A 70,796-nucleotide genomic window follows, 5' to 3' on the forward strand; every position below is an offset into this window, starting at 1 on the left:
TTCTGTAATTGTAGTAAAATACACTCAACATAAAATTTACCATCTTAACCATTTTTAAGTTCACAGTTCAGTATTGTTAAGGATATTTACATTGTTGTGCAACCAATCTCTGTTCCACATTTTTTATCATTGGAAAATTTAGAAAAAGAAAATTCTAGCCAGAAGTCTAGAGATAGGGCAGACATCAGAGTTGGCCTAATTCAGTGGTTCTAGCTTCTTTTACCCTGCAGTTCTCTGGCTTTGTCTGCTCCAAGTTTCGACTCTATCCTTCTTTTGAAGGCAAGATGGCAGACAACCACATTCAGAGGAAGGCAGAGAATCTCATAGAAGAGAAAGAATAGCTTTCCCAGAAATCCTGGCAAGCCTTTTCTCACATCTCACTAGCCTGAATTGGATCACATACCTGTTCCTTAATTGGCAAAGAGGTTTTAAGTCTCATCAGATTGTTGCCTTAGAAAGGTCACTTTGGTTTCAGTATGGAGAAAGTTGGATGGGCACCGACTGGAGAAAGAGAGGTCAGGTGGGAACCTGTTGAAATTATCTAAGCAAGAACAACCTAGTGGTCCTGCAGATGGAGAGCCAGGAGAAGATTCCATACGTGTTTATGTGGTAGGTTAACCTAACTGAGATCTTAACTCTATTTTCCTCTATTGAAAGGATAAAAATAGTTTTCCCTGAACCCTCCCTCAAGACAGCAATTAAAGCTTTGTGTCCTGGAGGGATGGATTTTCCTTGGGAAATTAATAAGCTTTTGTTTTAAACAAACAAGCACATAAACAATAAACAAACCAACCACCACCATCAATAACATAATTGACAAACAAACCTAGCTTACAAAGTTTAGAAAGCTCCATTGAGGTACTGGGGTGGGGATAGGGGAGGAAGGAAAGTAGAGGGGAGAGCTGTTGGATTTCTGATGCCTGAGAGGATAGAGGGATTGCTAGTTAGCTTGGCTACTTAGAGGCAAGCAGCAGGGAACTTCTGCTCTCATGCAGCATTCCTGTATGGGTCAGGACTCCTGATGGGGTGGCACATGAGTATCTGGAACTGATCCCTAAAGCGGTGGCCTCAGAGGACCAAGTTAGCTATGAGGAAGATGGAGATGATGAGGAAAAAGCAACTGACTCAGCCACAAGCTTGGGCCATGACATTCCCAGCATGACCACAATGGACTGGGGGCCCTTTTCCAGGGCACAGGGAAGGGACCCTACTCTGAGTCCAGTGAGTGGGAAGGGCTGCCAATAATGACTGACACTGGGCATCTCATCAGCTTTGTTGAGTGGAAGCTTTAGTTGGATTTAATTTAACAATATATATTATTATAATTATTGACATGTGTCAATAATCATACTACTACTAAAAAATACAATGTATAATTATTGACATGTGTAAATAATCATAATACTAAAAAAAAATACAATGCCCCACCATGCAGCTTTGCATTGGCTGTTTCCTCTGCCTGAAATGCTCATTCTCCAGATATCCACATGGCTTGCTCTGTCACCATATTCAGGTATTTACTTAAATATCACAGCCTCATTGAGTGTTTTCCTGATTTCCCTTTTAAATAATTTCAAATTCTTCTCCTCCGACAACTCTTATCATACTTCCTTTCTTTATTTTTCTTCATGGAACTGACCACCATGTATTGTACCCCATTTTACTTTTTTATTTGTTTACTCTCTATCTACCCCGACCATAATGTAAATTCCATGAGTTCAGAGACTGTGTACACCCAGGGCTTACCACAGTGGTTCCCCCCACATAGAAGACCAGCAATAAATGTTCAAATGAATGAAGTGAATTAATTAAGGAATTGTGGAGCAAACTCATAACTACCACCTCTTAGGGGCTCAGATGGTATTGCTGAGTATCCTTACTCAAAGTAATTTTCATTACCACCTAATTTCAACACCAAGAGCTGTAGCCAAGTGATTCTTTTGAGAGACAAGCCAAAAACTTGACTCAAAATTATTGTTGCAGATATGAATATAGACTTGCAAAAGGTCATTGCTGATTTGGGGAAATTCAGTGAACTTGAATGACCTTAAATTTGAAAGAATCCCACAGTTGGCAGAAAGTTCTGCCACTTGTTAGAATTTACTGAAGAGATTAATTTCTTTGTATTTTCAGGAGGATACCAAGGAAGGAAGAAACACGGAAGGTGAATTTTAATGTCCCTGTAATTTTAAAAATGGAAACGTCTTCTTGGAAGGGGAAGGGCCAGAGAAGCTAATGTCAGCAGAATCCTACTAGTTACAACACTCCTATTGCTCCAAGTCTTGACATGTCACTGAAGACCTGGGCTAACCTGTTGGTACACACTGTACGGAAACTAGGGCTTCCCAAAGTAAATGCAATTAATTATCAGAAGCTGAAATGTTTCTTGGGAAAAGGCAGTTGAGATCTGGCTTTGACATACAAACAAACTGCTTCAGAGTCTGAGCTTCTGGGCACCGCTGACCTATTTTATTCTCCTACTGACTATAATAATGTCATGCCCATGTGGTCCCACCAGTTTTACCTGTTGACACAGTGCGCGGAGGGGGCTGGGAAAAGGTAGGGATGCTCACTCTCTGGGTGCCCTGTGTAAGTTCGCCTGGGTTTAGCCCATATCAGTGTTTCCTGGGATCACCTTTCCAAAACGTACCTGTAGCAGATGCTGTTGGTGTCCTGCCCAGGTCCTCTTGACCAACCGCTATCGTGTTGACTGTTAACAGCTCATACCTACACCCATCTCAGGATTGCCCTTGGCTGATGGATGCTCCCTAGCCCAGAGATGCTTAACAGGATTCCATTCTGCTTCTTTCAGGGAATCAACCAATTCTCCAATGAGCCCTGATTGCTTTGTAATGGAAGATGGTATTTAGAAACCAAGGTCTGGGTACTGGGAGTGCTCATTTCGACAGGGGAGTCACTGCTGCTAGACTGTCTCAGTGGACAGAGCTATGAGCTATATGTGTGGATACCAACTCATGCATATATACGTACATAACTATATTTATGACCCTGTCTATATAGAGAGGGTGCCAATATATATATATTACAAGAGGTGCTCAAAATGGTTACCATCAGCGTAATTTTAATACATTTTTTTTCCTTTTTTAAAATGTGTATATATATATACACATTTTAAAAAAGGAAAAAAAATGTATTAAAATTACGCTGATGGTAACCATTTTGAGCACCTCTTGTAATTGCAGAAGTCAAACATGACTTGTATTCATCTTTTGGTATCGTTATATATTGAGTATTTCAATTTTAATACAGTTTTTTCCTTTCTTAAAATGTGTATACTTTTTTGGCACCATATATACATATATACACACACGTGCGTATATATATGTGAATCTATATATGTGTGTGTGTGTATGTGTATTCTAGTTGGTAAATTTGTTTCTCAGAAGGGTATGGGTTAGCAATTCTGAAACTACTTTATATGTATACTAAGATTGAAAAAATAAGTATACATATACGTATATATAATATATAAAAATATATTATATATACTTATAAAAGTATATAATATATAAAAATATATATATATACTTATTTTTTTCAACCTTAGTATACATATAAAGTAGTTTCAGAATTGCTAACCCAAACCCTTCTGAGAAACAAATTTACTAACTAGAATACACCATTTGCAGATTTCTTTTTATCTTTAGCCTTCAGTTTCCAGTCAAAACACCGTTTTCCAAAGTTACTTAGGGTGGCTCCTTTCTTTCTCACTCCCTTCAGTGTAGCATGTGAGTCATTCATAACACAGTTAGATTCATTTTTTATAGTTTACATTCCATTTTAGGTACCCCTCACAACCTGGTTAAATAGTTTACAATTTACGAACAGTAAAATTCACTCATCGTGACACACAGTTCTATAGGTTTTAATAAATGCAATGAGTTGTGTACCATCACAACAGTCCCATATAGAACAGTTTCATTATCCCCCAAATTACCTTAGACTGCCCCTTTATAGTCAACCCCTGTTCTCAAACCCAACCTCAGGCAACCAATTATCTGTGTTCCAGCTCTATAATTTTTCCTTTTTGTTCTATAATATCATATAAAAAAAAAGCCACACAGGATGTAGCCTTTTGTGTCCAGCTTCTTTCATTTAGCACAACGATTTCTGAGATTCATCCATGTTGCTTTACTTTGTTTTTATTGTGGAGTAGTATTCATTGTATGGATATTATATGACTTGCTTAAACATTTACGTGTTGGTAGACATCTGGGCTGTTTCCCATTTTTTACTATCGCGAATAAAGCTGCTATGCACATTCACATTAGGTCTTTGGGTGGGTATATGTTGTCTTTGCTTGTTGAGTAAATAATTAGGAGTGAGATTGCTGGATCATATTGATAGGGTGGGTAGAAAGGTAGAAATGAGCAGTAGAAGGATGGAAGCTGCTCTCACTTGGGGTATAAACACCTTGCTTGCTCAGCAAGATATTGAGAACAAGATATATCATTAGAAGAAGGAAAAATGCCTCAAAGGGAGGGAAACCATCCTGCTTACCAGAATATACATCCTGTTTCTCAGGGCCATTTTAATGAGCTTCTCAAATAAATCATGCGAAATTAACGGGTTCATAATTACACCCTGAGAAACAACCTTGGGAACCAGAAGGGAGGATAGGACACCTCAGCAGAGAGAGGCGGACATTATAGAGAGGAAGAGGAGGAAACAATTCTACTCATAGAAATAAAAACCTCTCACAGAACGTAAGGAGAGGCGGCTTCCTTCTCTTGGTTCAGCCCGCTGCATATCTTGGAGTATACTCACTTTTACTAATAAACTTCTTGCTGTCCTATGAAACACAAACTCTGTATCTTGATTGAATTCTTTTCTTCAAGAAGACAAAAATCGAGGAAAATGTCATTCCTGATAACAGTATGGTAGGTAAATATTTCCCTTCGTAAAAAATGTCCTGTAACGATGTTCTTCCTCTTCCTCTTCTTCTGCTTTCCTAAAGTCTTGTAGTAAGGAGAGCCCAAGTACATTATAAAGTCACAACTGGGGAGGGGGAAGGGCTATTTTAATGTGGTTCAGATGGGACTGGTTTAGGAAAGAAAAAAATTGGGGGAGGGGTTGGGGATGAGTAAATATAAGGACACAGCACAGTTCAAAGAAGAGCCCATAAGTTTGAGTCAGAACATCTGGAATGTAGGTCCAGGCTCTAGGCTTCCTAGTCATAAGACTGTGAAAAATTTGATTAATGTCTTGGTTTACAAATATGTGAAATGGAGGCAATAATATTTACTCTTCATGATGGTTTATGTAAGTGTTTTTTAAACCAAAAAAATTTCTCCAAATGATGGAATGTGTTATTTTAGGGAGAACTCAGTAAATGTCAGCTCTGAATCATCCTGGTTGGGAATGAGGGTGGAAGGATTGCTGGTGGTGGTAAAACGGATTTTGCTCTTTACGCTATGTAATCTAAACTTTAGACGTTTAACAAGAGATCAGTGTATAAGTGTAGTGGGGATCAGGCCATTCTTGATGTCAGAATACAAACTCCTTCCAGAATCTGATAAAAGCCATAAACTCCTTCCAGAAAATGCTCCCCACAAAATTCTAGGAAAGAATTCATAGACTCCTTGAACACCACTTACGGACTCTGGCTTTAAGAATACGGCTTTACAGATTACCAGAACACAAAAAAATAGAATGTAAAAATCTAGTTTACCTGTATAAAAATAATTCAATTATGGTTACTTATACAAATACCATATTTCCATACCATTATGGTACAGTAACTATTTTGTTTATAATTATATCAGATTGACTTTGCTATAAGTTTGATTTGGTTATAAAACTAAACTGTTGATGCAATCTCCACCTTTATCATTTGTTGTTCATGTGGCACAGTGTTGTATATTCACAACTTTAAAAGGAAAAATTAGAGCGACTATTTCTGAAGCGCTAGTATTCTGCTTCCATGGTTTTATCTATTGAAATAATTATTTCCCAGGTTGGAAATTGTGTGCTCTGAAGGGACAATCTGGTAGGTGAGAGGTTTTGAGGTAGAGTAGAAGGTGTTCAGGCTTCAAAAGACGCATCTGGCTGGAATCCAACTTCCTTCACCACTTACTAGAGTTCTACCTAAACAAGCCCTTTTAAGCCCTGACCTTCACTAACTTCATCAGTTAAATGGGAATAACAATACCTACCTACGTAAGGGGTGTCTATGAGGATTAGGGACACTATAAACAAGACACTCAGGCTGTATTAGATGATAAATAATAGTGCTATTATGGTGAGTTCTTTGTATTACACAACGGTAATGCCATATAATTAAACTGGCATAAGATTCCTGACTTCAGGGGACAATTATTTTGTCTGGAGGATCAGTAAACGACACGACCTCGACCTCGGGAAGGTTATGGTGTATCCTGCCTTTGACAGTTCTTCATTCAGCCTGACTTCTGAATAGTACTTTGTTGGCTTTTCAGAAGGTCCCTGCAGTATCTAAGGTCTTAAAATTCCGGAACTGACACGCCGGGGAAAAACCAGTTCAATAACATCTTTTCTTACCTTACTGTTTTTCCTTTCTCCGATTTAGTAAATACCAAGCCAAGCAATAATAAATCTTCTGACAATTATTATTTTTTTTTTGGTCCAAGAATATATTTTTCATGTCTGAGTAAGTGTCATCACCTTCCCTGACCCCTTTGGGAAGAATGGAAACAGACTGTGAGTCACGTCCACCCATTTTCAGGCCAAAGTTCCGGAGCATTCAGTGGAAGTCAGTGTAGTGTGATGGAAAAAGTAGTGGTCGGGATTCAGGGACCTAGGTTTGGTCCCCATAACCACTGAGGAATCTTCATGAAAGGGGCCCAAATGGCTCTGCTTAGATTCCTCATTTGTAAAGTGCATCGAGTGGGCCTTGGGTGTGAGTGAGCTTTGTTCGCACATGAGGTAAGCGGTACTTCCGCGGAGCTCCAGCCTGAGAGGGGCTTTTGGCCTGGACTAGGCCTGCACGGGGCTGACCGCTGCCGCGCAGCGCTGAGAACCGAGAATTGCTTCGCAGCATCTCCCCCGCCTCCCCAACCCAGCGTCTGCGTTGCTAGGGGAACCGGGGGCGGCGCGCTTTCCGGCGCAGTCGCGGCGGCGTGCAGCTGTCATGGCGGAGACCGTCTGGAACACTGACACGGGGGAAGCCGTGTATCGCTCCCGGGACCCCGTGCGCAACTTGCGCCTCCGGTAGTCGCCTCGCCTCAGAGCCCCGTGGTTTTACGCTATCAGATAATTCGAGCCTGAACGTCACTGCTCAGTGTCCGGCGGCCCCCACTTCCGCTTATAACCCTGCTCACTGCCTCCGCGGTCTCCCCTCACTACCCGGAAGCCTCTCCACTTGCATCTTCCAGACTTGCCCAAGCTCTTTCAAGTCCCTGCCCCTCCCAAATTCCTCGGAGCCCTGTGTCCCCAGTACACTCTTGTCACTTAGTCTTCCCCTTGGGACCCCCGCGCCCCACTCACCTTCCCTCAGTTGCCTGCACCCCGCACACTTTGGTAGCCACACCCTCTTCTGTGTCGTGTTTCCCCCATCTTTGCTTCATGTTTATCTCCTGGTTGTGTGTCTTGTAACGAGTATTTTGGGCTTCTTTTTTCTTGATAGGGTCCACCTGCAAAGAATCACATCAAGCAACTTCCTACATTACCAGCCTGCTGCCCAGCGCGGGAAGGACATAGACTTGGCCACTTTTAGGCCTCAAACGGCCAGTGGGTGTATGGTGGTGATGTGTCCCCTTGGGGATCTGGGAATCGCCGAGGGTAGTAGTCACCTCTTAAGACAAAATAGTCGGAGGGCTGTAGTCTGAGAAAAGACGTAGAGAGGTTGGGTTCCTTGCCCAAGGTCACACAGCTGGTAAATGTTGAAGTCAGGATTTGATGGTAGGCCATTTTAACTGCTATATTATGTTGTGTATGAAAATTGAATAAGACGTGATTCCTGTCATCAAGATACAGATCGTAATTATGGTCAAATGTAGTGAAATACCAAATACCATATACTTTAGATATGTTATAAATTTGCCCGGCAACCTAAATTCCATTTGTGGCATTTCTTTTTTTCTAAGAGAAAATATGCTCCAAATTCTAAGTATACATATAACACTTTTAAAAACTATTTTAAAATTGGAGTCTGCTTGAAAAATGTGCATATTAACATCAACTGTGCACTTGCAGTTTTCCTTATCCGGGAAGCCAGGAGAGTGAGGAAGAGAGGGCAGTGTGCTTGTGTTAGGCCACTAATCTCTTTGCTTTTGTTGATTCTGTTCAAAAAATATTCCTGGGAAGAAGTGTGGGCTAGTGGGTTGTGAAGCATGTATCTCTGAAGAAGGCATACTCATCTAGGAGTGTATTAGATTTGGTTTTTTATATATTTACTTGCCTTTCCTCTTCTCTCCTGATACTTGGTTTCCTAACGTTACAGTGTTTGTGATTCTAGATATATGGCTTCAGGCATAGGAATGATAAAAATGCCAGGGTTTCCTTTCTAGCAAAGGTGGACAGTTGGGATTGAGGAAGAGCTATTCAGCTTAGATCTAAATTTCAGCTCTTGACACTGAATTAGATTAAATAATTCCTGGAAGGCATGACTTCCTTTTATTCAAATTAGAGTAGTGATTAAGACTTATTGGTTCCTAATCCTGGTTTCTACATCCACATCCACAGTCTTTCCAGCCTTTGTCTAGAGTGAGTGCTTAATAAATCACTGAACTCCAACTGGTTTTGTGGCAAATATACGAGCAGTGACTTTGGTTATAATTAACCACAGAGCAAGAAGTGGTGCTGGTTTGACCCAAACATTTGACTCACTCTGTTGTCTTTGGAGGTGGACACCGCCCAGATGAAGATGAAGAGGAAGAGGTCTTGATTGGGTGGCAGGAGAAGCTCTTTAGTCAGGTGAGCCAGTGTCACTTGTCTGCTTGGTCTTCTACCTGGTCCACCTCCACCAAGATGGTATCAGGGAAAGATTCTTGATACGCATTGTCAATCTGATTTCCAGAAAGCTTGAAGCAGTTTATACTTTCCCCTGTTGTGTTTACAGGGGCAGTAACATACTGACTGTCACCACCCATTTTTATGATCCTGGGCGAGGAGTTTTCACCTCTGAGCCACATGCCATCTGTAAAAGTGGAGTTGGATTAGGTCATCACTCTGGTTCCTTTTAGCTCTAACATTCTTCGCATCCCATACCCTCCATTAGTTTTGATAAATGAGAGTTGACCATGAAAATGTATCAGATTGTTTCAGCTGTATGGAACTGCTTTATTTAAACAGATGTGGGAACAAAAGTTTGGTATATTCTCAGTAGATCTGTTTCTTTGTGATCTTAGTTTGAAGTAGATCTGTACCAAAATGAAGTGGCCTGTCAGAGCCCTTTGGATCATCAGTACCATCAAGAGATCCTGAAGCTGGAGGACTCAGGTGGCAGGAAGAACCGACGAATCTTTACCTACACTGACTCTGATAGATACACCAGTTTGGAGGAGGTATTGTTCTTTCCGAGGTCCCATAGCTTCCTTCGCCTTTGGCTCCCTGAGCTTTCTGGCCTCACTGGGTGCTTTGTATTAAATCAGCAGCCTGTGAAGGGGCGACAAGAGAGCCTGTCTAGGAACTGCCTTGTGCCGCTGGCAGCCAAGCTGGAGTAGAGTGGGCACAGTCTGCAGGTGGTGTGGCTGCTGCTCCCTTCTCCCTGCTGGAGGGCCTGGAGGACCTGGCAGGGTTTCTAGTGTAGGCTTGCAGACTGCAAACCGGGAGAAGCTGCCACTGGGCTGACTTCCTCCATGTATCATGAGATAAGACAGGTGGGTGGAGTTTAGAACCATCCAGATAAAATTCACCAGGGGATTCAGCCAAAATTCTTGAGTACATGGGTGTGAAGGAGTTCAGTACTGCTTTGGGGAATGGCTTATGTCCTCAGTTTGCCTTAGTTATGTCAACATAACCTGTTGGACTTGTTTAACACTTTCTTCTGTCATTGCCTGATATGTTCTATCTTCTCAGGGAGATGTTAAACTCCTCAAGGGAGGGTAGAACCTGTATTTTCTGATTTTTGTCTGCAACCTTGTAGATCTCTGCAAGGAGCAGGTGTTACGTGAATGTTTTTGAAAGACTGATGCTTTTATTAGGGAAGCTGTGGGTGGGTTGGTAGTGTATAAAACTTGGGTTGTCTGTTTTAGAAAAGTAAATAAAATTACAGTTAGTGCTCAGCTCCCATGTGAGGACTTGCCACAGAATGCTTGTATCCCATTTAGTATCTTCCAACTACCTAGTTGATGGCAATATCTACCAGGCAAACTCACACAACTTTTTGTTGGTATGTGCTCAGAGATTACAGACTCATTTTAATATCTGCATAAATAAACTCATTTCTGCAGGTTCATATGCTGCTAGAATCTTAGGGCAAACCAAAGCCTGGTAGGAATTTTCTTTGGGTTGTTTGTGCCACTGCCCCCCCTCCATTAGTACGTGTATGTGTAATTGTGAGGTGGCTATACCTCAGGTTCAGGTCCTGGATGAGGTTTCAAAACGAGTACTCCCCTTCAAGCCCTGACCAGCTGGGTTACACAGGACTGCTCTCTTTTCTCAGCACTGTCAAAAAATGACCACCGCAACCAGTGAAGTGCCATCATTCTTGGTTGAGCGAATGGCAAATGTCAGGCGGCGACGGCCGGACAGGAGAGGGATGTGAGTACAAGTGTATATGGGGGGGACCTTTGTGGTCCTTCCATGCCCGTGTTCTCGGTATGTCCACCTTGGACCACCTTGAACTTCGGTATGTCCGCCTGCCGGATGAGCTTCCCGTTCTGCAGTAGGCCTCCACCTATGTAGGCTCCCTGCGTTCCTCCTTCAGGCTCTTTAGGGGGTGCCAGGGAAGTAACCCTTCCTGTGGTGTCTCCCAGGGAGGGTGGCATCCTCAAGTCACGAATTGTCACCTGGGAACCCTCAGACGAGTTCGTCAGGAACAACCATGTCGTCAACACCCCTCTTCAGACAATGTACATCATGGCAGACCTGGGGCCCTATGGAAAGTGAGTGAAGCTTCTCAACGCCCTGTTCGGGTCCTCATCACTGTCTCCTCTCACTAACTACCTATGTGTTGTAGTCATCCTGGGGTATATCTTCTTCTTAGCGGTTCTCAGAAGAAAGTGTTTTTCCATAATTCTCTTCACAGCCTCTGTTCTCTCCCCTGGCATGGGTGGACTCCCTCTTCCTCCTTCCGTGGAGGTGGGACCAGTGACCCTGAACCTTGTTGACTTCCTGGTTTACAGGCTTGGCTATAAGAAGTATGAACATGTCCTCTGTACTCTGAAGGTGGATAGCAATGGTGTGATCACAGTAAAACCGGATTTCACTGGCCTCAAAGGACCCTACCGGTGAGGAGAGGAAGAAAGGGGTGGTGGAGACCGGCATTCCTTCCCTTGGCTTCACTTCTTGCACCTAGTGGAGGCGATGCTCAGAAATCCCTTCATCTGTTCTAACTTTTAAATGCCCAGGCAGTGGTTCATACTCTTTTCGGGGTCGTTGACCCCTAGGATACTGGGGATCATGTTCTGAGAAAATATGCAACTACACCAATTTGAAAGTGATACCTTCAGCAGTGTAGTTAAGTGAAAATAATTCTCTGCGCTGCTGAATGTGGGGACTAACCAGAACACGTCTTTCCCTCTGGGCTGATTGTTCCTCATCTCTAGGTCCTAGAATAACAGAACTAGACATTAGAAATTATCTACACCCACCTGTCTCTTTCTCGGGTGAGAGAACTGAGTGCCAGGGATGTTGTGCTTTAGGGTTTCACCGTGACTTTGAGGCAGAAATGGACCCAGAACCTATATTCTCTGTCTAGTCTGATACCCTTTCTGTTTTACCATTTTGTTCCCCTGTCCTGGTCATCATTCTGGCCATCGTCGTCATCATATACTCTAAATGAGGTGTATGGCCAGGGATGGCTCACCCCTGAGCGAGATCTGGAGGGCCCTATCTCTCGTTATCAGAGTTGGTCCTTTTGTGGCTTTGACCTTGCAGAATTGAGAGCGAGGGGGAGAAGCAGGAGCTGTGGAAGTATACGATTGACAACGTGTCCTCCCTTGCACGGCCAGAAGAGGAAGAGCGGGAACAGCGTGTGTTCAAGGATGTAAGAGCTAGTTCATTCTAAGTAGCAAAGAGGTGAGCCCCAGCACCTGGGAGCTGAAACCGTGTCCAAGGTTGAGGTCAGCAGTAGCAAGGTCTGCTTTTAATGGCTCTCTCCTGACTTAGGAAGCGTTACTGACTTATCAGACTCAAGGCTTTGATCATAGTAGAACATAATCATCATCACAATGACCATTGATTTGAGCACTTACCATGCTCTGTGCTAGGTACTTTACGTACTTCATTTCATGTAGACGGTACAGCAACCCTTTGAGGTGAATACTTGTATTATTACCACTATAAATGAGGAAACTGAGACTGAGAAGTTAAGCAGTCTGCCCAAGGTCATGTATAGCTTGTATGTGTGAGAGCCAGGATTTGGTCCCAGGCCAGTGGACTCCACAGCCTCTGTGCTTACGTTAAAATGCCAGTGGCTGGGATGCTTAGGCCTCCAGTTCTCTGAGCCATTTTCCATTATTGCTTCTTTGCTCCCTCTCATTCAGAACTGAACCCTGGTCTGGCTTGGGTCACATCTTCAGTTTGGGTTTGGTTTCCTTCCTCAGCTCTATGGCCGGCACAAGGAGTATCTCAGCAGCCTCGTGGGGACTGACTTTGAGATGGTGAGTACGTGGCTTCCTGCAGCACTGCCCGCGGGCTTCAGCCAGTGCATCCTGACTGGGGCTGAGTGCCTCTCTTAAAAAGCCCCAACACATACTCTTCGAAAGTGTCAAAGGAAGTAAAAAATAGTGTATAGAGGATAGTCCTTGGCAATGTTTTTAAAACATTTTATATTGATATAGAACTGTTAATGCCTAGAAAAAGACCTGAAAGGGTATGCACATGCCATGGGGGGCTTTTTCTGGGGAGAGGGTGAGATTGAGAGATGGTAGATGAATATTGGGTGGTGAGAGATATGTCGGGGATGTTTATTTTTTATTCTCCAAACTCAGGTAGTTTTGAATTCAGGTAGTTTCGGTGGTAATGCATGCATGTTTTACTCTATAATTAATTTTAAAAATAAAAATGCCTGCCTCACTCTTCATGTGGATATTCTTCTTAAAGGCTGCATGGAGAGGGACGGGGTATTGTTTCTGTTTGTCAAATAGTTTGGTTCTTTAACAACAAAACAGTTTAAGTCAGTTATTCTGTGGTCTGTTCTTTGTGTCCCCTCATCCCAGGAGTTCCATTCCTAGATCTGGAAACAAAGATAGAATTACCCACTGGTCTCCCTTTCTCGCTCTGAAAATTTGACTTTCATAATTTGTATATTAGCAATAGAGGTTCAGTATTAAAAAGTTAAATAAGATAGATACACAAATAACTAAAACAGGAAATTCCCTAGTTTCTTGACCTCAGCCATCTAAAGGGAACAGGGGTCTCCAGGCTCCTACTGGATGCCAAAGGGCAGCTGTTATGGCTTCCATTGGCTATTCTTCTAAATTTCCCATACTGCATTGTCTTCCCCACCATTACAAATTCTAGAAATGAAGGAAACAGATCTGTGAAGTGACAGGGTGGGAAGGAATGTGATAGTGACATACCCGGATCTGACATCCAGTGGCAGGTCTTCTGGGGCTTTGTGGACAGGCTAGAGAAGTGCTGATTCCCTCCAGACCTCCTGATCTCCCCCGCTTTCCTCTATTTCAGACTGCCCCAGGTGCCCTCCGGCTCTTTGTAAACGGAGAGGTGGGTAAGTGTCTTGCCAGACAGAGATCTCTTGATGCCTGGGCTGGTGCCCCAGTAGAGCTGTGAAATACCCACCCGGCCCACGTGGAGGCCTGCAGTACTTGGAAAACTCAGCCATGAGTCTTTCCTGGAAACACAGAGAGTTCCTGGCCCTCAAGGAACTTTCTCCAGAAGTGCATAGACCCTTCGGGACTGGGTGGGTGCCAAGGGTGATAGGAGAATAAGCTGAAATAGTTTCCTGTTTTCTTAGTTTCAGCCCAAGGCTATGAGTATGACAATCTCTACGTCCACTTCTTTGTGGAATTACCAGATACTAGTAAGTAAGATTCGTAAGTCTCTCTTTTTATACCCACTCTGACAGTTGTGTAGCGGCATTCGGTCAGGCTTCCTACCCTGCTCCTGCACTAAAACTCTGTTCTTTTCAAGGTCATAGATCGCTTCCAGGTTATTAAGTCCTGTGGTGACTTCTCTGCTTTCGCCTTATTTGACCTCTCAGAAGCATTTGACATGGCTCACTTTTCCTCACTGAAACTCTTCTCTTGGCTTCTGGCTCCATACTTCTGTTTTCTCTCTCATTGGTGAATCACCAGCCTCCTTGGCTGACTCCTCACCTTCTGTTGATCTTAAGCTATTAGAGTATCCAAGGCCTTTTCAGGACCATTTCCTTTGTCTGAAACCCTTTTTGTCATATCTTTACACGACTGGTTCTTCTTGAGTTTAGGTCTCAACCTAAGTGTCACCCTTGAGAGGTCTTCCCTCATCACCCAATATAAGTGAACCTCCAGGTCATTCAGTTCCTTCACCCTGTTTTATTTTTAGAATAGCATTATTCACTGTCTGATAGTCTTGTTGGTTTGTCAGTCTCCCTCCCACTAGAATGTGAGGTCCATGAGAGACAGGGATTTTTCCTATCTGGTCACCAAGATATCCCCAGACACTCAGTAAATGTTAAGTGAATGATTGATTGGGTGAGTGAGTGAATGAATGGATAAAGGAACTCTGTGTCGTTCTCAACTACTTGCCCTCCTCCCAGGTAAACTTACTATATATATCGTGTTTGGCTTTCAGACTGGTCAGCCCCAGCCTTCCAGCAGCTCTCAGGAGTAACACAGACCTGTGCCACCAGGTCCCTGGGAATGGTATGGAAAACGAGAGGGGGTACCTGGAAGGGAACAGGACTCTGCTCCTAGGGTGGCATCTGAAGGTTTATCAGGCTAACAGCTACGGCCTCTGGGGAGAGAGATTCCAAAGTCGGGTCTGGCCCTTCTGTGTGGGCTCTGCAGCGCTGCCTGCTCCTGGGATCCTCACACTGTTTTTGAGCATGGGAACAACTTGTGTTTGGGTGTCCCTTTGCCTCCCAGCCTTTTAATTCCCACCTGGGGTGATAGTTTTTCCTTTTCCCTTGTGAAGGTGACCTTGTTGTTGGCCATGGGAGAACAAATTCCAAGTGAGGCCTTGCCCAGCCCACACTACGTGTAAAACAGCACTCCTCTTTTTTAGGACAAGGTGGCTTACTTCTCCTATCCGTTCACATTTGAGGCCTCCTTCCTCCACGAGAACGAATCAGCTGGTGAGTAGCTCAGCAGCTGATGCTAGGCCTTGGGTGCCCTCAGGGGGTGCCCGCTCTTAGTGAAGGCCTTCTGTGACCTAGACTCTTCTCTCGCTTGCTCCCAGACGCTCTCCCGAAGTGGCCTGTGCTGTACTGTGAGGTCCTCTCACTGGACTTCTGGCAGAGGTACCGTGTGGAGGGCTACGGAGCTGTGGTGCTGCCCACCACCCCAGGTGACCTCTCGTCCCTGCCCTTCATGTTGTCCACGTGCCCTAGCTCCTAGGAGCAAGACCAACCCTTCCAAAGGATTCAACCATGTCCAGTGAGAAGTAGGGATAATTAGGAATTAGAAGTATTTGACTTGCAAGATTCCTTGCTCTTGCTGATGAAGTTTCCCTCCTCCATTAGAGACAACTGAGTGAAACTGCAACTAACTGGTGAAGTCAAGCAGCCTGAGTGCCTCTGGTACCTGCTCCAAGCGCCTCTGGTTGACTTGCAGCCTTGGGGGAGGGGTTGCATGGCAAAGTGGATCAGTGTTCATTTTGAAATGATGGCCAGTGTCCTTATTGTGTGCCCGGGGTGGTGCTAAGTGTGTCTCATGTAATTCTCCCAACTACACTGTGAGGTGTAGGTAGTATTTCCATTTCACTAGAGCAGAAGGAGCTTCAGTGAGGTTAAGAAACTCGTCCTGGGTGCACAGGTAAGAACAGGCAGAGCTGAGATTTGAATTTCTGTCTGATTGATTTCCCGGTGGGTCCCCTAAGCCACCATGATAGTCTTCACCAGAAGTTAGACTGTCACCAGACCAAGTGTGGTAGTGGTGGCCAGGCCTGTGTCATTGCTAGGGAGTCAGCAAGGGACCACATGCCCTTTCTGGCCCTGGCCTCATTTTCCTCTTCCCGCACAGGCTCACACACCCTGACAGTCTCCACGTGGAGACCCATGGAGCTTGGCACAGTGGCTGAGCTGAGGCGGTTTTTCATCGGCGGTTCTCTGGAACTGGAGGATCTCTCCTATGTGCACATCCCAGGAAGCTTCAAGGTGATTTTTGTCTCTGCGGACACTTCATGCTGGGGGCTTATGTTCCCATCTCATCTGTAGAAGGTGGGATCTGGGTTCCGACCCCTTCATTGCTTCATTATTACTTAGTCCCTTCCTCCCTGTGGCTTAAGGTAGAAGTCACAGCCATATTTTGAATGAGGTACAAATATCTACACCGCTATCCTAGGAGATCTCTGGAAAATAGTATACTTGGAGATTTCCCCCGGTCCCCATCAGAATAACCATCCCGTCCCTCCCGCCCCTCACTGGCGCCTCGGTAACCAGCCCTGGGGAGGCCCAGCAGGACCCTTGTAAGATGCTTATTCTCAGTGCAGGTGGAATGTTCCCTGCTTTACGGTTGGGAGCCCAGTGTTAGCGTGGAGGTGGTGGAGTCTGGATGCTGGAATGCGGTTTCCCCAACAGAACTGTTCTCCCTAAGAATGGGAATGAGAATGGGAGGGAGGCCAGCATGGTTCCTGGGCTCTAGAGACTGCAGAGACCTGATACTGGCTCGTTGTGCACCACAGGGGGAGCGTCTGAGCCGCTTTGGGCTCCGCACAGAGACCACAGGGAGTGTCACCTTCCGCTTGCACTGTCTGCAGCAGTCCAGGTGAGTGACCCTGGCCCTCTGCCTTGGGGCTCCTTACCCCAAGGGCTGGAAAGCAGCCTCGGTCATGTGATGCGCTCCCCTGCAGGGCCTTCATGGAGTCAAGTTCTCTCCGGAAAAGGATGCGGAGTGTGTTGGACCGTCTGGAAGGATTTAGCCAGCAGAGTTCCAGTCACAATGTGCTGGGTAGGTCCCCGTGACCCTCTGCCCCCCAGCTGGCCACCACCCAAAATCAGCATGGGCCATGTTCCTCCCCACTCTATGGCGGCTGAATACTGTATTTGCCTCCATCACAGAGGCCTTCCGTCGAGCCCGGCGCCGCATGCAGGAAGCCCAAGAAAGCCTTCCCCAGGACCTCGTGAGCCCCTTGGGAAGCATGGTCTCCTAGCTCACTGGAGCCCTGGCGCTCCATGTAAGAGGAGAAGACAAGTGATAGCTAACGCCAGTGCTTCCTCATGTCCTTCTGTTAGAGACCTGCTGAGAACAGGCAGAGCTGAGCAAATCCCCAGGCCTGCCCGTCTGCCTTGTCTTCAGCAGGGTCTTCTCTCTGCCATGTGGCGATAAAACCAGACCCCTGGGGCCCCCAGATTCGTATTTCAGCTGCTGCAAGTGGGCATCTCAACCAGACAGATTGTTTGGTTCGAGACCAGTTGGGGTTCACCGCATGGTTGGTTCTGTCCTTGGCAGCCTCTCTTCTGGTGTGTGGCACAGTCTCAGGAGCAGTGGATGCAGGTGCCTCCTGTTCCACAAACTCTTAACAAGTGGAGGCTCAAGAAAGAAGGAAAACGAGATAGAGCTTTAATTCTCGGCCCAGGAGTGTCAGCCTCTTCTCTCCAAGGTAGCCTAGTCCTACTGCTTAGGGCTTGTTGCATTTGAGATACGACTATTTCTGGAGTTAATGAAAGCTGAAGGCAGTGGCCAATTCATGCTGCTAGCTGGGTGGTATCTTTTATTGTGTTTTGTACATAAAAGCTTCTTATACTGACTCGTTCTGTCGGCTGTTTCTTTGCTCAGGTCGCTGGTTTGGTTGAGGTACTCTCCTTAATGCTGGGGTCCCTGGCACTGCTGGGGTTCCTTCCCCTTTACTCCAGAGTGTTTCTTTCGATTTTCTTAACTCAGCCCATAGGAGAGGCTTAGAGGTTAGTGCCAACCGTGTCTTAGCAGCACTCCTCTGAAACATCTGGAGCAAGGTATGGGACTGAAGCTGCGTCCCCCGCAGCCCAACACCCGGCTCCTGCCCTCAGCAGGGCTTTATTGGCAGATGCGGGGCATGCTGCTCAGCCTGCAGGCTCGCGAGGAGAATTATGGGGTGGCTAGAGGCGGGCACTGTGTGGTCTCCACCTCATGGGTAGGGATCAGGGATGGTCTGGGAAATAGAAGAAAGTGTCTGGGAACCCTGCAGGTGACTTCTTGTGTGGGCCTCACGACCTTGCTTGGCTTCCAACACCGGTGGGTTCACTGCTGCTTGGGCGCCCTAGCTATCACTCCCAGCCAAAGAGCCAACTCTGAGTTGTAGTGAGCAAAAGCATCAGCAGGACATGGTTGTTCCAGGGGAAGAGGGTATCCTGCGGCCTCCCCCAGGTTCCCTGGTCTCCAAGGTCAGAGGCCTGAGATGGGCTCCTGTGGAAAGAGCAGAAGTGGGCAAGTGAGGAACTTGCTGGGCATCCAGAAATGAAGCTGTTTCAGGGTGTTGATGACTCAGCCTAGGCTAACTGGAGCCCTCCTAATCGCCCCCCAAAGTCCTAGGCCCCGGGATTAACTATCAGCCCTGACGCTGGCATACTGGGAAGCCACTAGGAAAGAGTACCCTGTCCCTAATGACAAATTCTGTTGTCCCTGCTTACAGGCCTTGGGGAACTCAACTGTCCCATTAGGGGAAGGACGTGAAGGACTGACTTAGCCCAGTGCTCTCGGGGGAGGGCCTCCCCTTACCTGCGGAAGCCTTATTTTTTTCGCCAGGCTGACAAGTTCAACCTGGGGATGGAGGTGCAGCCCACGAAGTCCCGTGGGTACGTGTTGGCCCTGAAGATGTACCTCGGAACGGTGGTGATACCGGTATTGTCACACACAATTCGAGACAAGGAAACCTGTCTCAGGGCCTTGCGCTGTCTCCTGGTGAAAACACCCCTTTTCTGCCACCAGAACCTACCAAGACAGCCAAGAAATATAGGTGAATTAACATGAGTACCTGTTGTATGCCAGGTACTTTATATATTTTGTTTCATTCCATTCTCATAAAATTTCTGCAAAGTAGGTATTCCTATTTTATAAATGAAGAAACCAGCTTAGTGGTCAAGTAAATCGCCTGAAGGTATTAAATGTACAGTAATTTAGGTGGCCAGGGCTGGATTTGAACCAAGGTAAATACAAATCCACCAAATGAGGCATTAGCTTTCAAACCCTTTCTGCCCGTGTTTTCTGGGATCCGCTAAGCCTGGAACAGCGAGACTGACAAGTCTCCAGGGTTTCAGATGCCTCCAGCTCAGGCATTATCTGCCTTCCTGGGTCAGTGGTCTCTCTCTCCCTCTGACCAAGCTCTCCAGGAGCCTCCTGTCTCAGATCCTGTAAGCTTGGAAGAAATGAAGGTACAAAGAGCACATTTCCCCATTGTTGAGTCTTGAAGTACTAGTGCTTTACTGCCCTGCTCTGGGGCTGGTCCCTTTAGGCTCGGATCACTTACCTGTCTCCATTTCGGGCTCTTCTGAACTGGTTCTCAAAAAGACAAGCCAGAAGAGGCCCTACTCGGGCTCCTGGCAAAAGAGGCTCTGCAATGGCCCCAATCCAGATGTCAATGTTGTCAGGTGTCCCGTACAGATTCAGAAACTTCCTTGCTAAATCCTGGTTTTTTAGCACTTGGCTAAGCTGTGCCAGATTCCGGGGCTGGGAGAGTCCACAGAAGCGCCGCCAAGCATTGTACCCTGAGGGGAACGGGGCAGAAGCAGTTTCAGTCTTACCGTTTCTGTCTTCCCATTAGCTTCTGCTTCTCTCTACAGTTTCTCCTGGGAGAGCCCTGTGGTCAGGCAATACTGGGCACAAGAGCCCTGCTAGAAGAGGTCCTGAACCTTCCAAAGACCAAACCACTGTCCTCTAATTTTCAGTGTGAATGGACAACCATACTTTGTGTGCCTCAGACTGAGGCATGTGTCCTCATGTAAAAAGCTGTTGTAACCCAACACTCATAACCACAATAATATTATTATTAGGCGCATGTGCATTGATTAGGCACAAATAAGATAGTACCCAAAACATGAGATTCTCCATCAGGTTTGTAGAATGAATGAATGAAGAAACAAACGAGTGAACAAAACAAATGAAAATCATGGATAAAGCTTATCTATTCAGAAAAGGACCACATGCTGTATGATTCCATTATGTGAAATGTCCAGAATAGGCAAATACATAAAGACAGAAAGTAGATTAGTGGTTGCCCGGGGCTAGGGTGGGGATGGGGATTGACTGTTATTATGAGGTTTCTTTTGTGAACGATAGAAATATTCTGATATTAGATATGGTGATAGATGCATATCTAATGACTTTATATTAAAGTCATTGTGTTATGTACTTCATGTGGGTGAATTTTATATGTTAATTATATCAATAAAGTTGAGAATGTTCACCTACTCAGAAACTTCCAAAGACCAGCCATGCTGATTTCTCAGCTATCGGGATCCCACACCAGGCTCAGGCCACATGACGTGGTAGGTCCGTCAGTATAGGAGATGGCTTTACCCTAGCCTGAGGAAACACCAGCCCACCATCATCCAATGAACGGCAACTCACAAACACCTTCCCCCAGCTGAACAAAGGAAAACCACGTCATGTTTTACCATAACTAAGCACTATTGGGTGACTATCGGGATCCTCACAGACCTTTGTAATCCCCATTTTATCAATGGATATTTGTTGAGCTTAAGCAGCTGTGACATTCCCGAGGTCACTCTACTATTAAGTGGAGTTCAAATCAGGTCTTTCAGTTCCAAATTTGGTGTTGGACTTGAGAAGGGATTCGAGTAGACTGCAAGAGCTAGTATCAGGGAAATATTTCTGGGACAGCTTGCAGGGACCAGGTACTGGGGGGAACAGAGAAACTCACTGTGTGGCGACTTGGATGGCTAGCTATCTCAGTTCTCCAGTAGGGGGCGCCCACAGCTCCGTAGCTGTGAGGAGCATCCAAGTGTGAGGAAGGAAAGAAACAGGTTCTTGAGTGCCTGCTGTGTGCCTGCCAGATGCTGTGTTAGGTGCAGTAGAAATTCCCCCCACTGTGCTATGATACAGCCAAAGATTAGCCAAGGAAGATGGAGTTGTATTTAGGCAGGAAAGTAGAAAGTGAGGAGAGGGAACAGAGGAGCGAGGCCAAAGCATTCCCCTAACACTGGACTGAACAGGAGCGAGAAAGGAATTCTGAGCTTGATTCAGATTTTGCTACTTCCTAGTTATATGACCTTAGGCAAATTACTGGATGTCTCTGAGCTTATTTCTTCACCTATAAACATGTCTGTAGTAGCTGCTTCTCAAGGTCATTGGGAAGGCTAAACGAGTTACTATCCATGAAATTTCCTAGCAAAATGCCTAATTTTTTCTTCTTTCCTGGGATAAAGCTTTCTGTGTTCGCCCCAAACAACAAGGCAGCCTTACTTTTACCACCCCCCAACCCCCCATTCCCTGCATCTCAGGATCCTACTTAGAGCCAGGAGCCAATTTCTCTATCCCTTAAACTTGAGCCTTCCTCCTTGGAACTTGCCAGGGTGGAGGGGAATGGAGTTCTTCCGTGCCTTTTAAATCCGTTTCTGTCTATTTGGAAAGTCCTGATCGCCTTTGTTCAGCTCCCCATGCCCAAGTCCTGGTCCTGTTGTGAACTGAAAGCTAGAGCCCCTGGAGCAGATGTGGCAGGACAGCAGAAAAGTGGTCCCAGGAATGCTCTCCTGCATCCACCCTGGCCTTGCATGCCTCTGAACCACAGCACATCCTGTAGACAGTCCCACTCAGAGAGGAGGTACCAGGGGTCTTCTCTGAAACCCAGCCTCACCACCAGCAGCAGCCCTGGTCCAAGCGAAGCCTGGGAGGCGGGGTGGGCATCCCCCTCACCTGGGAGGCCATGGTCCCGGCTACGTTGCATGTTGAGAGCCGCCAGGTCCAGACCGATCCTTCTCACTTGCCGAAACAGCTCGTCCCGGAGCTCGTCCACCACCATGGCATCCTGACGGTTCAGCTTGGCAGGGGTGGCCATGAGACCTCGGAGGATGGGGTCGATGCCACCTGGAGGTGGGGAATGTGAGCAACACAGATCGGACCAGCCCCTGGGAGGTAACTTGGGTCATCACATGATGCCAAGGTAGCTCAGAGCTGGATAAGCCAGTCTGCTTCTATTCTATGTTTGTATCAGGAAACAGGCCCGGGTGGACACGAAGGGAACTGGAACTGGCAGGGAAAGGGGTCACCCCCACTTCTTAAAACAGAGTAAGGCAAGCTTCTTTCAGGCCCACAAGCCGCCTGTCTGATATCAGCGTCCTCCCGTTTATTACATAAATCCTCTAATCTCAGAGAGGAGGGGAGGCTTGTGACTGAGGGTCTTAGTGGCACCTGACTTGTTTCCACTGTCCTGGGGAGACGAATAGCAGTGGCCTGAGCAGCAGCCTGGCCTCCCGGCAGTAGGCTTGGTCCACCAGGTGGCAGGTTGTGTTCCCCACCCCATCCCCATCTGCCTCTGGAAAACTTGGTCACCTTCATGCACAATTCTCCAACTGGCAAAGAAGACGGAGCTAAGTGGAACGTGCGAGGTGGGTGCTGAGGCCTGGTACTGGCTGTCCAAGCGGAACATGAAGGGCTGGAGCATGGTGTGGCCAAAGCGGAAGGCCAGGGTAAAGACATTGGCCACGCGAGGATCCACTTTGGAACAGTACCCCCGGTAGCGCCCCAGGGTTCTCCTGGCCCGGGCCTTGCCCAGAACCAGGGGCAGGTAGTCCCGGTAGGTGATGATCTGGTAGGAAGAGGTAGGAGTAAATTACCTTAGCGGCTGCCCACCCCACTCCCTTGCTTTGGGACAGAAGTTGGGCTTTCTGAAGGGCTGCTCAGACAGATTAACTCTTGATTGTCACCATGTCAAATGTGGCAACATTAATATCCCATTGGCTGGTGGAGATACAAAGCCCAGAGAGGCTGAGTGGCATGGACAGGGTCCCATGGTGAGTTAGTGGCAGAACTGGCGGTATAGGTCAGATCTCAGGTACACCCCCAATCACTCAGACCTGAGTGACTTGAGGAACACCCTCAAGGGTGTAGTAAGGAGGGTAGGACCCACTTCCTCAGATTGTTTCTCATGCCAGATTGTCTTCTAGGGGATGCTGGGACCCAGGATTCCCTACCTGGACCATGGCCCCCACAATCTTCCGAGCCTCCTCGTATAGCTTGTCTCCGGTCCAGCTGGGATTCAGGCGTCTCAGCTCCGTAGCCAGTCGGTTGTGCTCTCGCATAAAAAGGGTATGCATGGCTGCCAGTTTGGGGGTTTCGCTTGATCGGGTGTCACCTTGAAAACCCCAAGTTCAGAGTTGCCTTAGCCCTTCCCAGAGAAATGTCTTTCTGCAAGGGCAGACAGAGCTCTGGGGACCAGAGAGGCGGTGGGAATTTTTGGCCTGGACCAAGCTCCCCACCCTCACTGGACCTCCATCTCCTCAGCTGTGCTGTGAGGCCCCTCACTGACTGCCACCCTAGGACTCCCGCACCAGGGGCCAGGAGAGGGAGGACCGTGGGGTACCTAAGTGACTGGAACAGGTTTGGGTGAGGTGGCAAAGCACAGGACAGCTGCCTAATGATTGTACTCTACAAGATGACCAGATCCACAGTTGGTGGAGGGACCTGAATAACTAACTCTAGGAGCCTTGACTCTGGGACCATGAGTCCACCTGTCCCATGAACTGCACCCATCTGAATGTTCTCTACCGAGGGCTGGACCTTGCTCCAGCTTTGGACTTGCTATCATGCTGCTCTCCCCAGGGAGCCCAAGGGACAGGTGGACAGAGCCTTTTCCTGTAGCCAGACTTTCTCCATTGGCTGGTAAGAAAGTAAGTTCCTGAAGGTGGGCCTTACACACAGTCATTCGCTGGCTTTGAACTAAGCCCTCTTGTGCAAGGTCTTATTTAATCCACTCTTCAGTAGACTGCTCGCAAAGGTGCACGCTGCTCTTGCCAGGAGCAAAGAAATATACAATCCTTAGAACAGGGGGCTAGCGCCGACTCCCTGGGAAGAAAGCAGTGGAGCAGAATGGAAAGAACACAGACCTGGACGCTACACTGACTTGAGTTCCCACTGTGGACTCTGCCGTCTGAACTCTGTGCACGTTAGTTATCTTCCCTGAGCTCAGTTTCTCCACTGTAAGACCAGGGCGATAGTGGCTTCCTGTCAGGGTTGCTGCCAGGATTAGAAGTGGCATACTGAAATATCTTAAATAACCAGCAGCCATGACCAGTATCATTATAACCGGCCCATGGGGGCAAAGGACCTGAGGAGAGTTCAAATTACGTATCTGGAAGAATATAGCAGGTACCAGTGTCAGCAACAGTGGGAAGGTTGAAGGGTGGGAGCATTGAAAGCCTAAGGGAATTTCACCCAGAGAAGAAAAAAGTTTAGGTGGAAGTAAAAGCTACTTTCGAGTAATTAAAGAGGCTATTACTGTGTGAAAAGGAGACAGCTTCTGCTCTGAAGTTCCAGAAGCCAGACGAAGAGCAATGGGTGAATGCTGGATCAACACGGGGGGCCTTTCTAACCGTCGGCCCTGCTGGATGAGAAGGAGCGCTGCAGGGGCGGTGAGCCTCTCATCCCTGAGAGGCAAGTGGTGATTGCTGGCCACACACCGGGCATTTGCAAAGGGACGCCTAACAACTTAAGGGTTCTGTGACAACTACCCACAGACCCGTGCTGTGGAGTGCCTAGTATTGAGGTCTGAAGCCATGTACCCCGCCGCATCCCAACCCGGAACCCGGGGACTGGCTCTGTCCTGGGCAGACATCACCTTCCCCCAGCCTGACCTGCCAGGAAGCAGGGGATGCGCGCGGAGCGGTTGGTGAGGAGGCAGGGGTCGTCGTGCAGGTTGTCGAAGGGCAGCAGAGCCCGGCCGTTGTCGCTGAAATGTTGGTTGACAGCCAGCAGCCCTAGGTAGTTGGTCTTGTTGCGGAGCCGCAGAGCGAGGGAGACCTCGCTGCCGTACACCATGCTGGCGTCCAAGAAAGAGGTGAGCGCGTTGATCTGGTTGCGGACGTTGTTCCTGTTCTGTGAGCACGAGGGTGCCGAGCGGAAGAAGGGGATGCAGTCGCGCTGGTTCTTGATTCGGGGGTCATTGGGCGGGATCTGTGGTTGAAGGGGAGCCAGTGACACGGGGCCCCTTAAGAGCAAGCTCGCTCCTTTTGGCCATCCCACACCTGCTTCAAAGCCTTGCTGGGTAGTGTCCTCCTCCAGGATGCCCTCTTGGACTCATCCAGACTCACAGCGCTCACCAGACCAGTCTGAGCGTCCTTAATACTTTGTAAGAGGTTAGAAGTAGAGGAGGCCTTAGATCCCCATTTTGCAGATGGGAAAGCTGAGGCTCAGAGAGGGGAAGAGACAACTAGTGATGGGGAAAGGCAGGATGAGAACCTAGTTCTCCTGACATTTATGCCCGCGCTCCTTTCACTCCATTCAAATCCGCAGAAATTTCTGAAGCACCTTTCTGTGCTGGGTGCTTTGGAGACTACAAAGATCAACCAAATCCAGGACAGGTTGCAGAAAGCTGGCAATTCAGTTGAAAACAATACACATAGAGAACATAACCCTAATTGATGTGCCACTTGCTATGTTCGATCCAAAAGCCAAAAGTGAAAGGTGTCATAGGAAGATATGGGAAGGCTCCCCAGAGGAGGTGCCCCGAACCAGAGCTTGAAGAATGAGGAAGGTGGCAACAGGGAGGAGCCAGCCAGGGACCCTCACATGTCATACCCCGTGGATGTGGCCTTACCTATGAAGGGTGAGGGAAGGTGTGCATGTATGTGTGTGCGCACGTGTGTGTCCCCCTCTCTTCCCCAGCAGAGGCTCTGCTCCCTGGAATCCATCTTTTCTTCCCTAGTTTCCACACCGTCCTTGCTTCTCAGCCTGAAGGATAGCACCCTGCTTGTAACCCAATCCCAGGAATTGGCGAGAGCTGCAGGCCGGGCCCTTGGACTACCCCAGGAAAGAGAGAAAGGTGAGAACTAAGAGACCCTAAAGGCTTTCAAAAACAGCAGCCCAGAGACTTTCCCTTTTGGAATCAGACCCATGGGTCAAGGCCAGTCTCAGTTGCTTCCCCTTTGGTGAAGCCTGCCCTGAATCTCTTGGCAGATTGCCCCACCCCTCAAACACGCATAGAGCCAGAGTCTGTGCTTGTCTCTGTCTGATACTCCAGCATCACAGCTCCTTCAGGAAGGTACTTAAGTCTTCCAGAACCCCACCCCCAGCTTTCATCCCTGGGGTGGAGGCCAGGAGCGTGGGATGTTGCCTGAGGGTACCTTGATGGGAAAACAGGGGGGCAGCTGTTCACAGGTCTTCTCACAGTCGACGCCTGCAGTGAAGGCCACTCTGGCTGGGGACTCAGGGGTGAAGTCCAAGTCATGGTCAATGAACTGGCCCCACTGCATGAACATGAGGGCGCGGCCTCGGTCGGAGGCCAGCCTTTGCTTGGGGAAGCGGACGATCTGGTTGGAAACAGCCCGGACCTGATAGGGAGATAGGTCAATGTGGGGTGTGGGCTTCCAGACCCAGAAAGGTATGGGAGCCAACCCAGGACTCAGTGGGCAGCAGGTCACCCCTGCTGGAGTTAACATACAATCTCTCCTCTTCTCCTGCCCTCCCCGCCCCTCCCCGACTTTGTCCCAACTCTTCCTAGAAGGATGGGCCAGGCTCCTGAGGATTCCAGGAGGTAAGAGAAGGGGAGAGGCCAGCTTGGCTGGCTCAGACCCCACCAGCACTTCCAGAGGGGTTATTATATTAAATCGATAGATCAATTTATAGACTAATGGATAACTGGATAATAGAACTGATAGATGCATCAACTAGTTGCTAGGTAATGGTTAATAAACACAGAGAGGATGGACAGATAGCTGAAAGGGTCAGTGGAAGAGATATTCCTAAGTGGATGTTGATAGATGGGTAGATGACAGATTGTTATATTGACATATGACTAGAAAATTGATAAATTGATGTATGTGAAATAGCTTAGATTAATAGATATAGTTAGATTAAGGTGTACAGCCCTTTATATTTAGTAAGATATTTTGACATTATTTTTTTTCAGGGAAAAAAACAATACCATAATGGCTAGCATTAATAGCTTGTACCCTATAAGGATGATATTTAATATTCACACCAGCAATATGAGGCAGATTTTACTGCCTTTTTACAGATGAGAAAACTGAGATTCAGCTGTATTACTTGCCCCAACTCACCCAGCCAGCCCATGGGAGAGCCTGGATCTGAGCCCCGTCTGGCTGACTCTGGCCTGTGCTTTTACTCCCTGAGTTTAGAAGAGATCAAGCACCCTCCAGATGCTCAGCAGCGACTCACAAGAGGGAGGAGGAAGCCATTGCGCCTCTTGCCAGGGGTCCAGCCGAAGGGTAGCGATAGCCGGTCCTCATACTCAGCTGGCAGCCAGCGAGCCAGGGCCTGGTTGGAGGACCCCAGCCAGGGTCTCCTCCTGCAGCAGTGGGTGGGCTTGGGTCAGCAGGGTTCCAGGCCTGGAGACCACTCAGCATGTAGGGAAGGGGTGATGAGGGAGGGGAGGCCCCACCCCAGGTCAGGTGCAGCCTCTGGCACCCACTTGTTGTTGCATCTCCCAGTGATGGTGCGGTACTTGTTATTGCACTTCTCCGCCTGGTCCTGGACAGCACAGCCACTGGCCTTGGACAGCAGCCACAGCTGGGGTTCTGTTAGCACATCTGCGGGCGGGACAGGTGCGCAGGCTCCTGGGTCCAGGATCCTAGCTCCTCCCTGAGCTGGTCTGTTCTGTACCTCCCATTCCTTTGCCCTCTCCCCTCCCAACATCCCAAGGCTGTGCACCCTGCTTCTCCCTCCTGGCTTCCTTCCATTCCCAGGCCAGGGCAGCCATGGGGCTCAGTGGGAAGCATGGTACCCGTGACATTGAAGGAGCTGGATCCCTGGAGTTGCAACTTCTCCTCCAGTAGCCCCAAGGCCACATGCATATAATCGGCGGCCTGAACGGCTGTCCTGGTGGCCGCTACCGGCTGTTTGAAGTAGAACAGGAGGTCCGTGGGGCTGGCCAAGCCACTGCGAAGGCGCTGCTGGATGCTGCCCAGAGAAGAGGATGGAGGACTCGACCGAGGAAGCAGACCCACCCAGGAGAGCCCCATCCCGGCCAGTGGGCAGTGTAAACAGGATAGATGGAAGGGAGGCTGTCTACCAACATGGCATTACCTCCATGGTGCCTGGGGGCAGGGCGATGGGAGAGGTGACCTTGGTTGGGGCCCATGCTCCCCCATCGACCCTCCCAGGCCCAGGCAGACCCCAGACCCACCTCTTCTGAGTCTGATTGTAGGCGGCATCCACCAGCAACTTGGCCTGTGTTATACATCCCCGAAGGACGGAGGGCTCCACTGTCCTAGGGGGAGCTGCTCGGAGGGGAGGGGACTCAGGTCTGGTGGAGCCACAGCCCCCCCACACCCAAGCATTTCCCCCTCCATTGACCTTCTTCTTGTCTGTCCAAGGGGCTATTACCTGGGGCAGTGCCCTCACAGGGCTGGGCCAGAATGAGTGTGACTAGGACCCCTGCCAAGGCCAGGGCCAGCTTCATCTCCACAGTGTGACCCCTAGCTACAGCACAGCAAGGAGCGACACCCATGTCCTGCTCCCTTCTCACCCGGGGGGCCCCAAGCTGACCTCTCCCCTGCCCCTGCTCTTCTCTGAAAGTAGCTGGGAAGGGACTTTTATAGCCCATCCTAGGATGAGAGAGGGGAGCTCTGGGCCCCAGAAGCCCAGCCTCTCAAGGTGGAGCTCTGGAACTTCCCTCTTATTTTAGGGGGAGTTGTGTGACTAAAACACCCCACCCCACCCCTCACCAGCCTGGGGATGTTCTTCCCTCCTACCCACTTCCCATCCCCACCCTCTTTGCTCTCAAGTCCACTGATGTATTCCTCTCAAGGGCCCAGGTCGCTCAGTGAATATTTGCTGGATGACTGAGGAACAGTGCGCCTCAGTAGAGGACTGGGCCTGGGCCTGCCACTAACTAACCATATGGTCTTAGTCAATTCACTTCCCCTCTCTGGGCCTCAGTTTTTACATCCCTAAAATGGGACTTGGGCCAGATGACTGGAAAGACTCCTCTGCTTCCCCAACAAGAAAGAAACTAGGTCTGCCTTACTGTTGTATCTCCCCATACCCCCCAGCATAAGGCCTGGCATTCAGTAGATGCTCAATAAATTTTTTTTGAGTGAATGAATATTTAGGATCAATGATTCAGCTCCTCTCCCTTACTTCCTATCCCTACCAACACTCTGGTACCTTATGGGGCCATCTGGGGACACAGAGAGACATCATGGTAGAGCACCCAGCAGAGCAATGGTAGCAGGCCGCCATAAAAGCTGAGGGCCTGTCTTGGGTTTAGTGCTTCTCCACTCATTTCTTCAGTGCCTATCAGTGGTAGGTGTGCATTGAGTCGTAGTTGTAAATGCTGACTTCCCGTTGGGCTGATCAGCAGTAGCTTCTTTAGAGGAGGCTTGCAACGGTGGGCTCAGAGACACCTGGGTTGGATCTGGCTCTGTCACTGCCTGTGTGACCTTACCTGAGCCTCCATTTCCACATCCCAAGGGTAGAATACCCCAGTCAGTCTTCTGCCAAGGGACATGCCCTCTCACACCTTCTTGCCTTTCCTCCTGGCGTTCTGTCCACCGGATGAGCCATGCTCAGCCTTTGCTCCAACTCCATCCTAGCCTGCCTGGAGAACCCGTGCTCATCTGTCCATACTCAGCTCCAGAATCCCCCACTATACCCTGCAGCCTGCCTGTCCTCACCCCTTCCCCCGTCTTCAAGTGGACGTGTTGATCTCTTCCTCAGTGCAGACCTCGTACCTGCTCCAGACTCCCAGCAGGGCTGTTCCCAGTGTCCTGTTTCCTGCCCTCTCTTCCCCATGCCCTACCTAACACAGCCCCCTGTCCTCCACAGCCTGCTCCTCCCACACCAACACCATCGGCCAAGACAGTTGCTCTTGAAATAGCCCCTTTAGCAACCCCTTTCACAAGCTCAAGATATTATCTCCTTATCTTCAGCAGGAGCTCCTCTCCTGTGATGAGGGGGCCTGGATGGAAAGTTACTGTGGAGTTTCCAGAAGCATACTGACCCCCTGTGTAACTTGGGATAAATCACACTGCTCCCCGGGCCTCAGTTTCCAAACCTGTGCAATGGGGATAGTGAGCCTCATGCAGGAGAAAGATTTAAAAAATGGCGGCATGACCCTCAAATGTGCTCCACCTCCCGGTCCTCAGGAAGCCAGATGCCCCCAGAAAGTTGGAAGCCAGGGTAACCCAGGTTGCCCTCTTTCCAGGGTCCTCCCAAAGAGGACTCAGAATGAGCTCTGCTCTCCCCTGGAGAGGGCTCTAATTCTTCAACAATAGTGAGTCGTACAAGGGTTTTGCTGTGGGTTATTGAGACAAGCTCGAGACAGAGCCCTGGGCTCTACACCCTGCCCACCATGTTGGCCCATCTCTGGGGGTTTTGGCCCATTGACTGCTCGAGGTGCAGATAAGAGGCAAGCGGTTAGGAAGGGACCACTGAGGGGCCCTGTACAACTAGCCAATGGAGGGCAGGTGCTGGGGCAGACCGGCTGGCAAGAAGACCAAAGGAAATGCTAGGTCTGCCACCTGGTCTCCTGCCCCTTCAGCCTGCTTTCTGCTGCCCACCCTGCTACAGGACCCTGCCCCTATGCTCCAGCCACCTCGAGCCTCCACGGACAACCCCACCCTAATCCTCTGCCTCATCTGCTTCCAGGCCTCTGCTGATTCTGTGGGAAGGCTCCCTCTGGGAGCCATAGCACTGAGCACCCAGGAGCTTGTTGAGAGCAGTACAGAGAGGTGAGTAAGCACTGGCCTGGGTCCCAATCCCAGCACCAGCACCCGCTTGGGCAAGCTCCTCAACCTCTGGGCTTGCCTCCTCACTGTCAAATAGAGGTCATTAGTAGGTCTCACTTACAGTCACTGTGGGAACAAACGTAAAATGCTACTGTAGTGCCTGGAGCACAGCAGGCACTCAACATGTTTGTGGATAAGTCTTGTTGTTCTGCCCATTGTTGTTTTCTTTACTGAGCTCACTCCAGGCTGTCCCTCAAGCTTGAAGGGTGGGGGACAGAGAGTACAAGGGCTTTGCAGACCATCCAGGCCTGGGTGCCTGGAAGAAAGGAAAGATGAAAGGGAGGAAGGGAGGATGGCCTCCACAGTTAGTGTTCAGACCCTGGTCTCTGAGTACAGCTCACGTCGGAGTGAGCATGCCAAGCTGCCAGTTCTGGGGCCACTGGAAAGGGAGCGGAATGACAGTGGTGGAGGGAGAAGCCCGCAGCGGCTCTCCACTTTGGACACCTGCTCCCTTTCCGGCTGTGCTCTATACTGTGGCGCAGGCCGGGACGTGTGGGGTCCTTGCCAGGTCTCCGTCTCCCCGTGTTCAGTTTGTATATCTGCTTTTTCCTGTGGTCAGGGCCAAATACACCCAGAGACCAGAAGAGGAGTGTGGGCAAGGACCACGGGCCCCACGTATTTCCCTCGTGGGCTTTTCATGATGCCCATAGGGACTTCATTGGAAAGATTTTAGATTTTCCTTGGGGCAACGTAGTGTATCTGATACTGGGAGCAGATTGTTTGTGACACCGCTCCTCTGCATAGCAGGATTATTTTCAGTAATACTCATATAATGAAACAGGTAATAATAATGGATAGAAAACATGCGTGAAAGTTCTCTCTCATTAAACTTTGTACATATAACCATGCCAGTAAAGAAATAAAAATAAAATATTACAATATACAGAGGAAAAGAGTAATGGATTAATACTTTTTAATTCCTGTATCGTAATGGAAGGGGGAAACTAGCTATGTATTGGTCGTTGTAATATAATATTGAGTATATCACTACAATTTCTGTTTTCTTGATTCTTTGGTTTTAAATACACAACAATTTTGAAAGGAGAGATTTAAATTCAGTAAAATATTCATGTATGAAGTAAAATTTGCACTTTAAAAATATTGTCCTTCGTTGGTTGCAGCTGTTTCACTGTTTTCAATTTTAAACACAAATTATACCTCCAAATGGTCACATAGAGTAACAGAATTGAAGGAAATAAAGTTCTGTCTCTTTCTTTTTACAATTGTTGTGTTATCACTGTTTCTATCCACCAACTGTTTAAATGCGAGAGGCGCTCGCTAGAGGGGTGGGTATGGGAGGCGCAAAATGCAGAGCAAGCCAGCTCAGGTGATTCTGAAAGCAAATAGTTTGGATCGCACTCTCAAAGCGAACACATGTAGCCGAGGGAGCCACTGTGTAACTGGGAATTCTCTGAATTGACTTCCACATAGAATACAGTGCTTATTAAAGGATAAATAATAAAAATGCATTCATTTGAAGTTTACAGGCTTGGGGCCTGGCTGGACCACAAAGATTGGGGTGTTGTGCAGGGGAGCTCTTTTTCCAAAAGGGAAATGGGCAAAATAAGATTCCAAGACTGAGCCACACAGGAGGAAAACATTTGTGATGAGACACAGCAAAATGACCACTCCAGGTGACAGGAGGAATAAGGCTGCTTGGAAACTGGGAATAAGGAGGCAAGAGGAGGTGTGGGGGTGTCCTTAGAGCTCAGGGCCCTGACCTGCCAGCCCCTCAACTGCTCTCTCTCCCTCCCTAGTGGCTATGGGAGTATGAGGCCCCGGGGGACTTGGCCCCACTGGTCCCATGAGCACACCAACTGTCTTGGCCTCCACGCAGCTTCTCCTAAAGAAAGGAGCCCCCAGGCTCACACAGTCTGGCTCCTGCCACCTCCCATCTCCAGAGCCTTGTCTCCTCTCTATTCCTCTACTTTCTAAACCCACTGGCTTTCAGCTCCTGAAATGGGCCTACTCCTACCTGCTATGGGTCCCAACCATGCCCTTCCCGCTTTGTGCCTGGTGACTCTTATGGACCCTCCTAGCCCTGTCCACAGGGAGCCTTTCCTGTCTCTGCCCCTCTGGCCCGAACTCAAGTGGCTGGATCTCCCTGGTCCTTACTCTTATTAGAGTTCCTTTCATAGCACTGAACATGGTTGTAATTCTATGTGTATATTTGCGGTTGGATTTGATTAAGCTCCAGCTCCCTGCAGGTCTGCGAGTGCCATGCACAACAGGTTGTGCCTGTTTTGTTGTTTCCTGTAGCCTCAGCACCTAACACACTGCTGGGCAGGGAATGGATTTGTGGAATAGATGCATCTCCTGTGCCTTGCTGTCACATGTCTTGGGTCAGGGATTGGGTTTGTGCCTGTACATCTATTACGACCTGCTGTCTCTGCTCAGGGGCACTGTTCTCCCTGGGACAGGCCAGCCCCAGGTCAGCCTTTGCAGGCCTGGCCTTGCCAGGTTGAGGCCCATACCCTGAACCGCCAGGGTGCCTTTCCTCCCTACCATCTTTCAGCTGCAATACCCAAGAACCTTCCTTCCCGCCTTGCCCCGGCCATCTCAAAACCTCAACATTCTGCAAGCAGTTTCACAAGAACCACCATGGTGGAGCTGCTGGCCGCAGGCCTGATTGGATCTCTTTATCTGCTCACCTCCAACGGACCCCATGGAGACAGCTGTGGTGGGGCAGGGCTCAGGGCCTGCTATTTTTGCATCCTAGCATCTCAATACCTCTAGAAAAAAATGAATGCCTGAAGGCTGGAGGGATTTAGACACCCTGTTGAATGCAATAGTCTCTTGCCTGGAGCAGTTACAATGTAGAAGGTTCAACAATGCAAGCAATGCCTTGAAAGATGGTGCAAGTTTTACCACCGCCCCACAGCCACAGCTTCCCCAGCATCTCCCTGGCGGTGGTGATCAGCTTGGGAGTGGTGAGCTCGGTGGTCCCAACCTCTTGGCAGCACTGGAGGTAGCTGGAGCCAGCACCCAATGTCAAGGGCAAAAAACCAGGTAGCCAGAGTTCTTTGTGCTAGGTGAGGGCTGTTCTCTCTGTCCACTCTTCCTGTCCTACCTCCACAATGTAGTCTTCTAGTCGGGTCATGGGAAGAGCGAGGCTCCGCTCTGCTCCTCACTGCCCCTGGAAGGCACATTAGGCAGCCATGAGTGCCACCACTTGATGCCACCTATGGCCCTCAGAGCAAGCTGTCCTGGGTCTGAACAAGGATGGGTCTTAGCGTTTTCTGTGTCTATCTGGACAGTGGTGATGGTTCTAAATGGAATCAAGCTTCGTGGACTTGAACCCAGAATGGGGCACAGGGTTATTCCAGAAGAGATGAAGCCAGGTGCTCTCACAATGCCCCTCCCTTATGCTGCCCCATTATTGAAGGCTTGGGGATGGATACACCAGAATCAGAAGGTCAGAGATGTCTGTCTTCAAGGACTAATGTAGAGTTTACAATATTGTTTATTCTTTCAACAAATATTTATGGAGAGCCTTCACATTCCAGGGCCGGTGCTGGGTGCTAGGGTTCTGGTGGTAAGTAAAAATGGGCATCTAATGGAAGAGAGACATGAGACAAACATTCCCCTACAGGTCTGAGAAAGGAAAAAACCCCACATAAATGCTAAAAGCTACTCCTACATCTTCCAGTGTCAGGAAACCTGCCCAAGGTAATACACTAGTAGCTAGTTAGTGCTGGACCTTGAATTTGAATCCAGGTTTCCTTGCTCCAAGTCAGGTGCTTAACCCACTCCACCAAGTTTGAGCTCTACAACGCATCCTCTGCACTGCAGCCAACCTGACCTTTTAAAAACATAAGTTAGATCGTGCTACCAGCCCCACTTCCACCCAAACCCTCCAAACACTGTCATTGCACTTAGAGTAAAATTCTAACTAATGAAGAAAAAAAGATCTATTGATCCGGTGCCTACCTACATTAGTGGAGATTTGAAAATACATCCACAAATTCTTTGACACTCCTCATTGAAAAGATGGAGTCTAATTCCTCTCCCTTGAATGTGAGCTGGAGTTGGTGACTCACTTTAAATACAATGTGGCAGAAGGGATGTATATGACTTCTGAGGATAGGTGGTAGAAAAGATACAACTTCTATCTGGCTCTCTCTCTCAGGATGCTTGTCATTGGAACCCAGCTGCCATGTTGTGAGGAAGACCAGGCCACCTGGAGAGACCAGTCAACAGCCCCATCGAGGTACCCATTAGATACCAACGTCAACAGCCAGACGTGAGTGAATGAAACTGAAAATAATTCTACCCCTTACCTTTGAGTATTTTAGCTGAGGACCAGGGCACCACGAAGCAGAGATAAGCTCTCCCTGCTATGGCCCATCAGAAGTCCTGGCCCACAGAAGCTGTGAGAAGCAATAAGTGATTATTTTAAGCTGCTAAGTTTGGGGTTGGTTTGTTATGCAATAGTAGATAATTCATACAACATCTTAGACCTCACCTCCTACCAAGATTCTCTTTGTTCACCAGACTCCAGTTACATTATTGTCTTTCTTTTGGCCACCAAGCCCATTCTTACTTTAGGACCTCTGCACTTGGTTTTTCTTCTGTCTAGACTGCTTGCCCTTCACCCAGATCTTTGCCTGAATGGCTCCTTCTCGCTATCCAGGTTTTTCCACAAGTAACTTCTCCTCAGAGGTTCTTTCCCTGACCACATTTTATAATGCTGCCTGCCCTACCAGTCACGTTACTCCATGCATTTCCTTCATAGCTTTTAGTCTGTGAAATTATCTTATTTATTTATTTGTCCATTTGTTACTTGTCTGTCTCCTTATGCTTTTTCCTTCCTCTTTCCGGTACCTCCCATCTGGTGTTGGTGTGTGAAGGAAGAAAGAGGAAAATGGTATGTTCTTTCATCATGAGAGTTCCCACTGCAAAGCAGCAGGCCTCTGGGTTTTCATAGCTTCAATTCACAGTGTAGGGCAGGCTGAAAGGCCCATGGGCCCCATTTCCGGGTTCTTAGGAAGGTGGTAAGGGGCTCCCCAGGTGCATTCCCTGTCATGGCAGACAGACTCCAGCTCAAACCTTCTCCTTCCCCCTTGGCCTTCACCTCAGTGGTCACCCCACTACCTTGCGGCTTTATTGACACCTGTACAGAACCAGAGGGAACATGAAGCCCTCTTTTTCAACTACTCCCACTTTCTCCCTCATTAGGTCTCTGGTCTTCTCCCCTCTCTAATTCTAATTATCTCTTTCAGTTTCTCAGGGTTCACTCTGTATGAGAGAGAAAGAGAGAGGGAGGGAGGGAGGAAGGAAGAGAGAGAGAGAGAGAGAGAGAGAGAGAGAGAGAGAGAGAGAGAGAGAGAGAGAGAAAAGGAGAAAGAACCAAGTTGATGGAAGGCAAGGCAGTGGGAACACCCCACCTGCAACCCACCTGGCAGGGAGGAGTGTTATAACTCAGACACTGTTTAGAACTGCCTGGGCATGGCAATTATATAAGCACCTTTAGTCAGTTTTATTGTTGTTTTTAAATTCTCCACAGAATGAGAACGTCCGATGGCCTGCACAGACACCCTCCGCCCTGTCCTCGGTTTGCCCTGCCTCCATGAGATGTGGGAGACATGAATGTGGTTGGATATCCAGGCAGGTATCATGTTTTGGGTGCCCCAGCTGCCTCCTCTCCTGCTTTCAGCTCCCCCTCATTGTTGTGTTGTCTTCGTTCCAAGCATTTACCTCTATGCTGGCCCTTTACCACCTTTTCCATGGACAAGGCCGAGTCCATCAGCGACACGGTTGTAACCCCGTGATCTGTACCCTGTGGAACCAGGAGATGCGGGCAGCAGTGACGAGTTTAGGGAGGTGCTGACTGGTTTGTAAGAGGGAGTGATTGTGGGCAGGTCACTTTGGCTTTGATTTCCCTTTGGAGAGTGGAGAAAGAGCCACTGTATCTACTCTCTTGACAGCTTGTGGATATGTTGTGAGCGTCATTGTAGAAGTGAATGAGTTTTGAAACTAAGCAACTTACTTAGATTTTTGGGAAAAAGGAAAATATATTTATTTTTGTTTGTGATGTATGATTGAGCACGCCTGTGACAATAAAATATATTCTCGTGACCTCTGGAAAGTCACACCCTTCTTTCTGCTTTCTTGGTGGACAGATTCTTCTTATGATGATAGTATTTCCCCCACAAGAGCACTTCTATTTTCTGTATACTGACCTCTTTTCCAAATACCCCTTTGGTCTTTGTCCAGAGGGATAGAGAGAGTGCAGAACTTGGAGACTTAGCTCTAACTTGGGAGCCCTTGGCCCATTACTTACCAAACTGGATCTTATGACTTATTTGTGCCCCATCTTGCTGACAGTTAATATTCAAAAAGCACATGATATTGGCTTCTGGGTGGGCAAATAGCTATAGGGCACACCCATCACTCATGCTTCACCGAGGTAGGTGGCCCCTTATTGAGTGAAGGCAGGACATATATGGTGTGTGTGCTGAAACAAGAGAGAGAGTCTCTGAATTAAGAAATAGGTGATGAAATTGTATGGAGGGCACTTGGAAAGGTTTCTTGAAAGGAATAACAATTTTAGAATATGTTACTGAACACAAGGGTAGAAAACAAGGTGTTGAAATAAGAGAAATAGACAAAGGAATAAAGAAGGGAGAATAAGAGGAAGGGAGGTGAAGAAATAGAGCAAGTAAAGTAAGGGGAATGGAAAGGTGTCAGGCCTGGGTATAGGGAATGGGACCAAAAGTGGAGAAGGAGATGGAGGGTGAGAGCTAGGCTAGGGGTCTCCCCCACTCCCCCCCTGGCCTTGTCTCAATCTCCCATCCTCTCTCACCTGCCTATTGCAATCTATTATCTATTAGAGGTTATTTTAATCTCATCCTTCTGCTTCCATTTTCTTCTGCTCCTGCCCATCTTCTAGATAGCTATCAATGAGACCTTTCTAAACTCATGTTTCTCCCTCAATATAATTTTTAAAAGACTGTCTAGTGCCCACAGCTTAACACTCAGACATGCTTCGTGGATCAATTCAGGGTAGGAAAACATATGCACGTGCATGCCTCTCCCTCTCAGCGTGTCACACAAGGCGACACAATGTAGTCTCCATCTACCTTTCTATTCAGTATCCCGGTCACCCAGGAACTGATTTTTCTTCAAGGAATTCGCAGCTTCTCACACATGCCTTATGCTGGGTTATTTCCGTAGCTTTGGGAATGAATTCTGTTTCCTGAAATACCTTCTACTATCTTCTCAACCTAAGTACTCAGATATCCCCTTCTCTGTACTCCTTCCCCTATGTCTCCCAAGCAAAATGAATCCCTCATTTCTCTGGGTTGAAATACATTTTATAATTATCTCGGTCCCACTATTTATCTTTTTCTGTGGTTGTCTCTCTTAATTAGATGGCAAATTCAATAACTTAGTGGCCCCAGCACCTGTAACGGCAACTCTGATTTAGCAGTTGCTCAAAAATTATTTGCTACCTTCATGTAATAGCATGCAATTACATGATCTTGTATTAAGTGACTATGTGGATAATTTTGTGGTGTATTTCCTTACCCTTTTCTCTCAGCATCCTCCCTCTAAATTATAGGGTCAGTTCTACGCTTGGTTGTTAAAAGCCTGGGTTTGCAACAGGCATCCGAAGGCATCTGTTTCTGAGGCGCCCCTCACACTTCAGACTTACTACCATCAAGTCTTCTTGTTTATTCTCCCCACCCTCTAGCAAATGTTTCTGGATCCTTCTTACAGCAGATCTATCTCCAGGTGAGGAAAGACTGGTCTCTCACTTCCCTCAGCCCAGAAGGAAAGCGAGGCTTCAGGCCTTACATCTTTTTGGAGATTCTATACCTGCAGCTTCAGTCTCCCAGCCACTGCCCATACATCATGTCTACAACAACGGGTGTGACCCCAGGGGAAGAGGGAATATCTTCAGGGAGAAATTATTGGACTGGGGTCAGGAAACAGGACCAGCTGATTGGCACTGCAGGCAAGGGAGCAATGGGCGTTGTTAGAAAGTTTCTAAATGTCTCAAATACACACTCTTTTTTGATAGGATTTCCTTGGGGGCCAAAAGTACCTAGGATAATGACCATTTTAGAGATTTGTAGAATGTAGGATTCTCAGGCCAAGATCCAAAAGATCAAGAGTCTCTCTCTTCAAGAGAAACAGACTCTGGAAGTTTGGAAGAACCATTTCTTAGACAAGTGATTTTTATTCTGGAAAGAATCACATGGAGGCCTTGTTAAAAGACACATTACTGTGCTCCAGCCCCCGACTTTTTCATTCAGTTGGCCAAGAACTTGCATTTGTAACAAGTTCTCGGGTAAGGCTGGTGCTCCTGTTCGGGAACCAAACACTGAAAACCACTGACCAGCTCGTCAGCATAGCATGGTGCTCCCGCTCGTGGAATCCTCAAGATAACTGGTTTGATTTCTTTCTTCTCTTTCTCCCTTTCAGCTTAATTGATCTTTACTTAGGCAAAGGCATAGGTGGGAAGATGTTCGTATACTACAGGGGAAATGTATTACCCTGTAAACCTTGTCCTTTACTTTGCCAGCCAAACGCCCAACGTTGCTTCACCACCCATACCCAAGTCTACGCACGTCATCGATAAAATGCTAGCGTTCTTTGCATGTGAATTATTACTACCTCTAATACAAGGGTTGGTAAAGGAAACCAGTATATTTTCTCATTATGAGAAATTGATCAAAACTGAAAGTAACTGGCGTTATAACTTTGATGTGCTATAAACACTGTCTGATTTCTTAGAGCTCTCTCTGATCTACATAGGAATTCCAGGTTGGTCTGAATTCTTTCACTGCAAATGTTTATACTTGGCAAATGCCTGGTAGAGAAGAATACAATGCAAAGCCCTTCCATATTCATGAGATGTAGATTCTTTTAAATTCTTCTTTAGAATTTTAGTCCATTTAAAAATTGAGTCACAAAAATTGAAGGGGACAGGACTTGTAGATCTCATTGGCTATCATATGAGCAATTTTGAGTTCTGATTCTCATTTATCTTTCAACAGGAAGAACCTCATATGTTCCATTTATGTATTTCCCCTGTCTCATTGACTATCATATGAGTGATTCTGAGTTCTGATTCTGATTTAGCTTTCAGTGTAAAAAAAACCTCACACAGGTCTGACAATTAAGTTCGCGAACTTGTTGCACTGATGTTGCTAACCTTTTTTGATATTAGAGAGGTTATTCATTAAGAATTTCTACCAACTGGACAGTTAACCAATTTTATTATTTGAAAGTGCTAAAAAGGCTGAGTTAAAAAGTTAGACAACCTGAAATTTTCACCAACAATTCATGGCTCTTGCCATGGCAATGCACCAGCTCACATGGCACTGTCTGTGAGGGAGTTTTTAGCCACTAAACAAATAACTGTATAGGAACACCCTCCCTACTCACCTGATCTGGCCCCCAATGACTTCTTTCTTTACCTAAAGATTAAGGAAATATTGAAAGGAAGATATTTTGATGACATTCAGGACATGAAGGGTACTACGACAACAGCTCTGATGGCCATTCCAGAGAAAGAGTTCCAAAATTGCTTTGAAGGGTGGATTAGGCACTGGTGTCAGTGCATAGCTTCCCAAGGGGAGCACTTTGAAGGTGACCATAGTGATATTCAGCAATGAGGTATGTAGCACTTTTTCTAGAATGAGTTCCCAAACTTAATTGTCCAAACTCATACATTATCTTCTTAACTTTGAATCAACATTATACATCACCAGAAACTTTTACAAAGTGAGGCATACCTCAAAGGAGATGGAGGGAATAAATATAAGATATAGGAACAGAAACAAAAAGTAGATTCTGAAATTGACAGGGAAAGAACAAGATGCAGGAAAAGTAGAAATGCTTCTCTGTGTAGAGTACTGTTCAAGGTGCTGGGAGGATTTAAAGGTAAGTAAAGCATGGCCTCTGCTCTCAATGAGCTCTCATTCCAGAGTAGGAAGTCAAAGAGAAAGCTCTAAACACACGAGGTGGTAGCCTTGGAGCTGAATTCACTACCTCAAATCAGGAACATATATAGACATGGCCCTGCCCTCTCTGACCTTGGTTCCCCAACTATACTACGTCCTCCTCTCAGCCACATCATCAAAATGATGTAAATACTGTTTTGGGAAAGTAGAATAGGTAGCAGATTATCCGAGGAGTATTTGGTAGAAAAAGAACAAATCCAAAGGGCAAATATCTTTATGGGAAACATTTAGACAATGTTAAAAGTGAGACCACTTCCTAAATACCACATGGGGAATGAGGCAGAGAGGCAGGGAGCAGAAATGAATGTGATTTATTCCAGAGTTATGATGAAACTGTTGACCCTTCATCACAGATACTGATCCATAGATGAACTCCCCTTGGTTTTCCCTTGTGGTTGTGGGAGACCCTGGGTTTCAAATCCCACCCATATCTCCTGCCTCTAAATTTGCAGTCAAAGGAACCAGGTGCCTGGTCAACCTCTTCCACTCACTTGCTGCTCATCATTGACCAAATTGTTTCTCTCTGAGTGTCCTCAATTATAAAACTATTTAATATAAAAATAATATATCCATTGTCAGTTTTATGAGAATGAGATGGAAGTATAAAAATGCCTCACATAGTATCTGACGCAAGAATAAGTCCATAGAAATACCAATTTCCTCTTAATTGCCACACTGCATGAAGACTTTCCTCCATGTTTCCCATAGGGAAACAAAAATTCAGTGAGAAGATTTGTCATTTGAAATCAACGTATTTAAAAGTTCACTCCCGGTTACAAATCATTAGGCGCCTGCCTAACCTCTTCATGGCTGCCTGCATCTCCTGGTTCCTCAGAGTGTAGATGATGGGGTTGAGCATGGGGGTCATGACTGTGTAACTGATGGACACAACCTTGTCCATTGGAAAGGGGGTGAAGGGCCGGGAGTAGATGTAGATACAGGGAATGAAGTTCACAGACACTGCAATGATGTGGGTGGTGCAAGTAGACGCTGCCTTCCTCCTTGCCTGCCCTGAGTAGGACCTCAGCATCACCAGGATGACAGTGTAAGAGATCAGAAGGAGGACGAACCAGATAAGAACGAGCATCCCACTGTTAGAGATCATGAGAAACTCCAGGAGGGAGGTGTCAGTGCAGGCAAGTCTCAACACTTGTGGAACGTCACAGTAAAAGTTATCTAGGATGTTGGGACCACAAAAAGGCAATGGGAGCAGCAGAGCCAGCTGGACAATGGAGTGGACAAAGCCCCCTACCCAGGCAGCCAGCACCAGCCCCACACACAATTGAGTATTCATGATGGTGACATAGTGAAGGGGTCGGGAGATGGCTATGTAGCGATCGTAAGCCATCACTGAGAGAAAGAAGACAGTCCCACCTCCCAAGAGGTGGAAGAAAAAGATTTGGGCCAGGCAGCCCTGGTAGGAGATAGTCTTGGTCTCATGGAAGAAGTCCACCAGCATCTTTGGAGAAGTGACTGTGGAATAGCAGAGGTCTATGAGAGCCAGGTTTCGAAGCAGAAAATACATGGGCATGTGGAGCCGGGAGTCAAAAATCACTGTGACCATGGTAAGGAGGTTTCCCACAACGGTGGTGACATAGACAAATAGAAATGCCAGGAACAGGAATTTCTGGAGCTCCTGGATCTGTGAGAACCCCAAGAGGACAAACTCTGATACTCGTGTGATGTTCTGGGTTCCATGAGATCTTCCCCACATATCTAGAGAGAAACTTGCAAAACAAATATTATGAAAATGCAATAATTTTCCTTTGGAGGGTCGGGATTGTTGTTGAGTACCATGCTAAGATGGTACTCAGGAGAGACTTCCATGGAGATAAATACATTTTCAAGGCTCTCACCAACTTAGCGCCCTAACCCCACCCTGTATTGTATTACAGGCATTTATGGGTCTTTTTCCCTTTTTACCACGCTGTCCTTGTCCATGGGTTTCATGTCTGATACCTACCTGCCATACACCACATGGCACCTTATGAACCACAGGCTCCAAAATATAGCTGAATCAGTCAATGAATGAAAACACTTGTCAGTAAGTACCTGTGACCGCAAACATCATCAACCTAGGTGCACAAATCTTGAGAGTATGAAAAGCACAGACTAATAATTTTAAATAAACAAATAGATGCTGCTTCGTGGCAGAGGTTTGAGGAGCTGCAGATGGTTCACTGTTGAAGGAAGAGAGGTATGCATTAGGAGAAATTGTCATGTACAAATTCAGAGGCAAATGGGAAGAAAAACATGCAGATGACCTGGGCTGTAGTGAAGCTGGGAGGATTAGTGCTTCTCAAACTTTCCACAGAAATACTGTTCTAATGGCATTTGTCATCATGGGGCCCTCTGCCGGGGGGACGCAATGCAGCCCACGCCAAATGCAAACTTTCCTTGAACTCTTTATATTTTAAATGTTATGTTAATTTTAAATTATACACATATCTTTAAAATTAGGCTTTTGAAAATTTAAGTATTGTAGGTGGTTAAGTCCAACATGTTATAGAAAATGTGGGCTAGGGAAGAAACATGTTTCTCTAGTTAGGAAGTGGAAGTTCTAGAAGACATTTGCTGAAAAACTAAACTGAGTTCTTTGCTATTAAAACCCATTCCCTTGGGTTACACTTTTTCAAAATTGTTTTCTCTAATCATTCAGGAAAATTTGCCCTGAGGCCCCACCCTGTGAAGATAATAGAACATAGAAAGATCTCTTCTCCCTGACTCCTGCCTGTTATGTGGCAGGGACAGCAGCAATTGAACTGACGTTCCTTTTACAAGGGAATTGAATAAATATATGTAAAAAGATTTCTATCAACTTCTGTAGACAAATATAAAACAGAATTATCTCTAAAATTATCTGTGAGATATCACAGTACTCAAAACATTGCCATGTTTATCTCATCTAAAACTCATGTATCCTCAAATATTTGTGTAAAACTCGTGTTCCAGGAAGAGGCACTCTGTTTCTTCTGGGGCTTCACCAACTCCCAGCAGAGGACCACCACGTAAAAAACATCCCTATGGGCAATTGAAAACACCTGCAAGCTTTTTGAAGGAAAATGATGTGATGAAACAGGGTTAAAATAGGCTTCTCCCAGCCCACTAGGGCAGGGAGCCGGGAGACAGGCAAGAGTGAAGCAGACACTTCCTGGGCCAACAAAGGGTAATACGTTTTTGTCTTTGGCTTTGTGTCTTTGTTCTACCACATGGGTCAAGGTTAGGCTGGGTGGGCGGCAGCTTAAATGGCATGGTTTGGTCTCTCTGAGAAAGCCCCTAACCCCTAACCCTTCACCCCAACTCCAACCCTCCCATTTGATCATTGATTCCTAAAATACCAACAGCATAGTTTTATTATTTTTATTTTTCTCTTTGTCCCTATTAAGATTACAACTGCCATACCCTGTATAAGCCTTTATCAGAGATGCACACTGAGCAACCTCATACATAAGTATGCTTCCTAAAAGACATTTTCCCGTCTAGATCGAAATGTTTTCATAAAATTTCTGTGATTCTTCCAGATGGCTGAAGAAGGTGGCAGAGGGGGCAGGTCCTAGTGTTCGATGGCCAAGGCCATCGTGGCCAAGCAAGTATTCCTGGGCCGGAAGGTGGTGATGGTGTGCTCTGAAGCCATCAACATTTCCGGCAATTTCTACAGACACAAGACGAAGTACCTGGCCTTCCTCCACCAGCGGATGAGCACCAATGCTTCCGCGGCTCCTACAACTTCTGGGCCCCCAGCCACATCGTTTGGCTGATTGTGCGAAGTGTAGTGCTCCACCAGACCAAGCGAGGCCTGGCCGCCCTGGGCTGCCTCAAAGTGTTTGATGGGATCCCTCCACCCGATGACAGGAAAAAGCGAATGGTGGTTCCTGCCGCCCTCAAGGTTGTGTGTATAAACCCTACACGAAAGTTTGCCTACCTGGGGTGCCTGGCTCATGAGGTTGACTGGAAGTAGCAGGCAGTTACAGCCACTCTGGAGGAGAAGAGGAAGGACAAGGCCAACGTCAATTACGGGAAAACAAAACAAAACAAACAAACCAAAAACCCAGCTCGTGAGGCTATGGAAACAGGCCAAAAAGAACATGGATAAGAAAACTGACAAATGCACAGAGGTCCTCAAGACCACACCGAGTCCTGAACCCAATAAAATTGTCTGTTAATTTTCAAAAGAAGAAAAAAAAATGTCTATGGTTCTTGTCTGCAGGAAAGAATTGACACTTCGATGGGTTTTCAGGGGCTTCCACATAAACTGGGTCCTACCTTTCTTTGCAGACCCATCTGCCACTCAGCAGTAGTAGATGTAGGAAAACATTTATTGTAGTAGTAGCAGTAATTGTTGTTATTGTAGTAATGAACATTTACTGAGTGTTTACTATGTGCTAGGCCCTAGGCTAAGCATTGTATAAGCATTATCCTGTTTAATTCTGATGCTTTTAAATATAGTAAGTACGATTAATTATTCCCACTTTAAGTAAACTGAGGCTTAAAGAGGTTAAATAACTTGCCCCAGGTCACACAGAGAATGAGTAGCAGAGTTGGGACTCTGAACCAGGTCTGATTAATCCCAGAATTGCACTCCTAAGTGTAATTCTCTCCTTACTTGCTCCTCTCTAAGAACCCTTGGCTTCGACCAAACTGATGGCCACCTTAGTTCCTCAGGTCTCAGAGCCTTGCGTCAGGCCAGTGACCAACCTGGATTGCCTTCCCTTCCTGTTCACCTGTCTGAATCCACCCCCTCCTTCGAGGCCCAAGAGTGATTAGCTCTTCTGTCCGTTGCCTTGTCTTGGTATTTTTCCATAAGGCTGACTCTCTCACTCACATTTGTTTGCAATTTTAATGTAAGTATGATATGTTTAGTGCTACACAGTTCCTAGTGCTCACATAACCTTCCTCATAGATGGTTCCTTCCTCAATCAGAAGAATGCTTGATTGCTTGATAGTGGGAAAGAAAATAGAAATGTAAGGGAAGGGCATGGCCATGTATGTGGTGAGGAAAGGATTCCAGACCCCTTCCTGTTGTTCCTCAATCTTGTCTCCCATCTGTCTTGCTCTCAGGAAATTGCTCCACATAGGACTAAGAGAGAGGAGGGAAGGAGGAATAAGCGGTCCCCAAAATGGGGGTGAGTCTCTTCGGTGGCCATCTTGGGTGCATTAACAGCTTTTATTAAACATAAGATTTAAGGAAGGATAAGATGAAGGTATAGGAATAAAGAAGGAATGAAAACCTGAAGTGAGTGGGAGAGGCAGCAGGCAGAAGAAGGAAGGTGGAGGAATAAGAGAGGATTAAAAGGGAAACATCAAAGGGTGGGAAGTGTGAGAGAAAGGCCTGGTTTGTTTCTTCCTAGGTGTGGGAGGAAGCTGTAGTATGTGTGTGGGGGAGAAACCAGTTTCATCTATATTCTGCTCTCTCTCCCACCCTCTGTCCTAAATTCCACCCAACACATAAGCCAGTACAGAAAAAAGTTTTAATTCCAGATAAAATCAACTGTTCCCCAAATCCCATTCGCCCTGCCTTCTTGCCCAATGACTTCCCCATACCTTCCCTCCACCCCATGCTTATCTTACAATAGGCTTTGGCAGGAGGCTCCTTGGTGCTGACTAGTCCATGGCAAGGACACTGGGGCCATCACCTACATCAAGCCTGAAGTGGCCAAGTGGACTTAGAGCCTCCCATCTTCCAGGCCACCCGTCTCCTACAGCTCCATTCTTCTCCTGGCCTCTCTCAGACCAGGAACACATATAGGATTGGCCTGAAGGGAAAGAATATTCCTCAGGGGACAAAACTTAGGCTTAATTCGTGAGATGAAGCTGGGCTCAGGATGCTGAGGACAAGAGCAATGGGAGTTATTAAAACTATGTGAGTTGTTGCATCAGACGCACCATTATAAACTCTTCAGGGGCACTGATCATAGGACCAAGATGAAGAAGGATAAGATCCCTTAAGGAAAATGAATTCTCATGGAGGTTTACAAGAAACAAATCCCTTGAGGTCAGCTCCATGGGCCGTGCAAGGCTCCACCCTCTCCTACCACCATCGTAGTTAAAAAAGTGAGCTATGTCCTAGATCATGGTCCCGGTCACACCCTCTGTAATCTCTGAAGCCTTTTTCACATGTACAATTTTTTAAAAAAGATTTTTATTAAAAATATAGCAAACATACAATATTATATAGTTTCAGGAGTACACCATAGTTATTCAACATTTATATACCTAAAGAAGTGATCGCCACGATAAGTCCAGCAACCATCTGACACCATACTCTGCTATCACAATATTATTCACTATATTCCTTATGCTGCACATTACATTGCCATGACTGATTTGTTTTATACCTGGAAATTTGGACCTCTTATTGCCCTTCACCTTTTCCCCCCTTTTTTAATTTTTCAATTATTGTTGACATTTGATATCATTTTATATTAATTTCAAGTGTACAATATAGTGGTTAGACATTTATATAATTTAAGAAGTGATCCCATGACTAGTCTAATACCCACCTAGCACTATACATAGTTATTATTATATCATTGACTATGTTCCCTATGCTTTACTTTACATCCCATGACTATTTTGTAACAACCAATTTGTACTTCTTAACCCTTTCAGCTTTTTCACCGTGCCTCCAACCCCCTCCCATCTATCACCCCAACAAATCTAGTAACAATATAATGCCATACATAGTTAGTACAATATTATTGACAATATTCCCTATGCTATACCCTAAATCCTCATAACTACTTTGTAACAACCAATTTGTACTTCTTAATCCCTTCCCCCTTTTCACCTGCACCCCCAACCCCACTCCCATCTGGAAATCCTCAAAATGTTTTCTGTATCTATGAGTTTGTTTCTGTTTTGCTTGTTAATTTGGTTCTTGGATGCCACCAGTACCAGGCCTGGGGTAGCTCTGCAAAAAGCCAGGACACCCTGAGGCCTGCTGCCACCTGCCAGCTTCCTTAAGTTTCAGCCTCTGATAGAGCCTCACGTGGTATGCAAGTCGGGTGAGGCAGGGTCTCATGGAGTCACTAGAGTGGGAAGAGTTGTGGTCACCAGGTTAACGTAAATTCTCGTTTGGTGCCAGTTTGAGCCTGGGGCCACTCAGCAAAAGACTCAGAGCACACCAAAGCTAGTTGCCACCCTCGAGGGGCCTGCCAGACTCCAATCGTTTTCCAAGAAAGAGTGCAATTCGGGCAGGGCTGGCTGCTCACAGAGAAAATGCCTCTGGTGTTGGGGGAGATGGGTGGGGCGGGATCCCAGTGAGTCAGCAGGGTGGATCAGCAGAGCTCACCAGGCCAATCAGATTGAGATTTGGCCTGTGGGGGCGGGCTCAGCACAGGAAAGATGGCGCCTGCCTGCCGGCTGCATAGAAGAAAGACCTCACACAGGAAAAATGCCAACTGTCCTCTGGTCCTCCTCCTGAAACTACACACCTCTCTGTCTTCTCTCACCCCCATGTGTCACCAACACCTCCAGAATCACTGTCCCTTCGCTGGACCCCAAGGTGAGTGTCTGCGAGCGAGTGAGTCTGTTCACGGGCCTTTTAGGAGGATATTCCCCACCTGGATGGTTGGAATCCCCACTGTTTTTCACAGCCAGAGGTTGTGGGGACTTGTGAGGACAGAGCCCCAGAGAACAGTTTCCAGGCTCTCGGCCTCACTGCTCGGGTAGTAAATGGCCATCAACTGTGATTGGATGGCCATCGGCTGTGGCTAGTTGGCTGTCAGCTGTAACCAGTGAGCCATTGGCCACTAATATAACTGCTGTGGCTATGCGAGCAGAAAAAAGGGGGCTAGCAAGAAGATGGTGGCTGGCAAGTGCGGATTGCAGTTAGCACGGCGGATTGCAGTTAGCAAGTGAGATTGGTTGGAAGAGAGAAGTGGATGGCAGGTTGTGGATAGTGTGACTCCTGTTTCCTGTGTTGCCACCCAGCTGCCAGCGAGACTATAGTGGTGTGACTCCCATGTCTATGGCTCCGTGGGTGTTCCTTTTTGGCCTTACCATGTCCTGCGTTCTTATGTGGGGAGCGGGACTAGAGATCCCGGAAGAGACCTTGCATGACACCCTCCATGACAGGGCTTCTCTTCTTGGTACAAGTACTCCACGCTGGGGAGCCTGGTATGGGGGTTGGGGTCCCTCTCTCCTCCGGGAGGCGGGGGGGACTCAATGGCTGAAATATCCGTCCTGATTCTCAACCTTCACATGGAAGTTTGGAGCCCATTCTGCATTTCCGCCCCTCCTAGCAGTCTCAACATGGTTTCTTTATATTTTTAGTCATGGGACTTCTGTTCGGCTAGACTTAAGATGGTTCTCCAGATTGATTGTTCTATAATTTAGTTGTAATTTTAATTTGTTCATGGAAAGATGTAGACACAGAGTTTATCTACTCTACCATCTTGGATCTCTTTCACATGTGCAATTGTTAAGATATCTCTCACCTCAACCTCTGATCTCTTCTCCTTACAGACATAGTGACCTTCCCAATATAATCAGCTAAGTTTATGTTCAGGATATAATTCACATGCCATAATATTCACTATTTTAAAATGAACAGTTTACTGGATTCCAGTATATTCAAAAGCTTGTGTAACCATCACCACTCTCTGACTCCAGAACATTTTCATCACTCCAAAAAAGAAACCTTGTATTTTTGAGCAGTCACTACCCATTCTGTTCTCTCCCCAGTCCCTAGCAACCACTAATCTACTTTTTGTCCCTATGGATCTGCATATTCTGGACATTTTATATAAATGGAATCATACAATATATGATATTTTATGTCTTGCTTTTTTTACTTAGCATGTTTCAAAGTTCATCCATGTAGCATGTATCAATACTTCATTCCTTCTTATGACTGAATAATAGTCTATTGTATGGATATACCATTTTTGTTTATCCATTAATCAGTTCTTGAACATTGGGTTGTTTCCACTTTTTGATTGTTATAAATAATACTGCTATAACATTTGTACATACGTTTTTGTGTGGGCATGTATTTTCAATTATCTTGGGTATTTACCTAGCTGTGGAAGTACTGGGTCATACGGTAACTCTATGTTTAACCTTTGAAGGAAATGCCAGTTTGTTTTCCAGTGACTTCCTCATGTTATATTCCCAAAACAAGAAGTGATGATTTCTCCACATTTTCAATGACACTTTTTATTATCTGTCGTTTTATTTTAACCACCTAGTGGGAGTGAGGTGTTATCTCATTGTGGTTTTGATTTTCACTTCCTTAATGATCAATAGTATTGAACATCTTTTTATGTGCTTGTTGGCTATTTGTATATTTTCTTTGGAGAGTCTATTCAAGTTCATTGTCCATTTTTAAATTGGGTTGTTTGTCTTTTTGTTGTTGAGTTATAAGAGTTCTTTTTATATTCTGGATATTAGAGCCTTATAAGATGTGTGATTTACAAATATTTCATAGGTTTTCTTTTCATATTTTGATAATGTGCCTAGATGTACAAAAGATTTTAGTTTTTTGTGAAATCTACTATATCTATTTTTTCTTTTGTTGCTCGTGTTTTGGTGTCAAATTTAAAAATCCATTGACCAATTTGAGGTCACAAAGATTTACTTCTTCTAAGAGTTTTATAGTTTTAGCTCTTATATTTAGAAAGTTGATTCATATTGAATTAATTTTTATATATGGAGTGAAATAAGCTTCCAACTTTACTGTTTTGCATGTGGTTATACAGTTGTCCCCACCATTTTTTGAAGAGACTGTTCTTTCTCCATTGAATGGCCTTGACACAATTGTAAATAAAATCAATTGGCTAGAGATGTTTTGGTTTATTTTTGGACACTCAATTCTATTCCATTGGTCTATATGTGTATCCTTGTGCCAGTAACACACTGTTTTGATTACTCTAGATTTGTAGTAAGTGTAAGAAGTGTAAGTCCTATTTTGTTTTTCTTTTTCAATGTTGTTTTGACTGTTTGAGGCCCCTAGTAATAGTTATCTTTCTCTTGCTGATTTTAGGATTCTCTCTTTGTTTTTAACCTTTGCCATTTTAATTATGATGTGTCTTGGTGTGGGCCTGTTTGAATTCATCTCATTTGGGACTCTGTACTTCCTGGGCTTGTATGTCTATTTCCTTTGCCAGGTTTGGGAAGGTTTCAGTCATTATTTCTTCAAATAGGATCTCAATCCCTTGCTTTCTCTCTTTTCCTTCTGGTACCCCTATGATGCAAATGTTACACTTGATGTTATTCCAGAAGTCCCTTAAATGATTTTCGTTTTTCGTTCTGTTTTTGTTTTTTTCTTTTTTCTTTTTGCTGTTCTGATTGGGTGTTTTCTACTGTGTCTTCTAAATCGCTGGTGCAATCCTCTGCTTCATCTAATCTGCTGTTGGTTCCTTCTAGTGTATTTTTCATTTCTGTTATTGTATTCTTTATTTATGACTGGTTCTTTTTTTATGGTTTCTATGTCCTTCTTTATGCTTACTGTCTCTTTGTTGAAGTTCTCAGCTAAGTTCCTTTACCGTTCTTATAACCAGTGTTTTAAATTCTGTCTCTAGTCAATTGGTTGCCTCCATTTCATTTAGTTCTTTTTCTAGAGTTTTCTTCTGTTCTTTTATTTGGGACATGTTTCTTTGTTTCTTCATTTTGGCTACCTCCCTGTGTTTGCTTCTGTGTGTTAGTTAGATCTCCTATATCTCTTAGTCTTTGCCAGGTGGCCTTATGTATTAGGTATCCTGTGTGGTCCAGTGGTGCAGTCTCCCTGTGCATGTGTTCCAGGAGTGTCCCTTGTGTGTGTTGTACATATTCTCCTGTTATAGTTGAGCTTTGATTACTTTTGGTACGTCAGTGCATGGGATTGACTCCCAGGCTGACTCCTGTGAGGATTGGCTATACCCACAGCATATGACACCTCACAGGGGAATTTGCCATAGGGGGCTCTTGTGCCTGTTAAGACCACTCTTTGTGTCGCTTGTGGGGCTAATCAGATAGTGGTATGATCTGAGGCCAGCCTCTGGGTGTGTTGTTTCTGGTGCCTCTTGGGAGCAACACCCATGCAGGCCAATTTTAGTCTTGCCTCTAACTGGCCCAAGGCTACCTGGTAGGAGCTACAAAGCTATATGCAGTTGGTTGTTGCCTGTGCTGGACCTGGAGGCATGTGGGGTTGGCCTTGCTGTGAACTGAGGTCAGCTGCCACCAGTATCAGGCCTGGGGCAGCTTTGCAAATGGTCCGGCCACCCCCCCACCAGGCCTGTTGCCATCTGCCAGCTGCCCTTAAGGTTCAGCCGCTAAAAGAGCCCCCTTAGGTGTGCAGGCTGGGCTGCTTGAGCTGGTGTTGACAGTGCCCCCAGCTATGCAGCTCTAGCTGGGTGGGACAGGGTCCCAGGGAGTCACGATGCATGGCCAGTGGATTTTACAAAGTTAATACAGATTCAGTTCTTGCCAGTGCTGAGCCTGTATCTACCCTGCAAAACTCCCTGAGAACACCATAGCCAGCTATCGCTCGTCTGGGACCTGTAGATCTCTGAGAGCTGCCCGTGAAAAGCTGCAGTGCAAGGTGTGGCTGACCACTCACCACCACCAAAAGTTCTCCAGGCCACCACAGGCAGACTGCTGTTGTAAAAGACTTCTGCAGCTTGCAGGGTGGGGCTGGCTGCCCAGAAACTGAGAGTACCCCTGATGATGCCACAATAGCTGGGTGGGGCAGGGTCCCAGGGAGTCACCAAGGCAGTGCATGTGCATGGATTTTACCAGACAAACTGCAGTCTCAGATTTGGCCCTTTGAAGGAGGATTCAACACAGGAAAAATGGTGCCCTCCTCTAGGCTACAAGTGAGGAAGGCTCCACACAGGGATAATGGTGACTGCCCCTCTAGCCCTTGCCCTAAAGCCACACAATTCAGTCTTTCCTGAAAGTTTCTGGTGCCTCTCAAGTTGCCGCCCCTCTGCCAGAGCCCAGGATGTGTACTTGCAAGTGAATGAGCCTGTGCAAGGGCCCTTTAAGAGGATGTCTGGGTTTCCAGCTGCCTTCCATCTCACTGGGACAGACAGAATCCTCACTGATTTTCATTGCCAGATGTTGTGGGGGCTCCTCTTCCCAGCACAGAAGCCCTGGGCTGGGGAGTCCAGTGTTGGGCTGGGACCCCTAACTCTTCAGGGGGGATCTCTGCCACCAAGGTGTCCTTCCCGGTGCTTAACCACTATCTGTGGGTGTGGGGTCAGCCCATTTTGCATCTCCGCCCCTCTTATCAGTCTCAATGCAGCCTCTTCTTTATATCCTTAGTTATAGGTGTTCTGTTCGGCTAGTCTTCAGATGATTCTTGAGGTTGATTGTTCTATAATTTAGTTGTAATTTTAATGGGATCCTGGGAGGTGACAGGCATAGCACTTACCACAACCCCAGCCAGCACATGTCCCTTACCCTCCGTGTTTGTCTGTGGGAAGTTTCTTAATACAATTTTTACTTGTTATAAGTCTGTTGAGAGTTTCTATTACTATAAATGTGTGTGTTTCTAGGAATTTGTCCATTTAATCTAGAGTATCTAATTTGTTGGTATATTATAATTGCCCATAGTATTCTATTATAATCATTTTCATTTCATTTTGTTCATTTAGCTAAAGGTTTGTAAATTTTGTTCATCTTTTCAAAGATCACCTTCTGTCTCATTGATTCTTTCAATTGTTTTTCTATTCTCTATTTCCTTTATCTCTGCTCTAATCTTTATTATTTCCTTCTTTCCTCTGTCATTGGGTTTAGTTTGCTAGTTTCTGTTTCTGATTCCTTATCTCTGCTCTAATCTTTATTATTTCCTTCTTTCCTCTGTCATGGGGTTTAGTTTGCTAGTTTCTGTTTCTGATTCCTTAAAGTATAACTTCACTGGGCCAAGATTCAAAAGACATGTGCATTATGTCAGCTCTACCACAAATCAGCTATATGTACTTTGAAATGACACTTAAGCTTTCTCAACTTCTATTCTCAAATCTCTAAAATAAAAGAATTTTTTAAAAAGGAGAGCAATAGCTATGAAAGTAAATATCCATTGACAACATTTGTAATAAAACTAAATAACAAGGTATCCCCATCGACCCCCAACAAGTGAGTGTGGAAAATCCATGCACAATGGCTGCATGGTGTCAGCCTCTGTGAAGGAGGAAGTGGAGGGAAGCAGTGGGGTGCCTAACAGACTTGAAAGAAAGACAATAAAAAATAGCCAACGGAATATAAAATAGAAAGCAGCAAATGAACAAAAAACTCATAGACACAGACAACAGTGTGGTGGTTACCAGGGGGGAAGGGACGTAGGGGAGGATGAAGAGGGTAAAGGGAGTCAAATAGGTGGTGATAGAAGGACACTAGACTTTGGGTGGTGAGCACACAATGCAATATACAGATGATATATTATAGAATTATACACCTGAAACTTATATAGTGTTGCTAACCAATGTTACCCCAATAAATTTAATTAAAAAAATAGCTAACAGGTATTCTCTGCAAAGTATGGCAGGCCAATTCAAAATAACAGTTGAAACTGAGAGGGGTTCTTCTGAAGTCAGTGGAGGGTGAATTCAAGAAGTCTTGCATCCCAACTGAAGGGACTGGAGCAGTCTCAGTCATAGGAGCTCTCAAAACTGACAAACCGGAGCCTCTTCCCAGCATACACCCCACACGGAAGAGACATTGCTGGGAATGGGATCAAAATGAATCCAGATGAGACAACAGAGACAAAGGAAATAGTTGGTACAGACAAAAATGGTGCGGAGGACAGAGCTAGCTCTGACAGAGCTAGTGAATCTCAGAAAGCAAGAAACCACATTTTTGAATACTACATAAAAACAACAGAAGTGAGGGATGCACGAGTCATGCCCCCTTCTAAAAGTAAGGCAAAACTACTTTCATCTAAAAATGAGCCACAGAAAAATATCAAGGGAAAATCTCCTACAAATTTGTTATCAAAAGTAAAAGACTGAAGAGCAGAATAATATCCCAAGGACAATGAGGTCACACCCAGAAAGACATGTCCATCAAACAAATCAAAACTATGACTTAGGGGTTCTAGGACTCCCTCCAACTTCTCCCACTTATTAAACAAACAAGCAAACAGCACAAACAAACAAACAAAACCCACTAACACCTGAGGACACTCGAAAGAGAACAACCGCAGGCAGTTGGGGAAGGAAGTCAAAATTTGAATAACAATATCATGATTGGTTCCCTGAGTTTTTTAAATTTTATTTTTTTTCCTTTCATAGCTACTGGGTTAGACTCTAGAGTCCCAGAAGTGAACAGTGGACATGGACAAAAACAAAACAAAAACAAAACACTCCAAGAAAAGCCCTCTCTTTTTATGGCCAGATGATTGGAAACAGAGCTCCAGCAGGTTTGAGAATATGTAGGGAAATTTTTATCTTTTTTCCCCTTTCTCTTTTTCTCCTCCTGGCCCTTTCCCAAGTAAAGCCCTCGTCATGGAGTCACAATACTGCAGCAGCTGCACACGCACTTCAAACTCTGAACAAATACCCTCTCTTGCCAGAGGGCTTGGATAAACAGGTTCACAGGTGAGGTCCAAATAGTGTGCAGGGAATTCCCGTGATTTTTTTTCTCTCTTTTTACTTTCATCATTTTGTCCCAAGACAGACCCAGTCATGGGAAGTTCATGACAGCACAGGGAGGCTAAAACTCGGGCTTTGTAGCCAGCGAAAAGGGGCCCCTAGAAGCCAGACAGCATAAATCACAGGGAGGAAATGATCCTTAAATCTGTGCTTAGGGACAACTGACTTGAAGCAGTAAAGCAAAGGCTTTGGGAACTGAAGTATAGAGTGGACCACCAGCCAGGTCCCAAACCGGCCCCGAGGTGGTACACACACACGGACGGACCCACATAGCCCTACAAAGGCTTTGAAAAATCCCACATTGGAACCATACCTCACACAAGACAGACCAGGACTTACAGGGTTAACTGACCACTAAGACCAACAAACACAATCAGCAGTCTCCTGGGGGTGTTGACAGGACTCAAAATTCCAGGATACAATCCAAAAGTACTTAACACTAAAAGAAAAAAAAAGAGGTCAACTTCAACAACTTGCAAGGAAAACACAATCAACAAATAGCAACCCCAACATGATGCCGATGTTACAATGATCAAATAAAAATTTTAAAGTAGCTATTATCACCATGTTCCCTGAGGCAATAGTGAACACCTTTGAAGCACGTGGAAAAATGTCAATGAAAGAAAGGAAGGAAGGAAGAAAGGAAGGGAAGGAGGCAGGGAAGGAAGGAAGGAAGGAAGGAAGAAAGGAAGGAAGGAAGGAAGGAAGGAAGGAAGGAAGGAAGGAAGGAAGGAAGGAAGGAAACAAAGGAGGAGGGAAGGAAGGAAAGTCTAAAAAAGAACCAAATGGAAATTTTAGAACTGAAAAATACAACAATGAAAAAAATTTAGGGGCTGATGGAGATGACAGAGGTAAGTGAGCTTTAAGATAGATCAGTAGAAATTATCCAAACTGAAAACAGAAAAAAGGTCATAATCAAGGCTGAGTTCACACGTGGTCAGAATTTGCCTGGGAGACGATGTATCTGGGCCTGATCTGGAGTTACCATCTTCCCACCTCTTCAGGGTCTCATTTCCGTGTGTGTGTGTGTGTGTGTGTGTGTGTGTGTTCCCTTCCTTTTTCTGCTGTAAATGTCATCCCTTGCTGGAGTAAATGGGAGTGAACAGGAGCTCAAGGGCTCTGTGGTCTCTTGGCTTCTCTGGGCAATTGCCCTGGATAAGTTTTCCTTATCCAAAGACTCAGCTCATTCCTGCTTTAATCTTGAGGTTATTTTATAGATTCACAAAACTTTCACGTCTGTCGTTCATTAGGTACCTCTCCTATCTTCTTGCTATACACTATCTTTCAGAGATGTCTCTGCTTGTGGAATCAGACTTATTTTTTTTCTCACTCTTTTAAAAGCCTTACACAAGGTTGAAGGTATGTGGCTGAGCTGCATTCCTTTCCCCCAAGAAATGCTCCAAAAAATGACTTGGCCACTTTCCTCCAAGATTCCCACCACTTATACCCTAGATCATTTTTCCTTATAACCCAGATTTAAGTGCAAAGTGGTATAACTCTGTTTGTTTTTCTCACCTACCCGCCCAATCTTTCCAGTCCCCTCCCTCTTCCTTCCGTCCAGCCAAGTCCTTCTAGCCCAACAATGGGTGGGGGAGAAGGAGGTAACCTCAACATCCACTCATTCTGGAGGAAATTCTCATGGAGGAACTCAGATTATTTGTGGTGTGATCAAATAAGCACTGGACCAGGGGCCAAAAAACCTGGATTCTTGCCATGGTTCTGTCACCAATAAGCCATTGTAACCTTGAATAGGACATAGAGTCATGGGATTTTGAAGCTCTATGAAGCCTTAAGAGGTCACCTAATCCAACTTTCTACTTTCACATATGCAGAAACTGAGGCCTGGAGACATGATAGAACCTGCTCCAAGTCATGTGATTGGTTAAGGGCATAACCAGGTACACACAGGAGTATTATATCAATGTTCCTTCCCTCATGCTTCTGATTGCTTCCATTCCTGCACAATGGGCACAGCGAGGATTACAGATGAGAACAAATGAACTAATGCTGTAGAAGGAATATGAAAAATAGAAAATAACATTTAAATGAGCGCTTATTAACTACATTGACAATCCCCACTGGAAACTGACTCTCTGCTGTGCCCCAGTAGAAGGTCAGAATTCAAGGGAGGGCTAATCTGGCTCATCCACCTCTCCTGGGGCCTGTAAACTTTTAATGGAAACACTGGGCAGAGAGCCATGGCCACTGCAGCTAATAAGGCTCGCTGGAACCACTTTAAAAGTTGTGTTGTTTGAAAATACCCGCCATAAATACCCAGATCTCAACAACAAATGTGTTAAGGGATGTCTTCTCTATTTTACTAATTGATTACAATGTAACCTATTGTTTGGGGATATCACACCTGGTCTATTGTAGGCTTTCAGCAAACTTTTTAAAAATTGTTTCATTCTCTCCTTTTATTTTTATTAATTTTTTTTATTGGGGAGCAGTGTGTTTTTCCAGGGCCCATCAGCTCCATGTCAAGTCATTGTCCTTCAATCTAGTTGTGGAGGGCACAGCACAGCTCCAAGTCCAGTTGCCATTTTCAATCTCTAGCTGCAGGGGGCGCAGCCCACCATCCCATGTGGGAATTGAACTGGCAACCTTGTTGTTAAGAGCTTGTGCTCTAACCAACAGCCATCCAGACGCCCCACTTTCAGCAAACTTTTGTTAAATATGAAATAAATCATTTGGAGTGAAATATCTTGAAGAGTTAAAAAGCAGCAAGAGGCATGTCAGGGTCCAGCTTTATCCTTAATGCTGGGAATACAAAAACAAGGCATACATTCTGCTCTCAAGAAACTCACAGGCTGATGGGAAAAACAGACCCAGAAACACATTAAGTGAATGGCAGAGAGAAAACAGCTTTACTAGAGGAACACTCAAAGGTTAAAGGGCTAAGCAGCTAACCATACCTGAGAAATGGGAAAACGAGAAAGCTTCTCAGAGAAAGTGACATTTGAACAAAGGGGAAGCTCATGCATGTAGGCAGAAATGTGTTTCTGGCAGGGAGAGCAGAGGCCCAGAGATGAAACGGCACAGTGTATACTCCATGAAGCCTGAATGTCTCAGCAAGTCTGGAGCACGAGATGAGGACAGAGAGTCGGCAGGGATCAGACACCAGAGAGCTTCAAGGGACCAGGTTAATGAATTTAGATTTTAGCCTATGAAACACAAGAAGCCAGTGGAGGACATTATGCAGGAAAATAACATGAAGATGGACGCTTCTATGGTAGCAAGGAGGAGAGATAGGAGATTTGAGAGAGCAGACATAGGGAAAGCAGCTCCTTTATTTATTCATTCCCCATCTTGTTTCAGAAAAGACGTAATGAGCGCAGGTAAGGACCTGTAATTTTGCCTGTGTCCTTGACTCATCCCATCTTAACTTCGGAACCCTTAAAGATATGCGGGGTGTGAAGAGAAGAGAGGAGGAAGGGAAAAGGAGATGGGAGAATAGAAAGGAGAAGAATTAAAACGTAATTTAGAAATATCAGGGAGTCAAAATTAGTGAGCCAGCTGTGACCCTTGCCTCAATGATATTAGGACAGTGGTTCAGTGAGTCTGTCATGCTCTTGGCAGTTCCGTCATGAGCCAACATGGCCTCCATGGCTTCAATCATCAGGTATGTCTCCACCCAAGGTCATTCCAAGGTCGGAAGTGAGGAAGGGGATGTGGAACAAGCCCTTTCTCCTCCTGAATCTCTTGCCTTTATTTATGGAGGAGAAATCATTCCCCCCAAACTCCGCAGTGAACACTATGTCTTATTGGTCATTACTGGATTGATCATATGACTCCTAGCAGCTAACTGGTCTGGAAACATACACACCTGCCTTTTTTTCCCAGCGAACTCGGTAGGAGATAGGCAAGGGAGGAGGGATTTGGAATGGCTGCTGGGTAAACAACTGCCATGTCTGACATGTTCTCATACAGTACCTGGCAACAAGAATGAACATGATGAGCCAAAAGCAAGAAAATCTTGAGAGTGTCACAAAGTCTATCTTGTAAAGAAAAATTCTTATCATACCAAGGGTCACAAACTCAAACGTAGATAATGCGAGGATGTAGGTGGGAACTTCCCTGACTAAAGGAGGACTTTAATTTCATCTCCCTCTTTAACCTAGTGCAAAATTCTAGCATTGAATTTAAAGGCAAGAAACCAAGATTTTTCTTTGGAGAAAAAACCAGCCCAGAAAAATAGAGCCCAATATGTTGGTGACTGGAGGTCCTCCAGTGAATTACTGTTTTCACATCTGATTCCCTAAAGTGAAAAGCTCTGCCCAATATAAAAGCTCTGCCCATACATAGAGGTTCCTATCAACATTAGAGTGACTTCCTCTTAGATATAGACAATCAAGAATCAATAGGGTTTTAAGGAAGGCTTCTAAGATGAAAGAGCAAAAACCAAAATGAATAGAAAAATGAATGGGGAAAAAATTAAAATGATGCAGGGAACCTAGGAAATCTTTATTATAAAACCTCTAGTTCATATAATTAGTATCTTTAGAGAGAGATAAGAAGATATATTATCTATAAAATAAGAATAGGAAAAAAATAGATAACAAGACATGCCTCTTAGAAATTCAAATATATTTACAGATGTAAAAACTGCAACAGGGAAGTTGTAAGATAAAGTTGAAATTACCTCTGAATGTAGAATAAGAAATTAGGAAGTGGTAAACAAGTGGAAAGAATACATAAGAGGCTTAGAAATTAATTCAGTAGGAATTCCCCCAAAGAATGGCAATTATGGAAGTGAAAAAACTATCAAAAAAATAATGTAAGAAATCCAGATTGAAAGGGCCCACCAAGTACCAGCAGAAGAAATGAAACCCCTACCTAACATTCTCTGCAAAATGTCAAAATGCCAAGGACAAAAAGGAGGTCCTAAAAGCCCCCAGAGAAAAGGAACAGACCACCCACAAAGAAAAAGAAGCAGAATAGCTTCAGATTTCTCCAGAGCAAACTGGATATTAGAGGAAAATCAAGAAATGCCTTTAATGTGCCGGTGGATAATTATTTTCGATCTATAATTCCAATCTCAGCCAGAACATCAATTGAATATGAGATATTAATGTAAGGACTTTGCAATGGATTGAAAGTTTGAGTTCCCCCAAAATTCATACATTGAAATCCTAAACCCAATGTGATAGTATTATCATGTTTCCCTGAAAATAAGACCTAACCGGAAAATAAGCTGTAGTATGATTTTTTTCAGAATGACAGCCCCTGAACATAAGCCCTAATGCATCTTTTGGAGCAAAAATTAATATAAGACCCAGTTTTATTTTCAGGGAAACATGGTAGGAGTTGAGGCTTTGGGGAGATAATTAGGTCATGAGGGTGGAACCCTCATTAATGGGATTAGTGCCCTTATCAAAGAGCCCTCTTACTCACCTTCCATCACATAAGAACACAGTGAGAAGACACCTATCTATGAGCCAGCAGTGGCCGCACTAAACAGTGAGTATACTGGCATCTTGATCTTGGACTTTCAACCTCCAGAACTGTGAGAAATAAATATCTGTTGTTTATAAGCCACCCAGTCTATACTATTCTGTTATAGCAGCCCAAACTCCTATTAGCCTCTTTCTTAGATGGTTTCCTCAAATGTCTAATGATCCTTGTATGGGCACTCATGTGTAAGAAGCTATAAGAACTGAAAAAAAGCAAGGATCCCCATTCTCCCTAGTCCTATTCAACATCATACTAGAAGTCCCAGAACTAGAATAGCCAAAACAATTTTGAAAAGAATAAGGTTGGAGGAATCACAGTACTTGATTTTAAGAGTTACTATAAAGCTACAGTAATCAAGACAGTGTGATATTGGTGAAGGGACAGACACATAGATCAAGGGAGTAGCATAGAGAGTACAGAAATAGACCCACATAATATGGCCAATTGATTCTTGAAAAAAGTGCAAAGACAATTTAATGGGAAAAAATGGTATTCTTTTCAGCAAATGGCGATGCAACAATTGGACATCCATATACAGAGAAATGAAATTTGTCTTAAATTTCACACCTTATACAAAATTTTCAATTCTGGTGGAAACTTTCAGAATAAATTAGTATATAGAAACCCACAAGGGCCAGCCCTGTGGCTCAGGTGGTTGGAGTGCTGTGCTCCTAACGCTGAGGTCGTGGGTTCCATTCCCACATGGATCAGTGAGCTGCGCCCTCTACAGCTAAGATTGTGAACAACAGCTCTCCCTGGAGCTGGGCTGCCGTGAGGAGCCGGAGGTTGACCTGAGCTGCCACCGGCTGCTGTGTGCTGCTGTAGGCTACATTTATTGCCATGAGCGGCCAGTGGCCAGTGTGAGTGGCCCGTAGCCAGCAAGAGCTGCCATAAGCTGCTGTGAGTGGCTGACCTACGATCAGTGACCAACTGCCTCAGCTAGGGGAACGCAAGGCTCCTAATACCAGCATGGGCCAGGGAGCTGTGTCCTATACAACTAGACTGAGAAACAACGTCTTGAACCAGAGTGTATGTGTGTGTGTGTGGGGGGGGGGGTTTGGGGGGGTTGGCGGAAGAAGGGGGAAAGAAAAAGAAAGAAACCGAAGTAAACCAAAAAAAGGCAATTATTCACTCCAGAAAATACAAAAACTTGAAATGTAATTATAGTACAATATACGGCTCACTTATTAATGTTAATTGTGTTATCTTGATAATATAAGCACTGAACCAGAGGCATACCAAAGGCAGGATGGTAAGAGCAGTCTGCTTCAAGTGCAAGTAAAGAGATGTATTCTCTGATGATAACTTGAAAACAATAACAAAATTTACTAAGTCAATTTGGCTTTCATTATCACCGTGCACTAGCAATTCTAAATAATGTCAGTGATAAAATACTCTTCCCTAAAATATCTTGTTTGTCTAATTTATAAATAATATTTGAAGTCACTATTGAGCTTTAGTAATATATTTGCAAGCTTTAAATTAACACAGTTTTATTATTTATTCTTTTTTTATTTTTAAATTAGTTTCAGGTGTACAAAACAATGTAATAGTTAGGTATTTATACCCCTTACAATGTGATAATCCCTCCTTCCCCAATCTACTACCCCTCTGACATCGTATATAGCTGTTACAATTACATTGACTCAATTCCGTATGCTGTACTCCATATCCTGTGACTGTATATATATTGAATTATAGTTGATATACAATATTATTCAGCTCTAGCTTCAGATGTACAGTGCAGTGGTCAGGCATCCATGAAGTGGTCTCCCTAATAAGACAAGTGCCCATCTGATACCCTACAAAATCTTTACAACATTATTGACTATATTCCCCAAACTGTCTTTCGTATCCCCATGGCAATATGGTGGCTACCAATTTGTGCTTTTCAATCCCCTCACTTTCTCCCTCATCCCCTCCTCCAATCCCATCTAGCAACCATCAGTTTTTTCTCTATGTCTCTGAGACTATTTCTGTTTAGTTAGCTCATTTATTCTGTTCTTTAGATTCCACATATAAGTGAGATCGTGTGGTATTTATCTTTCTCCATCTGACTTATTTCACTTAGTATAATGCTCTCTAGGTCCATCCATATCATTGCAAATTACTTTTATTCTCTAATGAACATTTTATTTTACATAAAGTTAATTTGAGAGCTCCCAGTTGTACAGTTGGCCTCCAGCACCCGTGGATTCAGCAATTATTTCGAGAGTAAATTTCTAACGGTTCAGAATCATTGTTCAACTTCGTTTTGGGTACAATTCATGTTTCCAACCCTATGGTACCACATACCCCTGCTTTTAAATAGTAGATTAAAAGTAAACAAGGCAAGCACAGTGGTTGTAAAGGCAGAGAAACAGATGTGAGTTACTTTAATTCCATGTGATGATATGGAGTTTTTACTTGTGTTTAAAATATAAAACAGTGAAACAGTGCAAACTGCAAGGTGTAATTATTTGGTTGGTAGATACAAATTTTAGTTTATATATGATGTTTTACTTAATTTGAATAATTTGAAATGTATTCTTCCTTTCTAATTATTAATTTGTTAAAACTAAAGAATAAAGCCAGAAATTAAATGTAGTGGCATTAGTGGTACCGTGTTTCCCCGAAAATAAGACCTAACTGGAAAACAAGCATGATTTTTCAGGATGCCATCCCCTCAACATAAGCCCTAATGCGTCCTTTGGAGCAAAAATTAATATAAGACCCGGTCTTATTTTGGGGGAAACATGCTAGTAGTAATTTCCTAAATTGTACTTTTTGGAGACATTTTGGTTTTACAAAAACTATACACGGATACAAAAAAAAATCACTGAATATCTTATTAATTATTTACCTAAAATATTTTTATATCAGATTATAACCAAAAGATAAAAATTTTCTTAAGTAGATATGAAAAATCCTAGGAAAATAGTTGTCCTTTTCGGTTCTGTAGGAACTTGAAAAAACTTGTAATCATTTGTACCATTGTTGTGAAACCAGCAACTGATTCAGTTCGTAATTATTTTGAATTTCATACAGAAACTTGAAGTACAGTAGCCTATTAACACAAAACAATGTTAATCCAGTGGATTTCAATAAGGAAAACATAAAAAAACAATGCATGGGTCTATTTTGAAACATGTAATACCTTCAACATTACATAAAGTTAATGAAAAAAATCTTAAGAAATACAAAGTTGGCACATCCAAAGCACCTATGCTAGAGACAGCACAAGATGCAAGTGATTGCTTTTTCCTTTTTTGTACTGAAAGTTTTAAAAATTTTACTGGCATTATATATATGAAGTTCAAGAGAAGGAAATTTTTACTCTGTATTTCTCTTCTGACCCTTATTAAGTTGTCATATAAAAGAGGCGATGTTAGAAAAAATGATGTAGTCTAGATGTCATGCTCGTATATGCTGGCGTGCCTCTGTACCGGGGATTGATTCAACGGAAAATGGTGACAATTATTTTTGGAGGATGAGAGGAGGTTATGTGTATGCGTGTGTATTAGGGAGACGGCCCAGTGAATTATCTAGCACTGCCACAGCAGGAAGTCAGTGCTTTGGGGAATGAGTGTGATAGCAAAGGAGATCACGGTAGAAGATGGGGTTTACTCCCTCAGAGCAGTGAGGTTTGGATGGGTGAGACGTGGAGCAAAGAAATGTTGTCTTTAATTTAAAGCCAAATGGTAAAACTTGACTTTTTAAACTATGTGCATATGTTACTTTGACAAGAAATAATCACAAAGCCAAGAGAACTTAAGCATAGAGAAGCCAGCAGCCTAAGTGCCCATCAATAGATGATTAGATAAAGAAGATGTGGTACATATAGACAATGGAATATTACTTGGCCATAAAAAGAATGAAATCTTACCGTTTGCAAGATGGATGAACCTAGATGGTATTATGCTAAGTGAAATAAGTCAGACAGAGAAAGACAACTACCATATCATGTCATTTATATGTGGAACCTAAAGAACAAAATAAAGGAACAAACAAAACAAAAACAGACTCATAGATACAGAGAACAAACTGATGATTGCTAGATGGAAGGGGAAATAGGGGGCTGGGTAAAAAAGGTGAAGGGATTAAGAAATACAAATTGGAATTTACTAAATAGTCAAGGGGATGTAAAGTACAGCATAGGGAATATAGTCAATAATATTGTAATAACTAAGTATGGTGCCAGAGGGTACTAATTAGGGCGATCACGTTATAAGTTACATAAGTGTCTAACTACTATGCTATATACCTGAAACTAATATAAAATAATATTGAATGTCAGCTATAATTGAAAAAAAAAAAGAATGGAGAAGCCAGTGTGAAAAGACTGGGCAGAGTCAGCTTTGGATACATTTAATTACATAATCTGGAAATTATGATTACAGAACAGAATATAAATAATATAAGCCCCAATGAAAAGGAAAGCAACAGAAGTAATAAAATTGGGAGATTGGTAAAGGGAGGAGGAAGTGTAACTGTGCTAACCACCTCACCTTTTATGGCAAGGAATCAATCGATACTGTCTAAAATTGAAACATGAGGTTTAAAAAATCAATGACTCTAATCTCTTTATGGTTTATGGTATTCATAACCATCTTTCCTTAACCGTGGGGGTATCTTTTATTAATTAATATATCCTGTGGTAGGAAAAGATTTAAAGTGCAGAATTTCCTTCAGACTTACTTCAATTTTTTTTCTCTTCTGTTTAGTTTGATTAAAATTAAGCTTACATTTTGGCAAAATGTAAAGTAGGGATCAACTTTCACAAAACCATTTCTGTCTAACCTGATCTAAACCTTTCACTTATTCATTCATTATGCTTTTTGTATATAAGCATAGAGAGATATTGGAAATAATGTTTACTAGAGTTTATGTATTCATCCACTCTAAAATGCAGACTTATTTTTTCACATATAAACAATTTTGAAATCTAGTGAGCTCATGAAATGGTTGTTGGCCAGATGCCAGTAGTGAAGCAGTTGTTATTGCTGACACCTTCTGGTAAGACAAAGAAAGTGCCAGCATCAAAATTCATAGCTGGGTATCAGTAATTTGGAAGAAAAGTCCAGAGATGATAGCTGAGCACTCTTTCAAGAAATACTATTATATTTTTAACCTTTTAAACAGCAAATACTTTTGCACCAACCTAATACATCCATACTCTTTATGCACAAAGGATTATATTGTATACACACACACACACACACACACACACACAACTTGTGTTCAAAAAGTGATTCAGAAGAGTTGAACTCTAAATGTAAGGATGGTTTAAGAATATATTGCCCCGTTATTTCACTTGTATTTTCCTTTTTATGTTTGCATAAGAATAATATATTATAAACATATATTTAAATAAGTCTAAAAGAGTTCTTTCAGTAAAAATTTCAAGTGATATAAAAGCATTGTGTAATGGTTTAATTGGCAGCATTTTTAGTTATACAAAAAGTGATTTGTCTTAGAATCAAAACCTAGATTTTATGAAATACGGTATTTCTGAGTGACAGAACTGGATGGTTCATTGCTTTCTTCTTTAAAGTTCTCCATATTGCTTAATTTTATAATGAATATATAATAAGAAATATCATAGACATTAAATTTAATGTTATATATTATAATTTTATATTATGTATAATATATTATTACATATTATAATTATATATGATGTATATTTTGCATAAAACACTTATAATATCATGTTATTTTATAAGTATACATATTATATAATTAATATGTAAGTTTCCCACATGGATTAATTTTATAATGAATATGTAATAAGGAAATAAATACTATGGGCTTTTTAGTATGACTGATATTTCACTTGAACCATCTTGCTATTTCTTTCCCAATCTTATCCATGTTCACCCATATTTGTTTAGCTTAGTGTACAAATTTCTCCATATCCTTTAACTTTTCAGTGTTTTGGCCATATTCTAGGTCTAGGATGGCTTTTTGCAGGGTGAAAACAAATATTTTTAAAACCAAAGAACTCTGGCACTCGTTTGAAGCTGTGCCTTTTAGTAGCCTCTCTCTCTCTCTCTCTCTCTCGCTCTCGCTCTCGCTCTCGCTCTCGCTCTCAGTCTCTCTCTCATCCTTCATCTCTTTTCTCCTTCCTCATCTCCTTCTATTTTTCTTCACCTTTTTTTTCTTACCTATTTCATGATCTCTGAGAGATGTTCCACAGGAGTCACTAGTTAGAAGAAACAGTCATACCCTAAGGATCAAGGATGACAGTTCAGGACCACGGACAGTAACACATGGCCCTGCAGAATCACAGTCATAAATGTTATGAATACCGTGATATATGTGTGGCTGTGAATAGGTACCACCAGGAAAAGTTCAAGATTATTTTTCAAGCAAAATACTTATCAGTCAACATAAGTTTGTTGATTTCCCGTCATTAATTACCGCCCAAAATTCAATGGTGGAAAAAAACAGATATGATTCCAGGCCATATAAAGCTTATGGCCATGTGTGGTAAGCAAAGAATAATTAAATAACGCCAAATTGTAAATTTGCCAAGTGCTTGGAAAGAAAAGCAAAGGGAACTAGGTGGCCATTAGTCATAGGCTTAATGGAGGTTCCTTTGAGGAAATAACATTGAGGTGTAAACTGGAAGTTAAATAGGGATTAACCAAGAGAAAAGGGCGAAAGTAGCCATCTCATTAGAGAAAATAGCAGTTTTACAGGAACTTGAAGAGGTACCAGTTACAGCACTTTTGAGAACTGCTAGGATGTTGTAACTAAAACAAATAAAGCACGTGGAAAATAAACTCAAATTGGCCACATGATACAGGACTTTGAAATCATATTAGGATTTATATCTTGATATAGATGATGTAATACAGAATTGTACACCTGAAATCTATGTAATTTTACAACGATGGTCACCCCAATAAGTTAAAAAAAAAGATTTATATCTTGATTCTATGAGCCATGGGAAAGCTTTGGAGAGTTTTAAAAAAAAATAGCATTGACATGCTCACATTTGCATTTTTGATGTGATATCTCTCGTACACGTGTAGTGACCGTATTGAATGAGACATATACTTGTAGATATGGGGGAACTAGAGACTATTTGCTTTAGGAGGAAATCTTCCTTGATGAAACACTGGATTATTATAGTGATACTGTCAGTGGAAAGAAGTTGATTATTTGAGAGATATGTAGTAAATTAAGTAGAATGGACTTGACAATAGACGACTCATTCTATAAGCAGACCATGATCAAAATTATAAGGTTTTTGATGTGAACAAGAGTTGGTTAAGGACACTTTCACTAACATGAGAAACACTCTCTCAGTTTCCCTTATTCATGGGTAAAGTTTTAGCTAGAGTGAAGGTGAGGTACTGTTGACATATTCTAGAAATAAGATGGAGGAGTCCATTGGCTACATAGGTGTGGAACTGAAAGAAGAAATTTGGAGTAGAGATACAAATTTGAAAATCAGACCTGCATAGGCGGTAAATGAAGTTATGAATATGAATGAAATTTACTTCAACATCCTGTCTCCAATTCAAAAAGACACCAGATCTTTAGAGGAATTTAAAGAAAGAAACCAGTAAAGAGGAACAAGTCCTGTGATGTATAATAAATACTTTTCTTTTCTTGCAACTATGTGAAGGAACCTGAAGAAGTTGATACTAGGGATATAAAACTCAATAAAAATTCTTCCCCTCAAAATATTGTAGTCTAACATAATTATATATATATACATGTACTTTTTATGAAGTAATTTATTCTGTTTTATTAGAATCACTTGCTTTCAAATTGTTGGCCACATTTAAAAACTTTTGAGTTAAACATTTCATTCTGAGATCTTTTTCAAAGAGCAAGTATATACAGCAACAGCAAAAATTCTGGATCTTCTAAGAATTCTCTTTAACGAGTTTAAAATGTTGCTTACAAATATTAGTAAAGGAGATTCAGGTACAAACTGTGCAGTTTAACCAAATTTTGCAATCAATGACGAATTTCCAAAGGAATCATAGCCACGATATTTTCCAAAGAAACTCAAGAAACAGCTGGGAGTGTAGATAGCGATCTCATTGCTGTGCGAGCGAAGGTTCACAAGAACAGACACTGAGGCTGATATGAACACGTTGCAATACACGCTGTATTTGGCATTTTACCCCAAACCACCGTCCTGACAGACTGCAGGTTGGTTTATCTGCTGTCAGAAAGCTCTATACTCCTAGGCCTCACTGTGGGTTTATGTAACAATCCAAAATTACTGTTTTAAGTGAGTGCAAGCACATTCAATTTCAAACTCGATGTGTCACAAACTGTAAGGCAAAAACAGGACCATCTAAGTATAGATATGGGTTTCTGCCTGATCACAGACTCGATTAAACTGATTAGCTCTTTATCAGAATATCAGAAAATCAATTTAAGCCTAAAATTGTTCTAACTTTGAAGGAAATAAAGTGTAAAGACACATGTGGACTGCATCTTAGTAATATGAATCTCTTACTTGAATCTGTTTTCTTTTTGTAACAGCATATACACTTCCCTGGAATTTTGCTGTAATTTATTAATTAACAACGAGAAGGAAAAAGTATTTAGAGCCTATCTTTATTGTTGTTACCAACATCAGCAGTAATGTGATATCATTAGCTGATCAATTTTAAGTCACAACGAAAACAAACTAGAAATTAAACTGTAGAATATAAACCATTAGAAAAAAGCTACACTTTATATAAAAATAATATCAATAACCAAGTTTTTTTTCTAGGTATGTGCATAACACTGTAAGAAGAGCGAACAAAAAGTGACATTCTTGAAAATACAATAGATGTGATTTTTATCAGTTTAGCTTTTCCTCAGGAAGGAATAAAATATGCAGCTCAGACAGTCTCTTTTTCTAATCTCACATCACCAAATAAGATGAGTACGGGAACCAATTTTCCCATAGACACAAAAATGTAAATAAATGGATGGATAGATAAAATGCTGATGTTACTAGCACCTCTAGAGTAGTTTTAGGAATATTTAAATAGAAGGACTAAATTCCTATTATGACTTGTTACATTCAACAGGGTGCTAAACTGCAGTCTGAGTACTTACAGGTTCAAATGCTTACGTTGGTAATTGGTAAAAATGTTTTTCCCATTTTGTTCAAACTTTCCATCAGCTCATTATTTCATTTTTCTTTTTTGTTTAGAAATGGATAATATCCTCCATAAAAGGAGAATAAAATTCCGTGGTAAATGAGTAAATCAACGATTGGGCACTAAGGTCTCTTGATATCCATTGTATTTACCAAAATACTCTCATTATTTCCACTATAAATAAATTACTAGATACCAAATTTAATCAGTCATTTTAAAATTCAATATAAACTGGCAGATTATCTATATCAAAAATTTTAAACAGGTCTGTGGTATGCCATAAAAAAAATCAAACAAATATTCAATTTGATTACTTTTCTTACTTGTATTTAGTTAACTGCAGAAATTAAGCTACTTCTAGTTTAAAAATATAAAGCATTTAAAACTGTGTTTAAATATGAAGATATATATATGCTATAAATATTTGACTTGATAACAAGGAAAGAACAATTTTCATGCCAGGCAAATACTTCACACTTGTCAAATTGTCAAATGTTTTTATGACACAAAATAAAAAACACAATTATCC

General features: G+C 44.3%; 3 protein-coding genes and 1 pseudogene across 8 annotated transcripts; 2 read left to right on the forward strand and 2 right to left on the reverse strand.

Moving 5' to 3' along the window:
• The first annotated feature begins 4,768 nt into the window (after nt 1–4,768).
• Nucleotides 4,769–18,012, forward strand: MKS1 (MKS transition zone complex subunit 1). 5 transcript variants are annotated; one of them, XM_088802128.1, is made up of 18 exons: nt 4,769–4,901; nt 7,625–7,728; nt 8,843–8,913; nt 9,348–9,503; nt 10,604–10,701; nt 10,917–11,045; nt 11,286–11,390; nt 12,040–12,148; nt 12,708–12,764; nt 13,792–13,834; nt 14,081–14,146; nt 14,899–14,969; nt 15,331–15,400; nt 15,505–15,612; nt 16,287–16,420; nt 16,948–17,030; nt 17,116–17,213; nt 17,715–18,012. In XM_088802128.1, the coding sequence occupies exons 1-18, from the start codon at nt 4,816–4,818 to the stop codon at nt 17,783–17,785; spliced, it is 1,659 nt and encodes a 552-aa protein (XP_088658254.1). In that variant the 5' UTR covers nt 4,769–4,815; the 3' UTR covers nt 17,786–18,012. The 5 variants fall into 5 exon arrangements, with proteins under 5 accessions (XP_088658254.1, XP_088658253.1, XP_088658255.1 ...); XM_088802127.1 differs by having other exon boundaries at nt 4,772–4,901; nt 17,324–18,012; XM_088802129.1 differs by having other exon boundaries at nt 4,773–4,901; nt 7,625–7,899; nt 17,324–18,012.
• On the reverse strand, nt 17,950–29,912 carry EPX (eosinophil peroxidase). Its single transcript, XM_019736391.3, has 13 exons — nt 28,758–29,912; nt 28,558–28,651; nt 28,156–28,331; nt 27,844–27,961; nt 27,591–27,720; nt 26,537–26,743; nt 25,049–25,367; nt 23,390–23,550; nt 22,749–23,004; nt 22,113–22,283; nt 19,708–19,945; nt 18,960–19,172; nt 17,950–18,647 (listed from the first exon to the last, which is right to left on the reverse strand). The coding sequence occupies exons 1-12, from the start codon at nt 28,975–28,977 to the stop codon at nt 18,971–18,973; spliced, it is 2,292 nt and encodes a 763-aa protein (XP_019591950.3). The 5' UTR covers nt 28,978–29,912; the 3' UTR covers nt 17,950–18,647; nt 18,960–18,970.
• Nucleotides 29,913–36,668: 6,756 nt separating this feature from the next.
• Nucleotides 36,669–42,850, reverse strand: LOC109449743 (olfactory receptor 4D1). Its single transcript, XM_019736301.3, has one exon. It carries the CDS (start codon nt 42,848–42,850, stop codon nt 41,900–41,902), a length of 951 nt encoding a protein of 316 aa, XP_019591860.3. The 3' UTR covers nt 36,669–41,899.
• A 24-nt stretch (nt 42,851–42,874) lies between these two features.
• On the forward strand, nt 42,875–45,377 carry LOC141566983 (large ribosomal subunit protein uL13 pseudogene; annotated as a pseudogene). The gene is made up of 2 exons (XR_016022874.1): nt 42,875–44,302; nt 44,658–45,377. The product of XR_016022874.1 is annotated as a large ribosomal subunit protein uL13 pseudogene (transcript).
• Nucleotides 45,378–70,796: the final 25,419 nt, after the last annotated feature.

The sequence above is a fragment of the Rhinolophus sinicus genome, chromosome 12, assembly GCF_057876585.1.
Source record: "Rhinolophus sinicus isolate RSI-liver-muscle chromosome 12, RSI-T2T, whole genome shotgun sequence".
NCBI classification, from domain to species: Eukaryota; Metazoa; Chordata; class Mammalia; order Chiroptera; family Rhinolophidae; genus Rhinolophus; species Rhinolophus sinicus.

Coding starts and splice junctions, on each gene's coding strand:
- MKS1 (XM_088802127.1), top strand. CDS start 4,816: ATGAAACACAAACTCTGTATCTTGATTGAATTCTTTTCTTCAAGAAGA. Junction 14,147..14,898: donor TGTGGAATTACCAGATACTA/GTAAGTAAGATT, acceptor TTTGGCTTTCAG/ACTGGTCAGCCCCAGCCTTC. Junction 17,031..17,115: donor CACTGTCTGCAGCAGTCCAG/GTGAGTGACCCT, acceptor GCTCCCCTGCAG/GGCCTTCATGGAGTCAAGTT.
- EPX (XM_019736391.3), bottom strand. CDS start 28,977: ATGGGCTATAAAAGTCCCTTCCCAGCTACTTTCAGAGAAGAGCAGGGG. Junction 27,721..27,843: donor ACTGGGAGATGCAACAACAA/GTGGGTGCCAGA, acceptor CCACTGCTGCAG/GAGGAGACCCTGGCTGGGGT. Junction 22,284..22,748: donor TTGGAGAATTGTGCATGAAG/GTGACCAAGTTT, acceptor CCCCACCTCCAG/GTGGCATCGACCCCATCCTC.
- LOC109449743 (XM_019736301.3), bottom strand. CDS start 42,850: ATGTGGGGAAGATCTCATGGAACCCAGAACATCACACGAGTATCAGAG.